Source organism: Panulirus ornatus, chromosome 57, assembly GCF_036320965.1.
Source record: "Panulirus ornatus isolate Po-2019 chromosome 57, ASM3632096v1, whole genome shotgun sequence".
Classification (NCBI taxonomy): Eukaryota; Metazoa; Arthropoda; class Malacostraca; order Decapoda; family Palinuridae; genus Panulirus; species Panulirus ornatus.
In genome coordinates, this window is record NC_092280.1 from 11669054 (window position 1) to 11741142 (window position 72089).

The following is a 72089-nucleotide window of genomic DNA, read 5'->3' on the forward strand; positions in this document are numbered from 1 at the left end:
TCTCGGAAAGCAAAAATGGGTATGTTTGAAGGAATAGTGGTTCCAACAATGTTGTATGGTTGCGAGGCGTGGGCTATGGATAGAGTTGTGCGCAGGAGGATGGATGTGCTGGAAATGAGATGTTTGAGGACAATGTGTGGTGTGAGGTGGTTTGATCGAGTGAGTAACGTAAGGGTAAGAGAGATGTGTGGAAATAAAAAGAGCGTGGTTGAGAGAGCAGAAGAGGGTGTTTTGAAGTGGTTTGGGCACATGGAGAGGATGAGTGAGGAAAGATTGACCAAGAGGATATATGTGTCGGAGGTGGAGGGAACAAGGAGAAGAGGGAGACCAAATTGGAGGTGGAAAGATGGAGTGAAAAAGATTTTGTGTGATCGGGGCCTGAGCATGCACGAGGGTGAAAGGAGGGCAAGGAATAGAGTGAATTGGAGCGATGTGGTATACCGGGGTTGACGTGCTGTCAGTGGATTGAATCAGGGCATGTGAAGCGTCTGGGGTAAACCATGGAAAGCTGTGTAGGTATGTATATTTGCGTGTGTGGACGTATGTATATACATGTGTATGGGGGGGGGGGTTGGGCCATTTCTTTCGTCTGTATCCTTGCGCTACCTCGCAAACGCGAAGGAACAGAGAATTGGGCCAGGTGAGGGTATTCCCTCAAAGGCCCAGTCCTCTGTTCTTAACGCTACCTCGCTAAAGCGGGAAATGGCAAATAGTTTGAAAGAAAAAGATGAATACATATATATATATATGTATAAATATATATATATATATATATTCACTCTATATATATATATATATTCACTCTATTCCTTGCCCTCCTTTCACCCTCCTGCATGTTCAGACCTCGATCACACAAAATCTTTTTCACTCCTTCTTTCCACCTCCAATTTGGTCTCCCTCCTCTCCTCGTTCCCTGCACCTCCGACACATATATCCTCTTGGTCAATCTTTCCTCACTCATCCACTCCATGTGCCCAAACCACTTCAAAACACCCTCTTCTGCTCTCTCAACCACGCTCTTTTTATTTCCACACATCTCTCTTACCCTTACGTTACGCACTCTATCAAACCACCTCACACCACACATTGTCCTCAAACATCTCATTTCCAGCACATCCATCCTCCTGCGCACAACTCTATCCATAGCCCACGCCTCGCAACCATACAACATTGTTGGAACCACTATTCCTTCAAACATACCCATTTTTGCTTTCCGAGATAATGTTCTCGACTTCCACACATTCTTCAAGGCCCCCAGGATTTTCGCCCCCTCCCGCACCCTACGATCCACTTCCGCTTCCATGGTTCCATCCGCTGCCAGATCCACTCCCAGATATCTAAAACACTTCACTTCCTCCAGTTTTTCTCCATTCAAACTCACCTCCCAATTGACCCTCAACCCTACTGTACCTAATAACCTTGCTCTTATTCACATTTACTCTTAACTTTCTTCTTCCACACACTTTTCCAAACTCAGTCACCAGCTTCTGCAGTTTCTCACATGAATCAGCCACCAGCGCTGTATCATCAGCGAACAACAACTGACTCACTTCCCAAGCTCTCTCATCCCCAACAGACTTCATACTTGCCCCTCTTTCCAAAACTCTTGCATTTACCTCCCTAACAGCCCCATACATAAACAAATTAAACAACCATGGAGACATCACACACCCCTGCCGCAAACCTACATTCACTGAGAACCAATCACTTTCCTCTCTTCCTACACGTACACATGCCTTACATCCTCGATAAAAACTTTTCACTGCTTCTAACAACTTTCCTCCCACACCATATATTCTTAATACCTTCCACAGAGCATCTCTATCAACTCTATCATATGCCTTCTCCAGATCCATAAATGCTACATACAAATCCATTTGCTTTTCTAAGTATTTCTCACATACATTCTTCAAAGCAAACACCTGATCCACACATCCTCTACCACTTCTGAAACCACACTGCTCTTCCCCAATCTGATGCTCTCTACATGCCTTCACCCTCTCAATCAATACCCTCCCATATAATTTACCAGGAATACTCAACAAACTTATACCTCTGTAATTTGAGCACTCACTCTTATCCCCTTTGCCTTTGTACAATGGCACTATGCATGCATTCCGCCAATCCTCAGGCACCTCACCATGAGTCATACATACATTAAATAACCTTACCAACCAGTCAACAATACAGTCACCCCCTTTTTTAATAAATTCCTCTGCAATACCATCCAAACCTGCTGCCTTGCCGGCTTTCATCTTCCGCAAAGCTTTCACTACCTCTTCTCTGTTTACCAAATCATTTTCCCTAACCCTCTCACTTTGCACACCACCTCTACCAAAACACCCTATATCTGCCACTCTATTATCAAACACATTCAACAAACCTTCAAAATACTCACTCCATCTCCTTCTCACATCACCACTACTTGTTATCACCTCCCCACTTGCGCCCTTCACCGAAGTTCCCATTTGCTCCCTTGTCTTACGCACTTTATTTACCTCCTTCCAGAACATCTTTTTATTCTCCCTAAAATTAAATGATACTCTCTCACCCCAACTCTCATTTGCCCTTTTTTTCACCTCTTGCACCTTTCTCTTGACCTCCTGTCTCTTTCTTTTATACATCTCCCACTCAATTGCATTTTTTCCCTGCAAAAAACGTCCAAATGCCTCTCTCTTCTCTTTCACTAATACTCTTACTTCTTCATCCCACCACTCACTACCCTTTCTAATCAACCTATCTCCCACTCTTCTCATGCCACAAGCATCTTTTGCGCAATCCATCACTGATTCCCTAAATACATCCCATTCTTCCCCCACTCCCCTTACTTCCATTGTTCTCACCTTTTTCCATTCTGTACTCAGTCTCTCCTGGTACTTCCTCACACAGGTCTCCTTCTCAAGCTCACTTACTCTCACAACCCTCTTCACCCCAACATTCACTCTTCTTTTCTGAAAACCCATACAAATCTTCACCTTAGCCTCCACAAGATAATGATCAGACATCCCTCCAGTTGCACCTCTCAGCACATTAACATCCAAAAGTCTCTCTTTCGCACGCCTGTCAATTAACACGTAATCCAATAACGCTCTCTGGCCATCTCTCCTACTTACATAAGTATACTTATGTATATCTCGCTTTTTAAACCAGGTATTCCCAATTATCAGTCCTTTTTCAGCACAAAAGTCTACAAGCTCTTCACCATTTCCATTTACAACACCGAACACCCCATGTATACCAATTATTCCCTCAACTGCCACATTACTCACCTTTGCATTCAAATCACCCATCACTATGACCCGGTCTCGTGCATCAAAACTACTAACACACTCATTCAGCTGCTCCCAAAACACTTGCCTCTCTTGATCTTTCTTCTCATGCCCAGGTGCATATGCACCAATAATCACCCACCTCTCTCCCTCAACTTTCAGTTTTACCCATATTAATCGAGAATTTACTTTCTTACACTCTATCACATACTCCCACAACTTCTGTTTCAGGAGTATTGCTACTCCTTCCCTTGCTCTTGTCCTCTCACTAACCCCTGACTTTACTCCCCAGACATTCCCAAACCACTCTTCCCCTTTACCCTTGAGCTTCGTTTCACTCAGAGCCAAAACATCCAGGTTCCTTTCCTCAAACATACTACCTATCTCTCCTTTTTTCACATCTTGGTTACATCCACACACATTTAGGCACCCCACTCTGAGCCTTCGAGGAGGATGAGCACTCCCCGCGTGACTCCTTCTTCTGTTTCCCATTTTAGAAAGTTAATACAAGGAGGGGAGGGTTTCTGGCCTCCCGCTCCAGTCCCTTCTAGTCGCTTTCTACGACACGCGAGGAATACGTGGGAAGTATTCTTTCACCCCTATCCCCAGGGATAATATACATATATATATACATATACACATACACACACATACACATACATACGCACATATACACACACACACACATACATATATATACATATGAGAAATGTAAGAAACAATTTAGAAAACTGAAACTTCTAGCTTGAAATGAATGAAAAACGAATGTCACATAATGGTTCAACCTCTGGCTATGGAAAAAAGGAAATGTATAATTTATTTACACAAACGTCAATACCAGTTCTCATCAATTTAACCACTGTATCAATAAGCTTCAATGTCTAAGCTACATTTTTCAATTTCACAATATGAAAAATGTAAGAAACAATTTAGAAAACTGAAACTTCTATCTTGAAATGAAATGAAAAAATGAATGTCACATAATGGTTCAACCTATGGCTATGGAAAAAGGAAATGTTTAATTTATTTACACAAACGTCAATAGTAGTTCTCATCAATTTAACCACTGTATCAATAAGCTTCAATGTCTAAGCTACATTTTTCACTTTCACTATTTTCTTGTCAAAGCACCATGTATGAAAATTATCACTCCAGTAACACACTATAAACATTTACTTCCCCTTTAAAAAAGTTCTTTCAATATATATCCTCCCATATGATTTCCCAGGAATACTCAATAAACTAATACCTCTGTAATTTGAACACTCACCTCTATTCCCTTTGCCTTTACACAATGGCACTATGCATATATATATATATATATATATATATATATATATATATATATATATATATATATATATATATATATATATATATATATTTCTTTTTTTGTCGCTGTCTCCCGCGTTTGCGAGGTAGCGCAAGGAAACAGACGAAAGAAATGGCCCAACCCACCCCCATACACATGTATATACATACGTCCACACACGCAAATATACATACCTACACAGTTTTCCATGGTTTACCCCAGACGCTTCAAATGCCCTGATGCAATCCACTGACAGCACCTCAACTCTGGTATACCACATCGTTCCAATTCACTCTATTCCTTGCCCTCCTTTCACCCTCCTGCATGTTCAGGCCCGGATCATACAAAATCTTTTTCACTCCATCTTTCCACCTCCAATTTGGTCTCCCACTTCTCCTCGTTCCCTCCACTTCCGATACATATATCCTCTTGATCAATCTTTCCTCACTCATTCTCTCCATGTGCCCAAACCATTTCAAAACACACTCTTCTCCTTTCTCAATCACGCTCTTTTTATTTCCACACATCTCTCTTACCCTTACGTTACTCACTCGATCAAACCACCTCACAACACACATTGTCCTCAAACATCTCATTTCCAGCACATCCATCCTCCTGCGCACAACTCTATGCATAGCCCACGCCTCGCAACAATACAACATTGTTGGAACCACTATTCCTTCAAACATACCCATTTTTGCTTTCCGAGATAATGTTCTCGACTTCCACATATTCTTCAAGGCTCCCATAATTTTCGCCCCCTCCCCCACCCTATGATCCACTTCCGCTTCCATGGGCCCATCCGCTGCCAGATCCACTCCAAGATATCTAAAACACTTTACTTCCTCAAGTTTTTCTCCATTCAAACTTACCTCCCAATTGACTTGACCCTCAACCCTACTGTACGTAATAACCTTGCTCTTATTCACATTTACTTTTAACTTTCTTCTTTCACACACTTTACCAAACTCAGTCACCAGCTTCTGCAGTTTCTCACATAAATCAGCCACCAGCGCTGTATCATCAGCAAACAACAACTGACTCACTTCCCAAGCTCTCTCATCCCCAACAGACTTCATACTTGACCCTCTTTCTAAATCTCTTGCATTCACCTCCCTAACAACCCCATCCATAAACAAATTAAACAACCATGGAGACATCACACACCCCTGCCGCAAACCTACATTCACTGAGAGCCAATCGCTTTCCTCTATTCCTACACGTACACATGCCTTACATCCTCGATAAAAACTTTTCACTGCTTCTAACAACCTGTCTCCCACACCATATATTCTTAATACCTTCCACAGAGCATCTCCATCAACTCTATCATATGCCTTCTCCAGATCCATAAATGCTACATACAAATCCATTTGCTTTTCTAAGTATTTCTCATATACATTCTTCAAAGCAAACACCTGATCCACACATCCTCTACCACTTCTGAAAACACACTGCTCTTCCCCAATCTGATGCTCTGTACACTCCTTCGCCCTCTCAATCAATACCCTCCCATATAATTTACCAGGAATACTAAACGAACTTATACCTCTGTAATTTGTGCACTCACTCTTATCCCCTTTGCCTTTGTACAATGGCACTATGCACGCATTCCGCCAATCCTCAGGCACCTCACCGTAAGTCGTACATAAATTAAATAACCTTACCAACCAGTCAATAATACAGTCACCCCCTTTTTTAATAAATTCCACTGCAATACCATCTAAACCTGCTGCCTTGCCGGCTTTCATCTTCCGCAAAGCTTTTACTACCTCTTCTCTGTTTACCAAATCATTTTCCCTAACCTTCTCACTTTGCACACCACCTCGACCAAAACACCCTACATCTGCCACTCTATCATCAAACACATTCAACAAACCTTCAAAATACTCACTCCATCTCCTTCTCACATCACCACTACTTGTTATCACCTCCCCATTTGCGCCCTTTACTGAAGTTCCCATTTGCTCCCTTGCCTTACGCACTTTATTTACCTCCTTCCAAAACATCTTTTTATTCTCCTTAAAATTTAATGATACTCTCTCACCCCAACTCTCATTTGCCCTCTTTTTCACCTCTCTCACCTTTCTCTTGACCTCCTGTCACTTTCTTTTATACATCTCCCACTCAATTGCATTTTTTCCCTGAAAAATCGTCCAAATGCCTCTGTCTTCTCTTTCACTAGTAATCTTACTTCTTCATCCCACCACTCACTACCCTTTCTAATCAACCCACCTCCCACTCTTCTCATGCCACAAGCATCTTTTGCGCAATCCATCACTGATTCCCTAAATACATCCCATTCCTCCCCCACACCCCTCACTTCCATTGTTCTCACCTTTTTCCATTCTGTACTCAGCCTCTCCTGGTACTTCCTCACACAAGTCTCCTTCCCAAGCTCACTTACACTCACCACCCTCCTCACCCCAACATTCACGCTTGTTTTCTGAAAACCCATACAAATCTTCACCTTAGCCTCCACAAGATAATGATCAGACATCCCTCCAGTTGCACCTCTCAGCACATTAACATCCAAAAGTCTCTCTTTCGCGCGCCTGTCAATTAACACGCAATATATATATATATATATATATATATATATATATATATATATATATATATATATATATATATATATATATATATATATATATTACAGAAGAAGGAGTCACGCGGGGAGTGCCCATCCTCCTCGAAGGCTCAGATTGGGGTGCCTAAATGTGTGTGGATGTAACCAAGATGTGAAAAAAGGAGAGTTAGGTAGTATGTTTGAGGAAAGGAACCTGGATGTTTTGGCTCTGAGTGAAACGAAGCTCAAGGGTAAAGGGGAAGAGTGTTTTGGGAATGTCTTGGGAGTAAAGTCAGGGGTTAGTGAGAGGACAAGAGCAAGGGAAGTAGTAGCAGTACTCCTGAAACAGGAGTTGTGGAAGTATGTGATAGAATGTAAGAAAGTAAATTTTCGATTAACATGGGTAAAACTGAAAGTTGATGGAGAGAGATGGGTGATTATTGGTGCATATGCACCTGGGCATGAAAAGAAAGATCATGAGAGGCAATTGTTTTGGGAGCAGCTGAATGAGTGTGTTAGTGGTTTTGATGCTCGAGACCGGGTTATAGTGTTGGGTGATTTGAATGCAAAGGTGAGTAATGTGGCAGTTGAGGGAATAATTGGTATACATGGGGTGTTCAGTGTTGTAAATGGAAATGGTGAAGAGCTTGTAGATTTATGTGCTGAAAAAGGACTGATGATTGGGAATACCTGGTTTAAAAAGCGAGATATACATAAGTATACTTATGTAAGTAGGTGAGATGGCCAGAGAGCGTTATTGGATTACGTGTTAATTGACAGGCGCGCGAAAGAGAGACTTTTGGATGTTAATGTGCTGAGAGGTGCAACTGGAGGGATGTCTGATCATTATCTTGTAGAGGCTAAGGTGAAGATTTGTATGGGTTTTCAGAAAAGAAGAGTGAATGTTGGGTGAAGAGGGTGGTGAGAGTAAGTGAGCTTGGGAAGGAGACTTGTGTGAGGAAGTACCAGGAGAGACTGAGTACAGAATGGAAAAAGGTGAGAACAATAGGACTGAGGGGAGTGGGGGAGGAATGGGATGTATTTAGGGAATCAGTGATGGATTGCGCAAAAGATGCTTGTGGCATGAGAAGAGTGGGAGGTGGGTTGATTAGAAAGGTAGTGAGTGGTGGGATGAAGAAGTAAGATTATTAGTGAAAGAGAAGAGAGAGGCATTTGGACGATTTTTGCAGGGAAAAAATGCAATTGAGTGGGAGATGTATAAAAGAAAGAGACAGGAGGTCAAGAGAAAGGTGCAAGAGGTGAAAAAGAAGGCAAATGAGAGTTGGGGTGAGAGAGTATCATTAAATTCTAGGGAGAATAAAAAGATGTTCTGGAAGGAGGTAAATAAAGTGCGTAAGACAAGGGAGCAAATGGGAACTTCAGTGAAGGGCGCAAATGGGGAGGTGATAACAAGTAGTGGTGATGTGAGAAGGAGATGGAGTGAGTATTTTGAAGGTTTGTTGAATGTGTTTGATGATAGAGTGGCAGATATAGGGTGTTTTGGTCGAGGTGGTGTGCAAAGTGAGAGGGTTAGGGAAAATGATTTGGTAAGCAGAGAAGAGGTAGTAAAAGCTTTGCGGAAGATGAAAGCCGGCAAGGCAACAGGTTTGGATGGTATTGCAGTGGAATTTATTAAAAAAGGGGGTGACTGTATTATTGACTGGTTGGTAAGGTTATTTAATGTATGTATGACTCATGGTGAGGTGCCTGAGGATTGGCGGAATGCGTGCATAGTGCCATTGTACAAAGGCAAAGGGGATAAGAGTGAGTGCTCAAATTACAGAGGTATAAGTTTGTTGAGTATTCCTGGTAAATTATATGGGAGGGTATTGATTGAGAGGGTGAAGGCATGTACAGAGCATCAGATTGGGGAAGAGCAGTGTGGTTTCAGAAGTGGTAGAGGATGTGTGGATCAGGTGTTTGCTTTGAAGAATGTATGTGAGAAATACTTAGAAAAGCAAATGGATTTGTATGTAGCATTTATGGATCTGGAGAAGGCATATGATAGAGTTGATAGAGATGCTCTGTGGAAGGTATTAAGAATATATGGAGTGGGAGGCAAGTTGTTAGAAGCAGTGAAAAGTTTTTATCGAGGATGTATGGCATGTGTACGTGTAGGAAGAGAGGAAAGTGATTGGTTCTCAGTGAATGTAGGTTTGCGGCAGGGGTGTGTGATGTCTCCATGGTTGTTTATTTGTCTATGGATGGGGTTGTTAGGGAGGTAAATGCAAGAGTTTTAGAAAGAGGGGCAAGTATGAAGTCTGTTGGGGATGAGAGAGCTTGGGAAGTGAGTCAGTTGTTGTTCACTGATGATGCATCGCTGGTGGCTGATTCATGTGAGAAACTGCAGAAGCTGGTGACTGAGTTTGGTAAAGTGTGTGAAAGAAGAAAGTTGAGAGTAAATGTGAATAAGAGCAAGGTAATTAGGTACAGTAGGGTTGAGGGTCAAGTCAACTGGGAGGTAAGTTTGAATGGAGAAAAACTGATGGAAGTAAAGTGTTTTAGATATCTGGGAGTGGATCTTGCAGCGGATGGAACCATGGAAGCGGAAGTGGATCATAGGGTGGGGGAGGGGGCGAAAATCCTGGGAGCCTTGAAAAATGTGTGGAAGTCGAGAACATTATCTCGGAAAGCAAATATGGGTATGTTTGAAGGAATAGTGGTTCCAACAATGTTTTATGGTTGCGAGGCGTGGGCTATGGATAGAGTTGTGCGCAGGAGGATGGATGTGCTGGAAATGAGATGTTTGAGGACAATGTGTGGTGTGAGGTGGTTTGATCGAGTAAGTAACGTAAGGGTAAGAGAGATGTGTGGAAATAAAAAGAGCGTGGTTGAGAGAGCAGAAGAGGGTGTTTTGAAATGGTTTGGGCACATGGAGAGAATGAGTGAAGAAGGATTGACCAAGAGGATATATGTGTCGGAGGTGGAGGTAACGAGGAGAAGTGGGAGACCAAATTGGAGGTGGAAAGATGAAGTGAAAAAGATTTTGTGTGATCGGGTCGTGAAAATGCAGGAGGATGAAAGGAGGGCAAGGAATAGAGTGAATTAGATCGATGTGGTATACCGGGGTTGACGTGCTGTCAGTGGATTGAATCAAGGCATGTGAAGCGTCTGGGGTAAACCATGGAAAGATGTTTAGGTATGTATATTTGCGTGTGTGGACGTATGTATATACATGTGTATGGGGGGGGTTGGGCTATTTCTTTCGTCTGTTTCCTTGCGCTACCTCGCAAACGCGGGAGACAGGGACAAAGCAAAAAAAAAAAAATATATATATATGTATATATATATATATATATATATATATATATATATATATATATATATATATATATATATATATATATATATATATATATATATGTATATATATATATATATATATATATATATATATATATATAGATATATATATATTCAATATATTTATTTATTTATTATACTTTGTCGCTGTCTCCCCGTTAGCTAGGTAGCGCAAGGAAACAGACGAAAGAATGGCCCAAACCACCGATATACACATGCATATACATACACATCCAGACACGCAAATATACATACCTATATATCTCAACATATACATATATATACACACAAAGACATCTACATATATACACATGTACATAATTCATACTGTCTACCCTTATTCACTCCTCGTCGCCATAGCGCCACATATGAAATGACAAGCCCCTCCCCCCGATTTTGCGCGAAGTAGCGCTAGGAAAAGATAACAAAGGCCACATTCGTTCACACTCAGTCCCTAGTTGTCATATATAATGCACCAAAACCACGGCTCCCTTTCCCCATCCAGGCCACACAAAACTTTATATGGTTTACCACAGACGCTTCACATGCCCTGGTTCAATCCATTGACAGCACGTCGAAACCGGTATACCACATCGTTCCAATTCAGTCTATTCCTTGCACGCCTTTCACCCTCCTGCATGTTCAAGCCCCTGTCACTCAAAATCTTTTTCACTCCATCTTTCCACCTCCAATTTGGACTCACACTTCTCTTCGTTCCCTCCACCTCTGACACATATATCCTCTTTGACAATCTTTCCTCACTCATTCTCTCCGTGTGCCCAAACCAATTCAAAACACACTCTTCTGCTTTCTCAACCAAACTCTTTTCATTACCAACCATCTCTCTTACCCTTTCATTACTTACTTGATAAAACCACCTCACACCACATATTGTCCTCAAACATCTCATTTCCAGCACATCCACCCACACCTCGCAACCATAAACATTGTTGGAACCACTATTCCTTCAAGCATACCCATTTTTGCTTTCCAAGATAACGATCTCGACATCCACACATTTTTCAATGCTCACTTAACTTTCGCTCCCTTCACCACCCAATGATTCACTTCCGCTTCTTTGGTTCCATCCGCTGCCAAATCCACTCCCAGATATCTAAAAAACTTCCCTTCCTTTAGTTTTTCTCCATTCAATCTTACCTCCCAATTGACTTGTCCCTCAACCCTACTGTGCTTAATAACCTTGCTCTTATTCACATTTACTCTCAGCTTTCTTCTTTCACACACTTTACCAAACTCAGTCACCAGCTTCTGCAGGTTCATACCCGAATCAGCCACAAGCGCTGTATCATCAGTGAACAACAACTCACTGACTTTACAAGGTCTCTCATCCACAACAGACTACATACTTGCCCCTCTTTCCAAAACTCTTGCATTCGCCTACCTAACAACCCCATCCATAGCAAATTAAACAACAATGGAGACATCACGCACCCCTGCCGAAAAACAACATTCACTGAAAACTATTCACTTTCCTCTCTTCCTACACGTACACATGCCTTACATCCTCGATAAAAACTTTTCACTGCTTCAAACAACTTGCCTCCCACACCATATATTCTTAATAAATCCCGCTGAGCATCTCTATCAACTCTATCATATGCCTTCTCCAGATCCGTAAATGCTACATACAAATCCATTTGCTTTTCTAAGTATTTCTCACATACATTCTTCAAAACAAACACCTGATCCACACATCCTCTGCAGCTTCTGAAACCACACTGCTCTTCCCCAATCTGATGCTCTGTACATGCCTTCACCCTCTAAATCAATACCCTCCCATATAATTTCCCAGGAATACTAAACAAATTTATACCTCTGTAATTTGAGCACTCACTTTTATCCCCCTTCCCTTTGTACAATGGAACTATGCAAGCATTTCGCCAAATCTCAGGCACCTCACCATAAGTCATACATACATCAAATAACCTTATCAACCAGTCAACAAAACAGTTATCCCCTTTTTTAATAAATTCCACCTCAATACCATCCAAACCCGCTGAATTACCGGCTTTCATCTTCCGCAAAGCTTTTACTACCTTTTCTCTGTTTACCAAATCATTTTCCTTAACCCTCTCACTTTGCACACCACCGCGACCCAAACACCCCATATATGCTACTCAGTCATGAAATACATTCAAGTAACCTTCAAAATACTCATTCCATCTCCTTCTCACATCACCACTAATTGTAATCACCTCCCCATTAGCCCCATTCACTGATGTTCCCATTTGTTCCCTTGTCTTACGCACTTTATTAACCTCCTTACGAAACATCTTTTTATTCTCCCTAAAATTTAATGATACTCTCTCACTCCATTTGCCCTCTTTTCCACCTCTTGCACTGTTGCCTTGACCTCCTGCCTATTTCTCTTATTCATCTTTCGGTCATTTGCATTATTTCCCTGCAAAAATCGTCCAAATGCCTCTCTCTTCTCTTTCACTAATAATCATAATTTTCATCCCACCACTCACTACCCTTTCTAATCTCCCTACCTCCCACGCTTCTCATGCCACAAGCATATATATATATATATATATATATATATATATATATATATATATATATATATATATATATATATATATATATATATATATATATATATATATATATATATATATATATATATATATATATATATATATATATATATATATATATATATATATATATATATATATATATATATATATATATATATATATATATATATATATATATATATATATATATATAAATATATATATATATATATATATATATATATATATATATATATATATATATATATATATATATATATATATTTTTTTTTTTTTTTTTTTTTTTTTGCTTTGTCGCTGTCTCCCGCGTTTGCGAGGTAGCGCAAGGAAACAGACGAAAGAAATGGCCCAACCCACCCCCATACACATGTATATACATACGTCCACACACGCAAATGTACAGACCTACACAGCTTTCCATGGTTTACCCCAGACGCTTCACATGCCCTGATTCAATCCACTGACAGCACGTCAACCCCGGTATACCACATCGCTCGATCAAACCACCTCACACCACACATTGTCCTCAAACATCTCATTTCCAGCACATCCATCCTCCTGCGCACAACTCTATCCATAGTCCACGCCTCGCAACCATACAACATTGTTGGAACCACTATTCCTTCAAACATAACCATTTTTGGTCTCCGAGATAATGTTCTCGACTTCAACACATTCTTCAAGGCTCCCAGAATTTTCGCCCCCTCCCCCACCCGATGATCCACTTCCGCTTCCATAGTTCCATCCGCTGCAAGATCCACTCCCAGATATCTAAAACACTTCACTTCCTCCAATTTTTCTCCATTCAAACTCACCTCCCAGTTGACTTGACCCTCAACCCTACTGTACCTAATAACCTTGTTCTTATTCACATTTACTCTTAACTTTCTCAAGCTCACTTACTCTCACCACCCTCTTCACTCCAACATTCACTCTTCTTTTCTAAAAACCCATACAAAATCTTCACCTTAGACTCCACAAGATAATGATCAGACATCCCTCCAGTTGCACCTCTCAGCACATTATATATATATATATATATATATATATATATATATATATATATATATATATATATATATATATATATATATATATATATATATATATATATATATATATATATATATATATATATATATATATATATATATATATATATATATATATATATATATATATATTTATATATATATCGTGTATATATATATATATATATATATATATATATATATATATATATATATATATATATATATATATATATATATATATATATATATATCGTGTGAACGAATGGGGCCTTTGTTGTCTTTTCCTATCGCTACCTTGCACACATGACTGTGGAGGGGGATGGTATTCCATGTGTGGCGGGGTGCCGATGGGAATGAATAAAGGCAGACAGTGTGAATTGCATGCATGGGTATATATGTATGTGTGTGTGTGTGTATATATATGTGTACTTTGAGATGTATAGGTATGTATATTTGAGTGTGTGGACGTGTATGTATATACATGTGTATGGGGGTGGGTTGGGCCATTTCTTTCGCCTGTTTCCTTGCGCCACCTCGCAAGCGCGGGAAACAGCGACAAAGCAAAATAAATGAAAATATATATATATATACATATATATATATATATATATATATATGTATATATATATATATATATATATATATATATATATATATATATATGTATATATATATATATATATATATATATATATATATATATATATATATATATATATATATATATATATATATATATATATATATATATATATATATATATATATATATATATATATATATATATATATATATATATATATATATATATATATATATATATATATATATATATATATATATATATATATATATATATATATATATATATATATATATATATAATATATGGGAGCGGGGGGCTGGAAATCCTCCCCTCTCATTATTTTTTTTTTAATTTTCCAAAAGGAAGGAACTGAGAAGGGGGCCAGGTGAGGATATTCCCTCAAAGGCCCAGTTCTCTATTCTTAACGCTACCTCGCTAACGCGGGAAATGGTGAATAGTTTGAAAGAGAAAAAGAAATATATATATATATATATATATATATATATATATATATATATATATATATATATATATATATATATATATATATATATATATATATTTTTTTTTTTTTTGCTTTGTCGCTGTCTCCAGCGTTAGCGAGGTAGCGCAAGGAAACAGAAGAAAGAAATGGCCCAACCCACCCCCATACACATGTATATACATGCACGTCCACACACGCAAATATACATACCTATGCATCTCAATGTACACATATATACACACACACAGACACATACATATATACCCATGCACACAATTCACACTGTCTGCCTTCATTCTTTCCCATCGCCACCTCGCCACACATGGAATACCATCCCCCTCCCCCCTCAAATGTGCGAGGTAGCGCTAGGAAAAGACAACAAAGGCCCCATTCGTTCACACTCAGTCTCTAGCTTTCATACAATAATGCCCGAAACCACAGCTCCCTTTCCACATCCAGGCCCCACACAACTTTCCATGGTTTATCAGAGGCGCTTCACATGCCCTGATTCACTCTACTGATAGCACGTTAACCCCGGTATACCACATCGATCCAATTCACTCTATTCCTTGCCCTCCTTTCACCCTCCTGCATGTTCAGGCCCCGATCACTCAAAATCTTTTTCACTCCATCTTTCCACCTCCATTTTGGTCTCCCACTTCTCGTCGTTCCCTCCACCTCCGACACATATATCCTCTTGGTCACTCTTTCCTCACTCTTTTTCTCCATGTGCCCAAACCATTTCAAAACACCCTCTTCTGCTCTCTCAACCACGCTCTTTTTATTTCCACACATCTCTCTTACCCTTACGCTACTTACTCGATTAAACCACCTCACACCACACATTGTCCTCAAACATCTCATTTCCAGCACATCCATCCTCCTGCGCACAACTCCTGCCCACGCTTCGCAACCATACAACATTGTTGGAACCACTATTCCTTCAAACATACCCATTTTTGCTTTCCGAGATAATGTTCTCGACTTCCACACATTCTTCAAGGCTCCCAGGATTTTCGCTCCCTCCCCCACCCTATGGTCCACTTCCCCTTCCATGGTTCCATCCGCTGCCAGATCCACTCCCAGATATCTAAAACACTTTACTTCCTCTAGTTTTTCCCCATTCAAACTTACCTCCCAATTGACTTGACCCTCAACCCTACTGTACCTAATAACCTTGCTCTTATTCACATTTACTCTTAACTTTCTTCTTTCACACACTTTACCAAACTCAGTCACCAGCTTCTGCAGTTTCTCACATGAATCAGCTAGCAGCGCTGTATCATCAGCGAACAACAACTGACTCACTTCCCAAGCTCTCTCATCCCCAACAGACTTCATACTTGCCCCTCTTTCCAAAACTCTTGCATTTACCTCCCTAACAACCCCATCCATAAACAAATTAAACAACCATGGAGACATCACACACCCCTGCCGCAAACCTACATTCACTGAGAACCAATCACTTTCCTCTCTTCCTACACGTACACATACCATATATATATGTATATATATATATATATATATATATATATATATATATGTATATATATATATATATATATATATATATATATATATATATATATATATATATATATATCTCGGAAAGCAAAAATGGGTATGTTTGAATTAATAGTGGTTCCAACAATGTTGTATGGTTGCGAGGCGTGGGCTATGGATAGAGTTGTGCGCAGGAGGATGGATGTGCTGGAAATGAGATGTTTGAGGACAATGTGTGGTGTGAGGTGGTTTGATCGAGTGAGTAAGGTAAGGGTGAGAGAGATGTGTGGAAATAAAAAGAGCGTGGTTGAGAGAGCAGAAGAGGGTGTTTTGAAGTGGTTTGGGGACATGGAGAGAATGAGTGAGGAAAGATTGACCAAGAGGATATATGTGTCGGAGGTGGAGGGAACGAGGAGAAGAGGGAGACCAAATTGGAGGTGGAAAGATGGAGTGAAAAAGATTTTGTGTGATCGGGGCCTGAACATGCAGGAGGGTGAAAGGAGGGCAAGGAATAGAGTAAATTGGAGCGATGTGGTATACCGTGGTTGACGTGCTGTCAGTGGATTGAATCAAGGCATGTGAAGCGTCAGGGGTAAACCATGGAAAGCTGTGTAGGTATGTATATTTGCGTGTGTGGACGTATGTATATACATGTGTTTGGGGGGGGGGGTTGGGCCATTTCTTTCGTCTGTTTCCTTGCGCTACCTCGCAAACGCGGGAGACAGCGACAAAGTATAATAAAAATAAAAAAAAATAATATATATATATATATATATATATATATATATATATATATATATATATATATATATATATATATATATATATATATATATATATATATATATTTTTTTTTTTTTGCTTTGTCGCTGTCTCCCGCGTTTGCAAGGTAGCGCAAGGAAACAGACGAAACAAATGGCCCAACCTACTCCCATACACATGCATATGCATATATATATATATATATATATATATATATATATATATATATATATATATATATATATATATATATATATATATATATATATATATATATATATATATATACGTATATATAGAATGAGGGGATATTCATGTATAGATTGGCGTAATGATGGAGGTCCTACGTAGATGGGATAGTAAAGGGAACGTACTTGGAAATGGATGTAGTTAGGGAGATCTCACCTGAAGAAAGGTGTAGGAGGGAAAATTTGACAGTAGGTTGGTGTAGGGAGGGGGATACTAACCTGCAGATGGGTGTAATGAGGGAATGCGTACCTGTCTATTGGTGTAGAGGAAAAAATCACATGCAATTCGGCGCAGCGAGGTGGAACTCACCAGTAGATTGACGTAGTGAGGTGAAACAGACCTGTATATGGGCGTAGTGAGGGGGAACTCACGTGTAGATGTGTTCGGTGAGGGGAAGTTAACCTGTAGATGGATATTGTATGGACAATATACTTGTACATGGGTGAAATGAATGGAAACACACCTGTAGATAGGCGTAGTAAGGGGAACTCACGTATGGATGGGATATGATTGGAAATCACCTTTAGATGAGCGTAGTGAGGGGCATTCGCTTGCAATTGTGTGTAGTAAGGGAGATCTCATTTATAGTGGGATGTAGTGAGGTGAAACACGTGTAGATGGGCGTAGCGAGGTGAAATTCACATGTAGATGAGCGCAGCGAGGTGAAAGTCACATGCAGATTGGCGTAGAAGGGAAACTCAACTGTAGATAGGTGCAGTGAAAGAAAACACACCAATAGATGAGCGTGGTGAGGGGAATTTCATTTACAGATGGGCTTAGAAAGGATACTTACCAGTAGATGGGCGTAGCGAGGGGGAAATTCACATGCTTATTGATGTAGTTATGTGAAACTCACCTGCAGATGGGGTAGTGAGTGAGAACTAACTTGCAGATAGGTGTAGTATGGTTAAACTCATCTGCAAATCGGAGTGGTGAGATGAAAGCCCCTGAAAACTGGCTTAATGAGGGGAAATTCATCTGCTGATAGGCGTAGTGGGGTGGAAAATAACTTGTAAATAAATATGCAAAGGTGAACTTATCTGTAAATAAATATAAATCCACCTCTGAATTGGTAAAGTGAGGAGAAACTCACCGAAAAATGGGCGTAGTGAAGGGCAAACTTACCTTTGTGTGGGCGTAGTTTGGGTAAACTCTCCTCTAGATAGACTGCGAAGAAACTCACCTATAGGTGAGTATAATGAATAAGTTACCTGTCGGTGGGTAAAGTGAAGGGAAACGCACATGTGGATGGGCATTGTAGGGGGAAACTTATCTGCAACTGTACGCAATGACCTAAAACTCACCTTTAGATTGGTGTAGTGAAATTTAACTCACTTGTCGATGGGTGCAGTGAGAGAACTCACCTGCATATGGGATAAGTGACGTTAAACTCTCCCGTCGATATACGTAGTGAGGGGATACACGTCTGTACATTGGCGTAGGGAGGTTACTATCATCTGCAGATGGGCGTAGAGAGTAGAGACTCACGTGTAGATGGGCGTTTAGTGAGAGAAACTCGCCCGTAGATGGGCACTGTGAAGTGAAAAGTGACTTTTATATATGCGGCATTAAGGAAACTCGCCTCTACGTGTGCGTAATGAGGGAAACTCACCTGTAGATAGGCGCGGTGAGGGGATGCCCAACTATAGATGGGAGTAGTGAGGAAAAACTCACTTGCAGATGAGCACAGCGAGATGTAATTCACCTGTAGACAGCGTACTGATGAGAAACTCTCCTGTACCTTGGCGTAGTTAAAGGAAATTTAAAGATAGATAGGCGTAGTGAAGGTTTAACCTATCCATAGATGAGCGTAGTGAAGGGCAATCTTCCTATACATATGTTTACTAAGGGGAACTCACCTGTCAATGAGTGTAATGAGAGCTAACTCACCTGTAGATGGATGTAGTGAGTGGAAACTCACCTGTGAATATGCATAGTAAGGGAACTTTTACCTGTAGATGGACGTAGTGAGGTGAAACTTACCTGTTGATGAGTGTGGTGAAAGATAAATCACCTGTAGATGGGTGTAGTGTGGAAAACCTCGTCTGGAGATAAGTGTATTGAGGTGAAGCTCACCTGCAGATGGGCTAAGTAAGATGAAAATTACCTGTAGATTGGAGCAGTAATGGGAAAAATCACTTGTAGATAGGTGTAGTGGACGAATCCCACCTATAGATCGGAGTAGTGAGGGGAAGCTTACGTGTAGAAGGGCGTAATGGGGGCTAATTCATCTGTAGATGGTATAGCGATCAGAAAATCTTATGCACTTTGGCGTAGTGAGAGATAACTCATCCTTAGATAGACCTAGTAAAGGAGAAACATGTCTACAGATGGGCGTAATGAAGGGAAATTTTCTTATAGATAGGCTTAGTAAAGGGAAACTCACCTGCTAGATAAGTGTAGTAAATGGGAACTCACCTGTAGGTGTAGTTATGGGAAACTTACTTGGAGATGGGCGTAGAGGTGAAACTCAACTTTAGATGAGTTCAGTGAAAAAGAACTCATCTGTAGATAGGTGTAGCGAAAAAAATCAAACTCATCTGTAGATGGGCTTTGAAAGGGAAAATAAGATGGAGAACTCACCTGCAGATAGGGATAATAACGGCGAATTCACCTGCAGTTGAGGGTAGTGAGCGAGAACACACACCTATCAACAAGTGAGTATCCTCTTACTACGCCTATCCACATGTGAGTTTTCACTCACTACATCAATCGACAGGTGAGTTACTCATCATTATACTAATCTACAGGTGAGCTTCCTCTTACTAATAGGAAAATTTCTATATGAAACTCTCGTCTAGATTTGCGTAGAGGGAAAACTCCTCATCTGTGGATGGGCGAAGTGAGGGGACGCTGTAGATGGGCGTAGTAACAGGAAACGCACGTAGATGTGCATAGTGAAGAGAAACTCGTCTGCAGATGGGAGTAGTGTAGAGAAAGCTCATCTGTAGGTGGACTTAGTGAAGGGAAACTCACATGTAGATGGAAATGATCATGCTAAACTCACACTTAGATGGTAGCAGAGTCGTGAAACTTACCTGTATTAGGGAAACGTCTCTGAAATTCACCTGCATATGAATTTAGTGAGGAAGAACTCACCTGTAGATGGGTGCAGTAAAGAGAAACTCACCATATAGGGGCATAGGGAGGGTGAACTCCCCTGAAAGATTGGCGTAGTGAGGTGAAACTAACCTTTAGATTTGTATAGTGAGGGGGAATTCATTAGAAGATGAGCAAAGTGAGGGGATACTAACCCGTAGATACATGTAGTTATGAAGAATTTGCCAGTGGATGGGTGAAGTAAGGAAGAACTCGCACGTAGATGGGCGTAGTGAGGGAAAACGCACATGTAGATGGGCGGTGAGGAAATACTCACCTGTAGATGGGCGTAGTGATTTGGTCCCTGAACCAGAGGAGGAGGTAAATGGAGTCGTGTGGCGGGTGGGAGACGTGGCAGGGTAGTGCTGCTGAACCCTCCAACACTCCTGTCACTGTTACCACCGGTACTATCCACAGAGAGAAGCAAAAGTTTCATTATTAACAGCTGTGTTGATAAGTGAGTCACTAACACCAGTGCTGTTTACATGAGAAATTTGCATGAGAAAGACAGACACCAGGAGGCCTAGTTGGCCGAGTCTGGGTTGTCTGGTAAAAAAGATATAGTAACTTGACATGAAAATGTAATTCCGCTCAGCACTTCTTTAAGCTCTCACCGACTCCCCGCTGCTGCACAGTAGCCTTCTAGTGTCTCCATTGTCACTGCCGTTTATAAGTTTATTTCTGGCGCTTTTCTCAGTGTATACTTGAATTCATAAAATGTTTGTTTAAACAACTTTTGAAGGTTTCTATAGTCTTAGCATTCACGTCTGACGGTAACTTATTCCAGTGCTCAACACACCAATTGGGAAAGAAGCTTTTTCCCTCGTCCATACCACATCTTTTAACTGAGTCTTATTCCATTTGTCCAGGTAGCATTATTTTCTTGTATTTCGAAAACATTTTCGTGATTAACTTTATCAAACCTGTTCAAAATTTTGAACACTTCGATTAAGTCGCCGCGAAGACTACTTTTTTAGGAGAGAAAAGATCCAATCATTTTAGCCTCTCTTCGTATGCCAAATTTCCAAGGGACGGGATTGATTTTGTCGCGCGTCTTTGCACTTGCTGTATCTTTTTATCTTTTTTAGTTGGGGACTAAAGCTCAACTGCATATTTAAGGTGTAGTCTTACTAAAGCATTGTAAAGTGTGAGAATTGTTACTGCTGTCTTGTAATCTATGTTTTTGGTTATGAAACCTAACATTTTGTTGCCGTTTTACTTGCTGCTTGATATTGTTTAGTGTTTTTCAGATTGTTGCAAATGACAACTCAAAGGTCTTTTTCTTCATCTACTTTAGTTTGAGAGCTTCTGAATATTTTGTAGTCGTAATCTATATTCTTGTCTCCAAAGTGCATAACTTTACACTTGCCTACATTAAAATTCATTTACCATCTGCCTGACCACTCTTCTAGTAAGATCTCTTTGAATCATTTCGCAGTCCCGCCTTTCTACAGCTCTACCTCCTTGTTTAGCATCGTCAGCAAATTTGGAGATCTTAAATATGAGACAAAGATTTAGGTATATTATGAAAAGAATTGGGCTTTAGGACCCCCCCCCTCTCTCTCTCTCTCTCTCTCTCTCTCTCTCTCTCTCTCTCTCTCTCTCTCTCTCTCTCTCTCTCTCTCTCTCTCTCTCTCTCTCTCTCTCTCTCTCTCTCTCCTCAACGGTATGAATGTCCAGAAGTTTTGTCCCATTGGTATTGCGAATTTCATGTCTAATATTTTCAAAATGTGCTCGACTGTAATCTGGGATCAAGAGTTTGTCATTTATTTCATAATGTAAATTCATTTCTAATCTAATCAAACTATGATCGCTGTTTGACAAATTCTCGCCTCCTTCGCAAGACTTGCGAGGATAAGATCAAGAATATTTTCACCTCTAGTTGTTTTTTTAATCAATTGTTCTAGAAAAGCGTCTTCAATCAGTTCCTTTAATCTCGTTCTCTCTTGCTCACCTGCTAACGCGTTCTACTTGATGTTTGGAGTGCTGAAGTCTCCTACTGTTATAACCTCTTTACTGTTTACTGTAGTTTTGATTTCATTGTATGACATCTTATCGTCGTCTTCTTTCTCCTTAAGAGTCTGTAAATATCGCCGAGACGTAGTTTACTTTTGAACTTTTCGGTAATGTCAGTATAAAGAGTCGTAAGTGTGTGTGTCTACTTTGCTTACCTTGAGAGCGTTAGATTGTTACCAACATAGATCAAAACTCCACCACCTAACCCGTAAAAGCGATCTTTCACAAATAGTTTGTATCCGAGCATTGATAACACGATAATTGTGTTTATTCTTATAGTCTACCCACGTTTTTGTGATTGCAATAACATTCGGTTTTTCAGTAACTGCATAGGATATAAGTTCATCGCGTTTCGTAATGATGCTCTGGGCATTTGTGTATATTAAGCTAAATTTCTTTCGAGTTGATATCTGGACTGACTTTGCGTTTTATTGACCGTCGGTATGTGTGTTAGTAATATCACCGTTAATGTCTGCGTGTGCAGCAGCGGGAAAGAAACGGTTCTCCATCTGTTTTGGGTGCGCCGCCTTAGTCAACATTGCTGTTTCATTTGCTTATGGTTTGCATGGTGAGGGAGGTGAATGCATGAGAGATAGGCGAGTCTAAAGAGATCAGGGGCCCTGGGAAGCGAGTCAATTGCCGTTCGCTGATGACTCAGCACTGGTAAAAGATTCGAGTGAGAAGCTGCAGAAGTTGATCACTAAGTTTGGAAGAATGTGTGAAAGGAAGAAGCTGAGAGAAAATGTGAATAGAGGGACAGATTAGCTGGGGTATGAGTCAAGAACATAACTGGAGGTAATGAAGCGTTTTAGATATATGGGAGCGAACATGGAGGTAAATGGAACCATGGAGGCGGAAGTGAGTAATACGGCGGGTGACGGGGCGAAGGTTTTAGGAGCACTGAGGATGCGCGGAAAGAGAGTTCGTTCTCTTGAGGGCAAAATTGGGTATGTAATGAAGGTACAGTAATCCCAGCAATGTTGTGCGGATGCGAGGCATGGGCTATATAGATGAGGTGCAGAGGAGGGTGGATATGTTGGGAATGAAATGTTTGGGACAATATGTGGTGTGATGTGGCTTGACAGAGTAAGAAATAAGAGGTATGATAGGTATGTGGTAATCAAAAGAGCGTGATTGAGAAATTCTAAGAGGGTGTGTTGAAATGGTTTGGACATATGGAGAGAATGAGTAAAGAGAAATTGACAAAGAGGATTTGGGTGTTAAAAGCGGAGGGAACAGTAGAATGGGAAAACCATATTGGAGATGTACAGATGGAATGAAAAAGATTTTGAGTAATCGGGCCCTGAACATGCCGCAGGGTGAAAGGCGTGCACTTAGTAGAGGTAATCGGAACGATGTGGTATACAGGGGTCTACGTGATGTCAGTGGAACTAGCCAGGCCATGTGAAGAGGCTGGATAAATCATGGAGAGGTTTGTTAGGCCTTGATATGGATATGGAGCTGTGATTTCAGTGCATTAGACATGACAGCTGTATAATGGATGTGAGTGACTGTTGTCTTTCTTCGTCTGTTCTTAGCGCTTCCTTGCGAACGTGGAAAACGGTAACTAAGTACGAAAAAAAAAGAAGTACCCTTGTACAAACTTTTATGAGAGTCCTGGTGTTATCCAGGATGTTGTCAGACATGGAGATAATTTCCCTAGATTCGGGAAATTTGTAGTATCTATGGAAAGAAATGAGGAATCCCGATCTGAATTTGGGGATTTTTTGCACTGAATCAGAATATTTCTCAAAATTAGACATGTTCTTTCACAGAGTTCATATAACAAGCATTTCTTATACCCAAGAAATAGAAATAAGGTACATATTTCTTTTATTCAAATTTCATCCTAATGATTTTTCATTAGAACAAGTGTTCAGTCCTTCTTGAGGGAAGTCAATGGTACTGTTTTCGATCAGAGTTAAGGCCATGTGCTCACCTTCCACCATCACTGATACTCTAACATTCACACGGTTTCTGTGTAGTTCAGCTTAGACCACCGGTTGTGTGTGGCTTTAGTGCAGTGCCAGCAGGAGGGTTTTGTGCACTTCAAACATCATAAAAAGATAAGAAAAGATAAGATAAGATGACTTTACTGTCAAATTGTATACATGATACAAAACGACATTCCCTATGGCTAGAAGCTTAAGATACGTACAAAGTTCAATCTTTTATTACATTTTTTATACACCATATCAGTATTTACACCACCTTTTAACTGCTTATCTGTGATAAAGCCTAGAAACTTGTACTGACTCGCTCTTTCTACATTTTCATCTTCAATTGTAATTGAATTTGGTACATGTAGTTGGTGTCCTAAAATCTCTTATCATCTCTTTTGTTTTCTATATATTCAGGTGCAAATTATTTGTTTTACACTACTCAATAAAGCAACTAACCTGTGCAATATGATCATTACAATAATCATTTACAATTTTTCCTATGATTACTGTATCATCAGCATGTTTTGAAGTAGTGCAGTTGCTACAAACTTCTGTAGTCATCATGATACAAACTGATCAAAGTGGGGGACATAACGCATCCTTGGGGTGCACCTGTATTGGTAAAAATTATGATAGATTTAGTGTTATCTATCGTGGTATACTGTGGCCTCCATGTTTAAAAGCTGAGGATCCATTTCAGTAAGTTACAGTTTACATCCATCTCTGATAATTTATCTAACAAAATGTGTGGCTGGATTGTATCAAAATCAGAGCTAGAATCAATGTATAAGATTCCTACTTATGAGTTGTGTCTCTCTAAATGTTTGCTAATCTCATTCATAAAAGTCAAATTTACATCCTGCACAATCCTATTTTTACAATACGCAAACAGCAGTAGATCTCTGAAATAGTTTCTCATTTTGTCTTCAAGACATTTCATAATGTTTGACGTTAAAATAATAGGTCTAAAATCATTGGACACTTTAGGAAGTGAGATTTTGTCAATTAACTTAATTTCTGATCAATTTCCTTGATCTAGTGAGTCCTCAAATAGTTGCTGAAGTATTGGAGCCAGTTGTTCAGCGCAACACTTTAGTGCCTTGAATGGCACACCGTCTGGTCCCGTGGCCTTTCCCGGCCTAATACGCTTAAGGGACTGCAATACATATTCGTAAGATATCACGATTCTTTCATTTGCTACTCGAATAAACGATATAACATTACTGCACTCTTCGCTAAAATCAGTTCTTTAAAATCTTGCAAAAAATGAATTTATATCATTCACATACGTATCTATGTTTTCTGGCTCAGGTACGTTCAGAGTTTTATCATAACCACATAATGTTTTTCATCCTTTCCACGCATCTTTCACACGATATGTTCGAAATAATCCCTCAACCATTTCCTTGTAAGCTTTTTTTTAATCCAATATTTTCTTGTTTAATTGATTTTGTATTGATTTCAACCGAGCACGATCTCCATTTTGTATTATTCTACATTTTCATTGTGCATATTTTTCAATTCTTTGTTTATCCAAGGCTTGTTCTCGGGATAGACAGTTACTTCTTTACTTGGTACTATCATATCAAAACAAAAATGAAAATAAGAATTAAAGATATCCAAGGTTTTATTAAGATTTGCTCCATCTCGCAGAAGTGGCCAGTCGGTGCACTCAAAGCATCCCTGTAGTTGTAGGCCTACTCTCAGCATCCAATTTTCTAATTGTTACCTTTTTACATTGTTCTCTCTTCAACATTTGTATATATGTAGGTTGGTACACAAAACAGCATGTTTTGATCTCCATTTCCGAGAAAGAGAGAGAGAGAGAGAGAGAGAGAGAGAGAGAGAGAGAGAGAGAGAGAGAGAGAGAGAGAGAGAGAGAGAGAGAGAGAGAGAGTCTTCTCAAAACACGGTACTTGTTTTTTCCATTGTAGTTCATCTTATCGAGAGTAATGTTTCCCCTCGTAGCGTATTTCACTGTTTGTTCATATGTTGGTGCACTGTCTTGAAAGTTACAGTGTTTAAAATCACCTAGAATTATCCTTACGCTTTTCGGGCGTTCATTTTCATATTTCTCCACACAGTTTTCCAAGTTTAATTGCTTTCGACTCTTCCGCATCCGGTGGATATACACAGTGAAAAAAATAACTTTGCCAAATATTCGAGAAAGGTAAAAGGGCCGACACGATATCACTAAGAATTCAATGTCTTTATCACAGTAAATCAGTTGAAGACATAAGGAGACTGTGTGTATGGTAACAGTAAAAAGGCTTCTTTTTACGTCGCCAGACCAGCGTGGAACATTTGGAGAGGCTAGCGGGGCAAATGTGGACAGGCCAGCGTAGCAGTTGTTGACAGAAGAGCATGACTCGTTCGGGCAGGAAAGCGGGGCACACGTAGACATGCTAGCGTGGTACATGTTGACAGTCTAGCGTAGCATATCTAGACATACCAGCGTGGGATATTTGGGTAGGTTAACGTGGCACATAAGAACAGGCCAGTAGGCACATACTGACAAACCCAGCGTGGCACATGTGGACAGGCCAGAGAGGCACATATGGACAGGCCAGCGTGGCACGTATGGACAAGCCAGTGTGGCACATATGGATAGGCCAGCGTGGCACATATGGACAAACCAGCGTGCCATGTATGGACACGTCACGTGGCACATATGGATAGACCAGCGTGGCAAAGACAGGCTGGCGTGGCACACGTGGATAGGCCAGTGTAGCACATGTGGAAGCGCAATCGTGGCATATATAGACAGGCAGGCATGGCAAATGTGGACAGGCCAAGGAGGCATACATGGACAGGTCATTGTGGTACAGGTGGCACAGGTCAGCTTGGCAACGAGGCACATATGAACAGTCCAGATCAGCACATGTAGACATATCATTGTAACACATATGGACAATTTAGCGTTGCACATGTGAACAGGCTACCTTGGCACATGTGAAGAGGCTAGCGTGGACATATGAACAGGACATTGTGAGACATATGGACAGGCCTTCGTGGCACTTATGGACAGACTACTGTGGCAAATGTGGACAGGCTAATGTGGTACAGGCGGTCAGGCAAATGTGGCATATGGGGACATGAAAGCAGGAAACATAAGGAAAGAACAGTAGGGCACATATGAACAGGCCAGCAAGCCACTTGTGGACAGACAGGCGTAACATGTGTACAGACGAGCGTGACACTTGTTAACCATCACAAGTGGAACATGTGGAGAGACAAGCATGACGCGTGTTGGCAGTCTACCGTGGCACATGTAGGCAGGCCAAGGTGGCACTTTTGAACAGGTTAGCATGACACATATAGATAGACAAGTTAGCGTGGCACATGTGGATATGCTAGTGTAGCACATGTTGACAGGCCAGCATGACATATGTGGACAGGCTAGAGTGGCGCATGTGGACAAGCTAGCGTGGCACATATTGACTGGTCAGCGTGGCACATATGGAAAGGCTAGAATGGTAAATTTGAACAGGCTATCGTGGGACATGTGGACTGGCCAGCGTGGCACATATATACAGACATGAGTGGCACATATGGAGAGGCCAGCGTGGCACATATGAACAATCTAGCGTAGCATATATGTACAGGCCAGCATGGCATACATGTTCAGGCCAGCGTGACACATATAGAGAGGCCATCGTGGCAAATGTGGACATGCGAGCTAGGCACATATGAACCGGTGAGCGTGGCATATATGGACAGGCGACCTTGACACATATGGAAAGGCCAGAGTGACACATATAAGCAGGACAGCGTAGCATATATGGGCAGGCCATCGTGGCACGTATGACAGGCCAGCGTGGCACATATGGGCAGACCAGCGTGGCACATGTGGACTGGCAATTGTGGCATATATGGACAGGCGAGGGTGAGCAGGTCAGCAAGGCCTATATGAAGTGGCCAGCGTGGCACATATGGACAGGCCATCGTGGAACATGTGGAAATGTGAGCTTTGTACATATTGAGAGGCCAGCGTGGCATATTTGGACAAACTAGCATGACATGTAAAGACAGGGCAACGTGGCACGTATGGACATTCCAGTGTGGCAAATATGGAGAAGTCAGTGTGGCACATATGGACAGGCCAGTGTGGCACATATGGAGAGGGAACGCGACACATATGGACAGGTCAGCATGGTGCGTACGGACAGGCAATCGTGGCATCTATGGACAGGCCAGTGTGGCATATATGGACAAACCATCGTGGTATGTATGGACAGGGTAGCGTGGTACGTATTAACAGACCAGCGTGACACATATGGACAGGCCAGCTTGGCATATGTGGACAGGCCAGCTTGGCAAATTAGAAGAGATCAGCGTTGCACATATGGATGCCAACAAACCACATATGGACAAACCAGCGTGGTATATATGGGCAGACCATCGTGGCACGTATAGACAGGCCAGCGTGGCACATATGGGCAGACCAGCGTAACACATGTGGACAGGCCATCGAGAAATATAAGGACAGGCGAGGATGGCATGTAAGGAAAGGGCCAACTTGGCACATAAGGACAGGCCATCGAGGCATATATGGACAGGCTAGTGTGACACATGTAGATAGGCCAGAGTGGTACATGTGGACAGGACAGCGGGGTACACATGGAGAGGCAAGCACAGCACATGTGAACAGGACAGTGGGGTACGTATGGACAGGCCTTCGAGGCATATACGGATAGACCAGCGTAGGACATATGATCAGGCCAGTGTGGCAAATGTGGACAGACCAGCTTGCACAAAAGGACAGGTCAGCGTGGCATATATGGAGTGACCAGCGTGGCGAATGTGGGTAAGCCAGAGTTGAACCTATGGACAGAACAGCATGGCACATATGGACGGGCCAAGGTGGCATATGTGGACTGGCCAGTTTAGCAAATCAGGAGAGATCAGCGTGGCACATATGGAAACCAACGAGCCACATATGGACAGGCCAACGTGGCGCATGAGGGCAGACCAGCATAGTACATGTGGACAGGCCATCGTGGCATATATGAACATACGATGGTGGCATATATGTAAAAGCCAACTTGGCACATAAGGACAGGTCAACGAAGCCAGCGTGGCACGTATGGACAGACCAGCGTGGCATATATGGACAGGCAAGTGTGGCACATGTAGACAGGCCAGAGTGGCACATGTTGATAGGCCAGCGTGGTACATATGGACATGCAAGCGCGGCGTATGTAGACAGGACAGAGGTGTAAATATAGACAAGCCAACGAGGCAAATATGAATAGGCCAGCGTATGAAGAGGCCAGTGTAGCACATGAGGACAGACCAGCTTGGCACATAAGGACATGTCAGCAAGGCATATATGGAGTGGCCAGTGTAGCATATATGGAGTGGCCAGTGTAGCATATATGGTGTGGCCAGTGTAGCATATATGGAGTGGCCAGTGTAGCATATATGGATAGACCAGCCATATATGGATAGATCAGGCCATCCTAGCAAATGTGAACAGGCGAGCTTGACACGTATAGACAGGCCAGCGTGACATATATGGACAAACCAGCGTGACATGTATAGACAGGGCAGCGCCGCACGTATGGACAGTCCAGTGTGGCACATATGGACAGGCCAGTGCAGCATACGGAGAGGCAAGCGTGGCACATATGACAGGCCAGCGTGGCACATATGAGCAGGCGAGAGTGTCAAATGTAGACAGGTTATCGTGGCATATATAGACAGGCGAGGGTGGCATATGTTGACAAGATAGCTTGGCATATAAGGACAGGTCAGCGAGGGATATATGGAGTGGCAAACATGGCACATATGGACAGATCAGCGTGGCATATATGGACAGGCTAGTGTGGCTCATGTACACAGGCCAGAGTGGCACATATGGACCGGCCAGCATGACATACATGTTCAGGCCAGCAAGGCACATATCGACAAGCCAGCGTGGCACATATGGACAGGTTAGCGTGGCATATATGGGGTGACGAACCCAGCACATATGGGCAGACCAGCGTGGCATATTTGAACAGGCTATTGTGGCACATGTAAACAGGCCAGAGTGGCACATGTGGACAGGCCAGCGTTGCACATATGGACAGGTAATCATGGCACATGTGGACAAGACAGTGAGATGAATATGGACAGGCCAACGAGGCATATATGGATGGGCCAGCGTGGCACATATGAACAGGCCAGGGTGGCAATCAGGCCATCGTGGCACGTATGGACAGGCTAGCATGGCACATATGGGCAGACCAGCATGGCACATGTGGACAAGCCATCATAGCATATATGGACAGGCCATCTTGGCATATGTAGACAGGCCAGCATGGCAGGTGTAGAGAGATCACCGTGGCGCATATGGAGGCCAACGAGCCACATATCGACAGGCCTGCGTGGCGCATATGGGCTTGCCAAGCGAGGCATATATGGAGAGGCCAGCGTGGTACAAGTGAACAGGTTAGCGTGGCACATATGGAGATGCCAGCGTGGCACATATGAACAAGCTAGTGTGGCTTATATGTACAGGCCAACATGGTATATATGTTCAGGCCAGCGAGGCACATCGACAAGCCAGCGTGGATCATATGGACAAGTTATCGTGGCATATATGGAGTGACGAGCCCAGCACACATGGAAAGACCAGCGTGGCACATATGGGCAGGCCAGCGTGTCGCATGTGGACAGGTCATCGTGGCACATATGGAGATGCCAACGTGGCACATATGAACAAGCTAGTGTGGCTTATATGTACAGGCCAATATGGCACATTTGGACAGTCCAGAGTGGCGTATATGGAGAGGCCATCGTGGCAAATGTGGATAGGTGAACTTAGCATATATGGACAGGTCAGTGTGACATGTATGGACAGGCCAGCGTAGCACATATGGACAGGCCAGCTTAGCACATATAAACAGACCAGCGTGGTATATATGGGCGGGCAATCGCGGCACGTATGAACAGGCCAGCTTGGTACATATGGTCAGGCCAGCGTGTCACACGTGGACAGGTCATCGTGGCATACATGGACAAGCGAGGGTGGCATATGTTGACAGGCTGGCTTAGCATATAAGGAAGGTCAGCGAGGGATATATGGAGTAGCGAGCATGGCACATATGGACAGACCAGAGTGGCATATATGGACAGGCTAGTGTGGCACATGTACACAGGCCAGATTGGTACATATGGACAGGCCAGCGTGGCACATATGGACAGGCAAGTATGGCACACTTGGACAGGACAATGTGGTAAATATGGACAGGCTAACAAGGCATATATGGATAAGCCAGCGTGGCACATATGAACAGACCAGTGTGGCAATTGTGGACAGACCAGCTTGGTACATAAGGGCAGGTCAGCGTGGCATATATGGACAGGCAATCGTGGCACGTATGGACTGGCCAGTGTGGCACATATAGGCAGACCAGCATGGCACATGTGGACCTGGTCTTCGTGGCATATATGGACAGGCGAGGGTGGCACATGAGGAAAGGTCAGCATAGTGCATGTGGAAACCCCCAGCATGGCATATATAGGCAGGCAAGCGTGGTACATATCGACAAACCAGAGTGGCTTTTCTCGACAAACCAGCGTCGCACATGTAGACAGGCCAGCATGGCGCATATGGACAGGCCAGGGTAGCGTACATGAACAGGCTAGCATGGCAAATGTGAATAGGTCAGCTTGTCAAATATGGGTAGATCAGCATGACATATATGGAAGCCAACGAGCCACGTGTGGACATGCCCGCGTGGCGCATATGGACTTGCCAAGTGAGGCATATGTGGAAAAGTTAGCGTAACACATATGGACAGGCCAGCTTGGCACATATGGACAGGTCAGTGTGCCATACGTACACAAACCAGCTTGGCATGTATGAACAGGGCAGCGTGGCACGTATAGACAGTCCAGTGTGGCACATGTGGAGAGGCCAGCGTGGCACGTATAGAAAGGCAAACGTGGCACATGTGGAAGGGCCAGCACTGCACATGTGGAAAGACCAGCGTGGCACCTTTGGACATTAAAGCGTGACACATATGGGGAAACCAGCGTGGCACATATGGATAGCCAGTAAGCCACATGTAAACAGGTCAGCGTGACATATGTGTACAGACGAACGTGACACTTGTTAAAAGGCTAGCGTCCCACATGTCGACAGGTCAGCGTGACACATTTGGATAGGCCAGCGTGGCATCTATGTACAAACTAGCTTGGCATGGATGGTACAGGCTTGAATGGAACATTTGGACAGGTTAGCGTAGTACATGTAGACAGGCCAGAGTGGCACATTTGGACAGGCCAGCTTGACAAAATTAAAACATATGGACATGCAAGATGACATATGTAGACTGATCAGCCAACCACATATGGACAAGCCAACGTAGCACATATGGACAGATCAGCGTGACTTATAAGGACAGGCTAGAGTAGAACATATGGACAGGCTAGTGTTGGAAATGTGGACAGGCTAACGCGGCAAATGTGGTCAGGACATCGTTGCACATATGGACAGGCCAGTGTGGCACATGCGGACAGGCTAGCTTGGTAGATTGAAGAGTTAAGCGTTGCATATGTACACTGGCCAGCGTGACACATATGGACAGGCCTTGATAGCATATATGGACAAGCTAGCGTGGCAAATATGAACAGACCAGCGTGGCACATATGGACAGGCCAGGGTGGCACATACGGACAGGTCAACTTGACACATGTGACAGGCTAGTTGGGCACATGCAAACAGGCAAGCGTAACAAATATGGACTGGTTAGCAAGCCACGTATGGAAAGGCCAGCGTGGCACATGTGGACAAGCCAGCGAGGTATATATGGACAGGCAGCATGCCTCACATGGAGAGGTCAACTTGGCACATGTGGACAGTCCAGCGTGGCACATAAAGGCAGGCCGCCGTGGCAGATGTGAACAAGCCAAATGGTACATATGGAAACGACAGCTTGGTACATATAGACACGTCAGCTTGGTACATATTGACACGTCAGCTTGGTGCATACGCACAAGCCAACGTGGCAAATGTGACAGGCGAGCTTGGCACATATGGACAGATCTGTGTGGCACATACGAAGAAGCCAGCATGGAATATATCGACAGGCCAGCGTGGCTTATCTATACAAGCCAGCAAAGCACATTTGGACAGCCCAGGTTGGCACATATGGGTAAGCCATCGTGGCAAATGTGGACAGGCGAGCTTGGCACATATGGGCAGGTCAGCGTAGCACATATGGAGAGGCAATCGTGGCACATATGGACAGGCCAGCGTGATACATGTAGACAGACGAGTGTGACACTTGTGAACAGGCCAGCTTGCCACATGTAGACAGTCTAGCGTGGCACATGTGGACAGGCCAACGGGGCACTTGTGGACAGGTTAGAGTGACGCATGTGGACAAGCTAGCTTGGCAAATGTAGATACGGCAGAGTGGCCTGTATGGACATTCTAACGTGACACATATGGACACATGTAGACATGCCAGCGTAGCATAGATGAACAGTCCAGCATGGCACAAATAGACAGGCCGAGGTGGTACATATGGAAAGGCTAGCATAGCACATGTGGACAGGTCATAGTGGCAAATGTGAACAGACCAAGACGTCATATGTAAAGATGCCATCCTTGCACATGTGGACATGAATGCGCGACACATATGTACAGACCAGTGTGGGACATATAGACAGGACAGTGTGTCGCATGTGGACAAGCCAGCGACACCTGTGGACAGGCCAGCGTGGCACACGAGGACAGGCCAGCGTGAGGCATGTGGATAGGCCAGCGTGGTACATATAAGCAGACGAGCGTGACACTTTTGGACAGGCCAGCTTGACACATGTGGACAGTCTAGCATGGCACATGTGGACAGGCCAACGTAACACTTGTGGATGGGTTAACGTGACACATGTGGACTAACTAGCTTAGCATACATGAATTGGCTTGAGTTGCATATATGGAAAGGCTATCGTGACACATATGGCACATGTAAACAGGCCAGCGTAGCACATATGAACAGTCCAGCGTGGCACATATGGACAGGCCAGCATGTCACATATGGACAGGCTAGCGTGGCATATGTGACTCGCCAGCTTGACACAAGTGGCAGGCTAGAGTGGCGTATGTGAACAGGCTACGTGGCACATGTGGACTGGCGAGCGTTGCACATGTGGACAGGCCATTGTGGCAGATGTGGACAAGCCAACATGACATATGTGGATAGGCTAGCGTGGCACATATGGAGAGGCCATCGTGGCACATATAAAGAGGCCAGCGTTGCATATGTGGATAGGATAGCGTGGCACTCATGGACAGGCTAACGTGGCATATGTGGACACTCCAGCTTCACACATATGGACAGGCCAGTTTCATAAATATGGTGGACTAATGAGGCACATGTGAACAGATTATATGGCATGTGTAGACGAGTTAGTGTGATACTTGTGGACTGGCCAGCTTGGCACATGTGGACAGGCTTACATGGCAAATATGGGCTGGCAGGCATGGCATATATGGACCTGCTATCATGATGCATATGGACAGGCTAGCGTGGCATATATGGGGAGTCCAGCGTAGCACATATGGACAGGCCAACGTGATACATATGGCCAGGCCAGTTTGGCACATATGAATAGACTAGCGTGGCATATATGAACAAGCCAGCTTGGCATATGTGGACACCCAGCTTGGCATATTTGGACAGGTCACCATGGCATATGTGGAGTGGTAACCGTGGCACATATGGACAGACCCAGTGTGGCAAATATAGACAGGTTTGTGTGGCATATGTGGACAGGTTAGCGAGGCAAATATGGTCAGGTTTGCGTGGCATACATGGATAGGTCCAGCTTTGCATATATGGACAAGTTAACGTGGCACATATGGAAAGGCTAGCGTGATATATATGGACAGGCCACTGTGGCACATATGGACAGACTAGCGCAGCATTTATGGACAGGACAGCGTGGCACATGTGGAGAGGTCAGCATAGAACATCTGGACAGGCTCAGAGTGGCACATATGGACAACTCAGCGTGACTCTTTTGGAAGCAAGCGTGACATATTGACAGTCCAAGCGTGGCACATATGGAAAGGCTAAGTGCGGCACATATTGACATGCTGGCGAGGCACATATGGACAGGCCAGCGTGGCACATATGAACAAGCTATAATTGCACATATAGGCAAGCCATCATAGCATATATCGACAGGCCACCGTGGCACATATAGGCTGGTTAGTGTATGGGCCAGATATTATGACACATGTGGACAGGTTAGCGTGACGCATATGTACAGTACAGCGTGGCATGTGTGGGCAGGCTAGCTTTGCATATATGAAAAGGCCAGCGTAGCACATACGGACAGGCCAGCATGGCACATATGGTAAGGCCAGCGTGGCAAATATGGACAGGCAAGCTTAGCTCATGTGGAGGTGCCTACATACGTGGCACATATCGATCGGCTACCGTTGCACGTTTAGACAGGCCATCGTCGCACATTTGGACAACCAGCGGGTCATATGTAGACTACCTAGTGTGTTTCATTTGAACCTGTTAGCGTAACACATAATGGACATGCTAACGTAGCACATTTATACAGGCCACCGTGAAACATATGAACAGGTTAGCTTGGCACATATGGACAGGCCAGCATAACACATATGAACAGGCTAGCGTGACAAAAGTGGACAGGCGTGCTTAGCACATATGGATAGGTCAGCGCGGCACATATTGACAGGCCAGCGTGGCCTATCTAAACAAGCCAGTGTGACACATTTGGGCATGTAGAAAGGCCTTCGTGGTAGATGTGGACAGGCCAGCGAAAGCATATATGGACAGGCGAGCATGGTATACGTGGACAGGACAGCTTGGCACATATGAACAGATCAACGTGACACATATGGAGAGGCCAGTGTGGCAAATGTGGACAGTCCAACCTGGCACATATGGTCAGGTTAGCGTGGCACATGTGGACAGGCCAGCGTGTCATATTTGGTCAGGCCAGCGTGACATATGTGGACAAACGAGCGTGACGCTTGCGGACAGTTCACCGTGGCACGTATGGGCAGGCAAGCGTGGCATTTGTGGACAGGTTAGCATGAGAAGGTGTGAACAAGTTAGCGTAGCACATGTAGATAGGCTAGTATGGAACATGTGGACATTCCATTGTGACACACGTGGACAGGCTAGCTTGGCACATGTAGACAGACCAGCAAGACATATGAACAGGGCAGCATGGCACATATGGACATGCCAGCGAAGCATATATGGACAGCCCAGCTTGGCACATGTAGACATGCCAACTTGGCACATATGGACAGATCAGCGTAGCACATATGGATAGGCTAGCGTAGCAAATGTGGACAGATTAGGGTGGCACATATGGACAGGCCAGCATAGCAAATGTGGGCAGGTCAGCATAGCAAATGAGGGACAGGCCAGCTGTCACATATGGAGAGATCAGCGTGGCACATATGGAGAGACTAGCGTTGCAAATGTGGGCAGACCAAGGTGGTATATATGGACAGGTCAACGTGGTACATATGGACAGGCAAGTTTGGCATATGTGGACCGTCCAGCGTGACATATGTGAACAGGCCAGTTTGACATTGTTGACAGAACGGCAAGACACATAAGAACAGACCAGCGTGGAGCATGTGGACAGGTTAGAGCGGCACATATGTACAGTCCAGCTTGACACTCATGGACAGGCTAACTTAGCACATATGGAAATGCCAGCGTAGCATATATGGACAGGCCAGCATGGCACATATAGCGAGGCATATATGGACAGGCTAGCGTGGAGCATATAGACAAGCTAGCTTAGCACACGTCTATGCCTACATACGTGGCATATATCGACCGGCTACCGCGGCACATTTGGACAGGCCAGCATGGCACATATGGTGAGGCCAGCGTGACATACATGGAGGTTTGCGTGGAACATATGGACAGGCTAGCTTAGCACGTGTGGAGGTATCTACATACGTGGCACATCTCGACCGGCTACTGTGGTATATTTGGACAGGCCAACGTGGCACATTTAGACAACCAGCGTGGCTAATATGGACTAGATAGCATGTTCCATATGGACCTGTTAGTATAACGCATATGGACAGGCTAATGTGGTACATTTATGCAGGCCAGCGTGGAACATATAAACAGGCTAGCTTGGCACATATGAACAGGCCAGCATAACAAATATGAACAGGCTAGCGTGGCATATATTGACAGGCCAACGTGGCACATAAGGACTGGCTAGCGCGGCAAATGTGGACAAGTGAGCTTGGCACATATGGACAGGTCGGCGTGGTACATATCGACCGGCTAGCGTGGCTTATCTGGACAAGCTAGTGTGACACATAAACAAGTCAGCGTGGCATAAATAGTCAAGTCTGCATGGCATATATGGAGAGGCGAGTATAACATATATGGATGAACCCTGAGTGGCACATATAGACAGGATAGCGTGGCACATATAAACAGACCCAGCTTTGCATATATTACCAGGTTAGCGTGGTATATATGGCCAGGTTAGCGTGGCACATATAAAAATGATAGCGTGGTATATATGGACAGGCCACTGTAACACATATGAAAATGTAAGCGTAACACATATGGACAGGCCACTGTAACACATACGGACAAGCTAGCGTAGCATTTATGGACAGGCCCAGTGTGGCCTATATGGACGGGTCAGAATGGTAGATATGGACAGGCCAGTGTGACCCAAATGAACAGGCTCAGCGTGTAACATATGGACAGGCTCAGTGCGGCACATATGGACAAGCTGGCTTGTCACATATGAACAGGACAGCGTGGTACATATGGACAAGTCAGTGTGGCACATATGAACAGGCTAGCGTGGCACATATGGACATGCTAGCGTGGCACATATGGGCTGGCTAGTGTGGCGCATATAGCCCGACTATCATAACACATATGGACAGGCTAATGTGGTGCATATGGACTGAACAGAGTGGCATATATGGACAGGATAGCACATTTCGTGAGGCCAGCGTAGCACAAATGAACAGGCCAGCGTGGCACATGTGGACAGGCCCATTGCGGCACATATGGACAATCTAGCGTGGCACATATGAACAGGACAGTTTCGCACATATGGGCAGGTCACCTTGGCACATATGAACAGGCTAGCATGGCACATATGGCACATATGGTTCGACTATCATGACCCATATGGACAAGCTAGTGTAGCACATATGGACTGGCCAGCGTGGCATATATTGTCAGGTCAGCATAGCACATATGGTTTGGCCAGCGTGGCACATATATACGGACCCAGTGTATCACATATAGACAACATAGCGTGGCACTTATGGACAGGGCCAACTCTGTATATATGGGCAGGTTAGCGTGGCACATATAGAAAAGTTAGTGCGGCATATATGGACATGCTACTGTGGCAAGTATGGACAAGCTAGAATAGCACTTATGTAAAGCTAGCGTGGCACATGTGGACAAGCCAAGCTTTGCATGGTTGGACGGGATAGCGTGACATGTATGCAAAGGCTAGCGTGGTATGTATGGACATGCCACTGTGCCACATATGAACAAAATGACGTAACATTTTATGGACATGCCAGGGTGGCACATGTGGACGGGCCAGCGTGGCTCATATGGACAAGCCAGGGTGGCATATGTGTACAGGCAAATATGGAGAGGCCAGCGTTGAACATATGAAGAGGCCAGCGTGGCACATATTGACAGGCTAGAGTGGCACATATGAACCGAATATCTTGGCATTTGTGGACAGGCCATCGTGGCACATGTGGATAGGCCAGAGTGGCATATGCGTGCGGGCTAACTTGGCAAATATGGAGAGGCCAGCATGGCACATGTGGCCAGGACAGACTGAAATATATGGATAGGCAAGCGTGGCATATATGGCGGGCTAGTGTGGCACATGTGAACAGGCTAATGTAGTATATTTGGATGGGCCAGCGTGGCACATTTGGACAACCACCGAGACATATCTAGACTAGATAGCTTGTTACATATGAACCTGTTATCATGACACATATGGACAGGCTACCGTGGCACATTCACATAGGCCGAGCGTGGCATACATGGACGGTCTATCTTGGCACATATGGACAGGCCAGCATAGCAAAGATGAATAGGCTAGCGGAGCACATATGGACAGGCCAGCGTGGTACATGCGGCGTGCCCAGCTTGGCACATATGGATAGGCTAGCGTGGCACATTTTTACGAGCCAGCATGGCACATATAGACTGATTAGCGTGGAATGTAAAGACAGGCCAGCGTGGCATATATGGACAGGTCAGCATGGCTCATATGTAGAGGCCAGTGTGTCACATATGGACAAGCTAGCGTAGCACTTATGGGCAGCCCAGCGTGGCACATATGGACAAATCAGTGTCGTATATGTGCACACGCCATTGTGACACATATGTTAAGCCAGCGGGTCACATAAGGTCAGGCTAGCGTGACATATGTGGACACACGAGAGTGAAACTTGTGGACAAGCCAGCGAGGCACATGTTGACAGGTCAGCGTGACATATGTGGGCATGCCATCGTGACATATGTGGACAGACGAGCGTGACACTTGTGGACAGGCCAGCTTGGCACATGTGGATAGGCCAACAAGTCACTTGTGGACAGGTTAGCGTGACACATGTGGACAAGCTAACTTGGCACATTTGGATAGGCTAGAGTGCCACATATGGACAGGCTAGCGTGACACATGGAGACGCTGACGTGGTTTATGTTGACAGGCCAACGTGACACATGTGGACAGGCCAGCTTCGCACATGTAGACAGTTTAGGGTGGCACATGTGGACAGGCTGGCGTGGCACATGTAGACAGTGTGGCATATACGGACAGGCGAGGGTAGCACATAGGGACACACCAGCATTGCACATGTGGACAGGCAAGAGTGGTAGGGTAGTGTGGCACATATGTGAATTGGCCAGCTCAGCACATGTGGAGAGGCAAGAGTGGCAGGGTGGTGTGGCACATACGTGGAGTGGTCAGCTTAGCACATGTGGACAAGCCATTGTGGCACATGTGGACATACCAGAGTTGCATACATGGACAGGCTAGGTTGGAAAATAAGGACAGGCTAGCGTTGCACATATTGAGAGGCTAGAGTGACACATATTGACAGGTAGGCATGGCACATGCGGCGGGTTAGTGTGACACATGTGAACAGGCTAATGTAGCACATTTGGACAGGCCAGCGTGGCACAACTGGACAACCAGCGTGGCATACATCTGCTAGATAGCTTGTCACGTATGGACCTACTAGCATAACATATATGGACAGGCTAGTGTGGCCCATTCACATAGGCCAGCTGACACATATGGATAAGATAGCTTAGTACATATGGACAGGCCAGCATAGCACATAAAGCAGGCTAGCAGGGCACATATGGACATGCCAGCGTGGCACATATGGACAGACCAGCGTGGCATATATGGACAGGTCGGCACGGCTCATATGGAGAGGCCAACGTGTCACATATGGACGGACCCAGTGTGACACATATGGACAGGATAGCTTGGCTCATATGGACGGGCATGCGTGGCACATATGGTGAGGCCAGCGTGGCACTCATGGACGAACCCAGCGCGGCACTCATGGACGAACCCAGCGTGGCACTCATGGACGAACCCAGCGTGGCACTTATGGACGGACCCAGCGTGGCACATGTGGACAGGCCAGCGTGACACATGTGGACAAGCCATCGTGATATATGTTGACAGACGAGCGTGACACTTGTGCACCGACCGGCGTGGCAGATATGGACTGGCCCAGCGTGGCACGTATGACTGGCCCAGTGCGGCAAATATGGACACGTCAGCGAAGTATACCAACGTGTCACTTGTAGACAGGTTGGCAAAACACATGTAGACGAGCTAATTTGGCACATGTGGATAGGCTAGAGTGGCACATGTGGACAGGCTAGCGTGACACATGTAGACAGGCTCGCCTGGCACGTGTAGAGAGGTCAGCGTAGCACATATGGCAGGCCATGGTTTATATGGACAGGCGATGGTAGCACATAGGGACACGCCAGAGTGGCACATGTTGACAGGTCAGCGTGACATATGTGGGCATGCCATCGTGACATATATGGACAGACGAGCGTGACACTTGTGGACAGGCCAGCTTGGCACATGTGGATAGGCCAACAAGTCACTTGTGCAGTTAGCGTGACACATGTGGACAAGCTAACTTGGCACATTTGGATAGGCTAGAGTGACACATATGGACAGGCTAGCGTGACACATGGAGACGCTGACGTGGTTTATGTTGACAGGCCAACGTGACACATGTGGACAGGCCAGCTTCGCACATGTAGACAGTTTAGGGTGGCACATGTGGACAGGCTGGCGTGGCACATGTAGACAGTGTGGCATATACGGACAGGCGAGGGTAGCACATAGGGACACACCAGCATTGCACATGTGGACAGGCAAGAGTGGTAGGGTAGTGTGGCACATATGTGAATTGGCCAGCTCAGCACATGTGGAGAGGCAAGAGTGGCAGGGTGGTGTGGCACATACGTGGAGTGGTCAGCTTAGCACATGTGGACAAGCCATTGTGGCACATGTGGACATACCAGAGTTGCATACATGGACAGGCTAGGTTGGAAAATAAGGACAGGCTAGCGTTGCACATATGGAGAGGCTAGAGTGACACATATTGACAGGTAGGCATGGCACATGCGGCGGGTAAGTGTGACACATGTGAACAGGCTAATGTAGCACATTTGGACAGGCCAGCGTGGCACAACTGGACAACCAGCGTGGCATACATCTGCTAGATAGCTTGTCACGTATGGACCTACTAGCATAACATATATGGACAGGCTAGTGTGGCCCATTCACATAGGCCAGCTGACACATATGGATAAGATAGCTTAGTACATATGGACAGGCCAGCATAGCACATAAAGCAGGCTAGCAGGGCACATATGGACATGCCAGCGTGGCACATATGGACAGACCAGCGTGGCATATATGGACAGGTCGGCACGGCTCATATGGAGAGGCCAACGTGTCACATATGGACGGACCCAGTGTGACACATATGGACAGGATAGCTTGGCTCATATGGACTGGCCTGCGTGGCACATATGGTGAGGCCAGCGTGGCACTCATGGACGAACCCAGCGTGGCACTCATGGACGAACCCAGCGTGGCACTTATGGACGGACCCAGCTTGGCACATGTGGACAGGCCAGCGTGACACATGTAGACAAGCCATCGTGATATATGTTGACAGACGAGCGTGACACTTGTGCACCGACCGGCGTGGCAGATATGGACTGGCCCAGCGTGGCACGTATGACTGGCCCAGTGCGGCAAATATGGACACGTCAGCGAAGTATATGTGGGCAGGCCAGTGTGACACATACCGGCAAGCCAGAGTGTCATATATGGTCAAGCCAGTGTGTCATATGTGGACACACGAGCATAACACATGCGGACAGGCCAACGTGTCACTTGTAGACAGGTTGGCAAAACACATGTAGACGAGCTAATTTGGCACATGTGGATAGGCTAGAGTGGCACATGTGGACAGGCTAGCGTGACACATGTAGACAGGCTCGCCTGGCACGTGTAGAGAGGTCAGCGTAGCACATATGGCAGGCCATGGTTTATATGGACAGGCGATGGTAGCACATAGGGACACGCCAGAGTGGCACATGTGGACAGGCAAGAGTAATAAATGTGGACAGGTCAGTTTGGCACATATGGACAGGCCAGCGTGGCACATACTGGCAGGCTAGCATGACACATGTGGACAGGACAGAGTTGCATGTATGGACAGGAAAGCGAAGCAAATATGGCGGAATAGTGTAGCACATGAGAACAAGCTAATGTAGCACATTTGTATAGGCTAACCTGGTACATCTGGACAACCAACGCGTCATATATGGACTAGATAGCTTGTCACATATGGACCTGCTAAGCATGACACATTCTCACAGGCCAGCATAGCAAATATGAACAGGCTAGCGGGGCACAAATGGACAGGCTAGCGAGGCATAAACAGAGGCCAGCGTGGCACAAGTGGAGAGACAAGCACGGCACATATGGACTAGCCATATGGCGAGCCCTGCTAGGCATGTATGGACAGGCTAACGTGGCACATATGGGCAAGCCAGCGTAGCACATATGGGCCGGCTGGCGTGAAATATATAGATAGGCCAGCGTGGCACATATGGACAGGCCAGCGTGGTACATATGGACAAGCCCAGCGTTGTACATATGGGAACGTCATCGTGGTATATGTGAACAGGCCAGTGTGACACATATGGACAAGCCAGCGTGTTGCATAAAGTTTGGCCAGCGTGATATATGTGGACACACGAGAGTGAAACTTGTGGACAGGCCAGCTTGGCACATGTGGACAGTCTAGCGTAGCACATGAGAACAGGCCAATGTGTCACTTGTGGAGAGGTTAGCGTGACACATGCGGACAAGTTTATTTGGCACATGTGGATAGGCTAGAGTGGCACATGTGGACAGGCTAGTGTGACGCATGTAGACAGGCTGGTGTGGCACATGTAGACAGGTCAGCGTAGCACATATGAGCAGGCCATTAGCATATATGGACAGGCGAGGGTAGCACATAGGGACACGCCAGTGTGGCACTTGAGGACTGGCCAACTTGGCGCATGTAGACAAAACATCGTGGCACATGTGGACAAGCCAGCGTGGCATATATGGATAGATTAGCTTGGCACATCAGGACAGGTCAGCGTTGCCCGTATGGACAGGCCAGCGTGGCACATATTGACAAGCTAACGTGGCACATGTGGGCAGGACAGAGAGGCATGTATAGACAGGCAAGCGTGGCACATGTGGCGGGCTAGCGTGGCATGTGAACAAGCTAATGTAGCACCTATGAAAAGGCTAATGTGGCATATGTGGACCGGCCAATTTGACATATGGGGACAGGCCAGTATGGCACATGTAGACAGGTCAGAGTGGCATATGTCGTCAGGCCAGTACTACGCATGTGGACTGTCTGCCGTGACATATATGGAAAGGCTAGCGTGACATATGCCTACGATTTAAAGTAGTACATATGGACAGGCCAGCAGGCCAGCGAGGCATATATGGACAGGCTAGCGTAGCATGTGTGGACAGGCCAGCTTGGTACATGTGGACATTTTTACGTGGCATAAGTGGACTGATCAGCGTGGTACATGTGGACAGGCCAGCGTGGCACATGTGACAAGCCAGCGTGACACATGTGGATAATCTAACGCATTATAAGTGGACAGGACAGCGTGGTACATGTGGACAGGCCAGCACGGCACATGTGGACAGGCCAGCGTGACATATTTGGACAGGCCAGCGTGACACATGCATAATCTAACGCGTTGTAAGTGGACGGGACAGCGTGGCATTTGTGGACAGGCCAGCGTGGCACATGTGGACAGGCCAGCGTGGCACATGTGGATAGGCCAGCGTAGCACACGTCACACTTGGACAGGCCAGAGTGGAATATGTGGACAAGCCAGCGGGATACACGTCGACAGGCCATCGTGACACATGTGGACAGGTCAGCGTGGCACATATTGACAGGACAGCGTAGCACATGCGGACAGGCCAACGTGGTACATAAGGGCAGGCTATCGTGGCACATCTAGATAGGCCAGTTGGCATATATGAACTGTCCCAGCATGGCGCATATGGACAGGCCAGCGTGGCGCAAGTGAACAGGCCAGCATAGCATGTAAGGACAGGCCAGCGTGCCACATATGGATTGGCCAGCGTGGAACATGAGGACAGGTTATAATGACACATGTGGACAGCCCAGTCTGGCACATATGGACAGGTTAGCGTGGCATATATGGATAGATGAAGGTAACACATGTGAACAGTCCAGCGTGACGCATGTGGACAGGCAAGCGTGACACATATGTCAGACTAGCGTGGTGGATGCAGACAGGCCGGTGTGGCATACCTGAACAGGCTTGCGTTGCGCATATGTACAGGCCAACATGTCACATATGGACAGGCTAATGTGGCATATGTCGATAAGCCAGTGCTATACATTTGGACAGGCTACCGTGGCATATATGGAAAGGCTAGCGTGGCATATATCTACAGGCTAACGTGTCACAAAAGGACAGGCCAGCCAGATATCTTCAGGCTAACATGGCATATATGGATAGGCCAACGTGGCATATCAAGACCGGTAGGTCAGTGCTGGGTTTCAGCTGTACAGAAATGGTTGACTCGGTAGCCTGTGGCGGGTCAGTGACGTGTTCCATCCTTCCTAAACCGACTTTGGTCTACGTCCTATTAAAGGGCAATAAAAGAGCTGTATGGCAGTGGTCATATTTGTCTGGATGTTGATGACATGTGCTTTCTCTCTATTGTGAATAGCTTCTAATATTTATAGTCTTCGCCGATCACTGCAATTAGTAGCGATTTTGGTTTTATTCAATCTAATCTTCCTCGTTAGTTTCGTTCCATGCTTTTGTTCATGACGATGGAGGGTATTGAGTGTTGTATAAAATTGCGTGTTGATATGCACTATATTCGTGTTCAATTACATCCGTGATAGTACAGTAAGGATCTGTAAAAAACTAGCTGCTGGTAATGTGAGCCTGATGGGATTTAACCGGTGTAGACCTCGTTCCTTTTGGATGTGAGACGAAGGATATTCGATTACTTGTTACTGAACAAATATAGAACCAGTAGTCATGATCATAGCCTAGCGGATAGCGATCCTGACTATGACGCAAAAGCTCCTAGGTTCGAATCCTGGCTGCTGGAGGGTATTATGTGTTCTGTGAAAGTGCACGTTCATATTCACTATATATATATATATATATATATATATATATATATACATATAATACAAACCTCCAACAGCCAGGATCGAATCCGAGACACCTGTGTAATAGGCGGGAATGCTACCACTAGGCTATAACGCATAGCCTAGCGGTAGCATTTCCGCCTGTTACACAGGGGTCTCGGGCTCGATCCTGGCTGTTGGAGGTTTGTATGTTCTATGATGGTGCGCGTTTCTATGCACTTTGTTCGTGTGTATATATATATATATATATATATATATATTATCCCTAGGGATAAGGGAGAAAGAACGGGACAAGAATCTAATGGCTTGTTTAATCACGTTAAAAACTATGATCATTGTATTGACTGGAGAAATGCCATATCAGTTATTAACTCTAACTCTATTACCACGAGAAATATCACTGAATCTTCTATAATCAAATACCCAAAGAATTATGATCTTAATATTAGTGATGGTCTGTACAGATTGGATAACTTTATTGCTGATAAGATTTGTAAACAATTCACCTTTTTGACCACATAAGTTTATGAAACGCTTGTTGTCTGTCTTGGATAATCGCATGCTTGACATATGGCGTCCTAGCTACGTCTCTTCGTTATATATCAACTGACTTATATTTCTCTCTAATCTCTCCCTGATGATGTGATTATTACACGAAAGGGCACTTTGGAATTTATCGTGTTTCATTTTCCACGTAGACTCATAGGAATATATATGTATATATATATATATATATATATATATATATATATATATATATATATATATATATATATATGTATATATATATATATATACATATATATATATATATATATATATATATATATATATATATATATATATATATATATATATATATATATATATATATATATGTATATATATATATATATATATATATATATATATATATATATATATATATATATATATACATATATATATATATATATATATGTATATATTATCCCTGGGGATAGGGGAGAAAGAATACTTCCCACGTATTCCCTGCATGTGGTAGAAGGCGACTAAAAGGGGAGGGAGCGGGTGGCTGGAAATCCTCCCCTCTCGCTTTTTTTTTAATTTTCCAAAAGAGGGAACAGAGAAGGGGGCCAGGTGAGGATATTCCCTCAAAGGCCCAGTCCTCTGTTTTCAACGCTACCTCGCTAATGCGGGAAATGGCGAATAGTATGAAAAGAAGAAAAAAAAAAAAAAAAAAAAATATATATATATATATATATATATATATATATATATATATATATATATATATATATATATATATATATATATATATATATATATATATATATATATATATATATATATATATATATTTTTTTTTTTTTTTTATACTTTGTCGCTGTCTCCCGCGTTTGCGAGGTAGCGCAAGGAAACAGACGAAAGAAATGGCCCAACCCCCCCCCATACACATGTATATACATACATCCACACACGCAAATATACATACCTACACAGCTTTCCATGGTTTACCCCAGACGCTTCACATGCCTTGATTCAATCCACTGACAGCACGTCAACCCCGGTATACCACATCGCTCCAATTCACTCTATTCCTTGCCCTCCTTTCACCCTCCTGCATGTTCAGGCCCCGATCACACAAAATCTTTTTCACTCCATCTTTCCACCTCCAATTTGGTCTCCCTCTTCTCCTCGTTCCCTCCACCTCCGACACATATATCCTCTTGGTCAATCTTTCCTCACTCATTCTCTCCATGTGCCCAAACCACTTCAAAACACCCTCTTCTGCTCTCTCAACCACGCTCTTTTTATTTCCACACATCTCTCTCACCCTTACGTTACTCACTCGATCAAACCACCTCACACCACACATTGTCCTCAAATATCTCATTTCCAGCACATCCATCCTCCTGCGCACAACTCTATCCATAGCCCACGCCTCGCAACCATACAACATTGTTGGAACCACTATTCCTTCAAACATACCCATTTTTGCTTTCCGAGATAATGTTCTCGACTTCCACACATTCTTCAAGGCCCCCAGAATTTTCGCCCCCTCCCCCACCCTATGATCCACTTCCGCTTCCATGGTTCCATCCGCTGCCAGATCCACTCCCAGATATCTAAAACACTTTACTTCCTCCAGTTTTTCTCCATTCAAACTTACTTCCCAATTGACTTGACCCTCAACCCTACTGTACCTAAAATATATTGCATTCACCTCCCTAACAACCCCATCCATAAACAAATTAAACAAACGTGGAGACATCACACACCCCTGCCGCAAACCTACATTCACTGAGAACCAATTACTTTCCTCTCTTCCTATAGGTACACATGCATTACATCTTCGATAAAAACTTTTCACTGCTTCTAACAACTTGCCTCCCACACCATATATTCTTAGTACCTTCCAGAGAGCATCTCTATCAACTCTATCATATGCCTTCTCCAGACCCATAAATACTACATACAAATCCATTTGCTTTTCTAAGTATTTCTCACATACATTCTTCAAAGCAAACACCTGATCAACACATCCTCTACTACTTCTGAAACCACACTGCTCTTCCCCAATCTGATGCTCTGTACATGCCTTCACCCTCTTAATCAATACCCTCCCATATAATTTACAAGGAATATTCAACAAGTTTATACCTCTGTAATTTGAGCACTCACTCTTATCCCCTTTGCCTTTGTACAATAGGACTATGCAAGCATTCCGCCAATCCTCAGGCACCTCACCATGAATCATATTTACATCAAATAACCTTACCAACCAGTCAAAAATACAGTCACCCCCTTTTTCAATAAATTCCACTGCAATACCATCCAAACCTGCTGCCTTGCCGGCTTTCATCTTCCGGAAAGCTTTTACTACCTCTTCTCTGTTTACCAAATCATTTTCCCTAACCTTCTCACTTTGCACACCACCTCGACCATACCACCCTATATCTGCCACTCTCTCTTCAAACACATTCAACAAACCTTCAAAATACTCACTCCATCTCCTTCTCACATCACCACTACTTGTTATCGCCTCCCCATTAGCCCCCTTCACTGAATTTCCCATTTGCTCCCTTGTCTTACGCACTTTATTTACCTCCTTCCGGAACATCTTTTTATTCTCCCTAAAATTTAATGATACTCTCTCACCCCAACTATCATTTGCCCTCTTTTTCACCTCTTGCACCTTTCTCTTGACCTTCTGTCTCTTTCTTTTGTGCCTCTCCCACTCATTTGCATTTTTCCTTGCAAAAATCGTCCAAATGCCTCTCTCTTCTCTTTCACTAATAATCTTACTTCTTCATCCCACCACTCACTACCCTTTCTAATCAACCCACCTCTCACGCTTCTCATGTCACAAGCATCTTTTGCGCAAGCCATCACTGCTTCCCTAAATAGATCCCATTCCTCCCCCACTCCCCTTACCTCCTTTGTTCTCACCTTTTTCCATTCTGTACTTAGTCTCTCCTGGGACTTCCTCACACAAGTCTCCTTCCCAAGCTCAATTATTCTCACCATCCTCTTCACCCCAGCATTGTCTCTTCTTTTCTGAAAACCCATACAAATCTTCACCTTCGCCTCCATAAGATAATGATCAGACATCCCTCCAGTTGCACCTCTCAGCACATTAACATCCAAAAGTCTCTCTTTCGCGCGCCTGTCAATTAACACGTAATTCAATAAGGCTCTCTGGCCATCTCTCCTACTTACATACGTATACTTATGTATATCTCGCTTTTCAAACCAGGTATTCCCACTTACCGGTCCTTTTTCAGCACATAAATCTACAAGCTCTTCACCATTTCCATTTACAACACTGAACACCCAATGTATACCAATTATTCCCTCAACTGCCACATTACTCACCTTTGCCTTCAAATCACCCATCACTATAACCCGGTCTCGTGCATCAAAACCACTAACACACTCATTCAGCTGCTCGTAAAACACTTGCCTTTAATGATCTTTCTTCTCATGCTCAGGTGCATATGCACCCATAATCACCCATCTCTCTCCATCAAGTTTCAGTTTTACCCATATTATCTAGAATTTACTTTCTTACATATTATCACATACTCCCACAACTCCTGTTTCAGGACTAGCGCTACTCCTTCCCTTGCTCTTGACCTCTCACTAACCGCTGACTTTACTCCGAAGACTTCCCAAACCTCTCTCCCCCTTTACCCTTGAGCTTCCTTGCACTCAGAGCCAAAACATCCAGGTTCCTTTCCTCAAACATACTACATATCTCTCCTTTTTCACATCTTCGTTACATCCACACTCATTTAGACACCCCAATCTGAGCCTTCGAGGAGGATGAGCACTCCCCGCTTGACTCCTTCTTCTGTTTCCTATTTTAGAAATTTGAAATACAAGGAGGGGAGGATTTCTGGCCCTTCGCCCTCGTCCCCTCTAGTATTATCCCTGGGGATAGGGGAGAAAGAATACTTCCCGCGTATTCCCTGCGTGTCGTAGACGACTAAAAGGGGAGGGAGCGGGTGGCTGGAAGTCCTCCACTCTAGTTTTTTTTTTTTAATTTTCCAAAAGGAGGAACAGAGAAGGGGGCCAAGTGAGGATATTCCCTCAAAGGCTCAGTCTTCTATTCTTAACGCTACCTCGTTAATGCGGAAAATGGCGAATAGTATGAAAGAAAGAAAGAATGATATATATATATATATATATATATATATATATATATATATATATATATATATATATATATATATATATATATATATATATATATATATATATATATTTTTTTTTTTTTTTTTTTATACTTTGTCGCTGTCTCCCGCGTTTGCGAGGTAGCGCAAGGAAACAGACGAAAGAAATGGCCCCACCCCCCCCCCCATACACATGTACATACACACGTCCACACACGCAATATACATACCTACACAGCTTTCCATGGTTTACCCCAGACGCTTCACATGCCTTGATTCAATCCACTGACAGCACGTCAACCCCTGTATACCACATCGCTCCAATTCACTCTATTCCATGCCCTCCTTTCACCCTCCTGCATGTTCAGGCCCCGATCACACAAAATCTTTTTCACTCCATCTTTCCACCTCCAATTTGGTCTCCCTCTTCTCCTCGTTCCCTCCACCTCCGACACATATATCCTCTTGGTCAATCTTTCCTCACTCATTCTCTCCATGTGCCCAAACCATTTCAAAACACCCTCTTCTGCTCTCTCAACCACGCTCTTTTTATTTCCACACATCTCTCTTACCCTTACGTTACTTACTCGATCAAACCACCTCACACCACACATTGTCGTCAAACATCTCATTTCCAGCACATCCATCCTCCTGCGCACAACTCTATCCATAGCCCACGCCTCGCAACCATACAACATTGTTGGAACCACTATTCCTTCAAACATACCCATTTTTGCTTTCCGAGATAATGTTCTCGACTTCCACACATTTTTCAAGGCTCCCAAAATTTTCGCCCCCTCCCCCACCCTATGATCCACTTCCGCTTCCATGGTTCCATCCGCTGACAGATCCACTCCCAGATATCTAAAACACTTCACTTCCTCCAGTTTTTCTCCATTCAAACTCACCTCCCGATTGACTTGACCCTCAACGCTACTGTACCTAATAACCTTGCTCTTATTCACATTTACTCTTAACTTTCTTCTTCCACACACTTTATATATACATATAAATACATATATACATATAAATATATATATATATATATATATATATATATATATATATATATATATATATATATATATATATATATATATATATATATATATATATATATATATATATATATATATATATATATATCCATCCGCTGACAGATCCACTCCCAGATATCTAAAACACTTCACTTCCTCCAGCCTCTCACCATTCAAACTCACCTCCCAATTGACTTGACCCTCAACCCTACTGTACCTAATAACCTTGCTCTTATTGACATTTACTCTTAACTTTCTTCTTCCACACACTTTACCAAACTCCGTCACCAGCTTCTGCAGTTTCTCACATGGAGAAAAACTGGAGGAAGTGAAGTGTTTTAGATATCTGGGAGTGGATCTGTCAGCGGATGGAACCATGGAAGCGGAAGTGGATCATAGGGTGGGGGAGGGGGCGAAAATTTTGGGAGCCTTGAAAAATGTGTGGAAGTCGAGAACATTATCCCGGAAAGCAAAAATGGGTATGTTTGAAGGAATAGTGGTTCCAACAATGTTGTATGGTTGCGAGACGTGGGCTATGGATAGAGTTGTGCGCAGGAGGATGGATGTGCTGGAAATGAGATGTTTGAGGACAATGTGTGGTGTGAGGTGGTTTGATCGAGTAAGTAACGTAAGGGTAAGAGGGATGTGTGGAAATAAAAAGAGCGTGGTTGAGAGAGCAGAAGAGGGTGTTTTGAAGTGGTTTGGGCACATGGAGAGAATGAGTGAGGAAAGATTGACCAAGAGGATATATGTGTCGGAGGTGGAGGGAACGAGGAGAAGAGGGAGACCAAATTGGAGGTGGAAAGATGGAGTGAAAAGGATTTTGTGTGATCGGGGCCTGAACATGCAGGAGGGTGAAAGGAGGGCAAGGAATAGAGTGAATTGGAGCGATGTGGTATACAGGGGTTGACGTGCTGTCAGTGGATTGAATCAAGGCATGTGAAGCGTCTGGGGTAAACCATGGAAAGCTGTGTAGGTATGTATATTGCGTGTGTGGACGTGTGTATGTACATGTGTATGGGGGGGGTTGGGCCATTTCTTTCGTCTGTTTCCTTGCGCTACCTCGCAAACGCGGGAGACAGCGACAAAGTATAAAAAAAAAAAAAAAAAAAAAAAAAAAAATATATATATATATGGTCAATCTTTCCTCACTCATTCTCTCCATGTGCCCAAACCATTTCAAAACACCCTCTTCTGCTCTCTCAACCACGCTCTTTTTATTTCCACACATCTCTCTTACCCTTACGTTACTTACTCGATCAAACCACCTCACACCACACATTGTCCTCAAACATCTCATTTCCAGCACATCCATCCTCCTGCGCACAACTCTATCCATAGCCCACGCCTCGCAACCATACAACATTGTTGGAACTACTATTCCTTCAAACATACCCATTTTTGCTTTCCGGGATAATGTTCTCGACTTCCACACATTTTTCAAGGCTCCCAAAATTTTCGCCCCCTCCCCCACCCTATGATCCACTTCCGCTTCCATGGTTCCATCCGCTGCCGGATCCACTCCCAGATATCTAAAACACTTCACTTCCTCCAGTTTTTCTCCATTCAAACTCACCTCCCAATTGACTTGACCCTCAACCCTACTGTACCTAATAACCTTGCTCTTATTCACATTCACTCTTAACTTTCTTCTTCCACACACTTTACCAAACTCCGTCACCAGCTTCTGCAGTTTCTCACATGAATCCGCCACCAGCGCTGTATCATCAGCGAACAACAACTGACTCACTTCCCAAGCTCTCTCATCCCCAACAGACTTCATACTTGCCCCTCTTTCCAAGACTCTTGCATTTACCTCCCTAACAACCCCATCCATAAACAAATTAAACAACCATGGAGACATCACACACACCTGCCGCAAACCTACATTCACTGAGAACCAATCACTTTCCTCTCTTCCTACACGTGCACATGCCTTACATCCTCGATAAAAACTTTTCACTGCTTCTAACAACTTGCCTCCCACACCATATATTCTTAATACCTTCCACAGAGCATCTCTATCAACTCTATCATATGCCTTCTCCAGATCCATAAATGCTACATACAAATCCATTTGCTTTTCTAAGTATTTCTCACATACATTCTTCAAAGCAAACACCTGATCCACACATACTCTACCACTTCTGAAACCACACTGCTCTTCCCCAATCTGATGCTCTGTACATGCCTTCACCCTCTCAATCAATACTCTCCCATATAATTTACCAGGAATACTCAACAAACTTATACCTCTGTAATTTGAGCACTCACTCTTATCCCCTTTGCCTTTGTACAATGGCACTATGAACGCATTCCGCCAATCCTCAGGCACCTCACCATGAGTCATACATACATTAAATAACCTTACCAACCAGTCAACAATACAGTCACCCCCTTTTTTAATAAATTCCACTGCAATACCATCCAAACCTGCTGCCTTGCCGGCTTTCATCTTCCGCAAAGCTTTTACTACCTCTTCTCTGTTTACCAAATCATTTTCCCTAACCCTCTCACTTTGCACACCACCTCGACCCAAACATCCTATATCTGCCACTCTGTCATCAGACACATTCAACAAACCTTCAAAATACTCATTCCATCTCCTTCTCACATCACCACTACTTGTTATCACCTCCCCATTTACGCCCTTCACTGAAGTTCCCATTTGCTCCCTTGTCTTACGCACCCTATTTACCTCCTTCCAGAACATCTTTTTATTCTCCCTAGAATTTAATGATACTCTCTCACCCCAACTCTCATTTGCCCTTTTTTTCACCTCTTGCACCTTTCTCTTGACCTCCTGTCTCTTTCTTTTATACTTCTCCCACTCAATTGCATTTTTTCCCTGCAAAAATCGTCCAAATGCCTCTCTCTTCTCTTTCACTAATACTCTTACTTCTTCATCCCACCACTCACTACCCTTTCTAAACAGCCCACCTCCCACTCTTCTCATGCCACAAGCATCTTTTGCGCAATCCATCACTGATTCCCTAAATACATCCCATTCCTCCCCCACTCCCCTTACTTCCATTGTTCTCACCTTTTTCCATTCTGTACACAGTCTCTCCTGATACTTCTTCACACAGGTCTCCTTCCCAAGCTCACTTACACTCACCACCTTCTTCACCCCAACATTCACTCTTCTTTTCTGAAAACCCATACTAATCTTCACCTTAGCCTCCACAAGATAATGATCAGACATCCCTCCAGTTGCACCTCTCAGTACATTGACATCCAAAAGTCTCTCTTTCGCACGCCTGTCAATTAACACGTAATCCAATAACGCTCTCTGGCCATCTCTCCTACTTACTTATGTATATCTCGCTTTTTAAACCAGGTATTCCCAATCATCAGTCCTTTTTCAGCATATAAATCTACAAGCTCTTCACCATTTCCATTTACAACACTGAACACCCCATGCATACCAATTATTCCCTCAACTGCCACATTACTCACCTTTGCATTCAAATCACCCATCACTATAACCCGGTCTCGTGCATCAAAACCGCTAACACACTCATTTAGCTGCTCCCAAAACACTTGCCTCTCATGATCTTTCTTCTCATGCCCAGGTGCATATGCACCAATAATCACCCACCTCTCTCCATCAACTTTCAATTTTACCCATATTAATCGAGAATTTACTTTCTTACATTCTATCACGTACTCCCACAACTCCTGTTTCAGGAGTATTGCTACTCCTTCCCTTGCTCTTGTCCTCTCACTAACCCCTGACTTCACTCCCCAGACATTTCCAAACCACTCTTCCCCTTTACCCTTGAGCTTCGTTTCACTCAGAGCCAAAATATCCAGGTTCCTTTCCTCAAACATACTACCTATCTCTCCTTTTTTCACATCTTGGTTACATCCACACACATTTAGGCATCCCACTCTGAGCCTTCGAGGAGGATGAGCACTCCCCGCGTGACTCCTTCTTCTGTTTCCCATTTTAGAAAGTTAATACAAGGAGGGGAGGATTTCCGGCCACCCGCTCCCGTCCCCTCTAGTCGCATATATATATATATATATATATATATATATATATATATATATATATATATATATATATATATATGTATATATACATATATATATATATATATATATATATATATATATATATATATATATATATATATATATATTTTCATTTTTTTTTTTTTTTCATACGATTCGCCATTTCCCGCATTTGCGAGGTAGCATTAAGAACAGAGGACTGGGCCTTAGAGGGAAAATCCTCACCTGGCCCCCTTCTCTGTTCCTTCTTTTGGAAAATTAAAAAAAAACGAGAGGGGAGGATTTCCAGCCACCCGCCCCCTCCCCTTTTAGTCGCCTTCTACGACACGCAGGGAATACGTGGGAAGTATTCTTTCTCCCCTATCCCCAGGGATAATATATATATATATATATATATATATATATATATATATATATATATATATATATATATATATATGTATATATATATATATATATATATATATATATATATATATATATATATATATATATATGTGTGGAAATAAAAAGAGCGTGGTTGAGAGAGCAGAAGAGGGTGTTTTGAAATGGTTTGGGCACATGGAGAGAATGAGTGAGGAAAGATTGACCAAGAGGATATATGTGTCGGAGGTGGAGGGAACGAGGAGAAGAGGGAGACCAAATTGGAGGTGGAAAGATGGAGTGAAAAAGATTTTGTGTGATCGGGGCCTGAACATGCAGGAGGGTGAAAGGAGGGCAAGGAATAGAGTGAATTGGAGCGATGTGGTATACAGGGTTTGACGTGCTGTCAGTGGATTGAATCAAGGCATGTGAAGCGTCTGGGGTAAACCATGGAAAGCTGTAGGTATGTATATTTGCGTGTGTGGACGTGTGTATGTACATGTGTATGGGGGGGGGGTTGGGCCATTTCTTTCGTCTGTTTCCTTGCGCTACCTCGCAAACGCGGGAGACAGCGACAAAGCATAAAAAAAAAAAAAAAAAAAAAAAAAAAAAAAAAAAAAATATATATATATATATATATATATATATATATATATATATTTTTTTTTTTTTTTTTTTATACCTCGTCGCTGTCTCCCGCGTTTGCGAGGTAGCGCAAGGAAACAGACGAAAGAAATGGCCCAACCCCCCCCCCCCCCATACACATGTACATACACACGTCCACACGCGCAAATATACATACCTACACAGCTTTCCATGGTTTACCCCGGACGCTTCACATGCCTTGATTCAATCCACTGACAGCACGTCAACCCCTGTATACCACATCGCTCCAATTCACTGTATTCCTTGCCCTCCTTTCACCCTCCTGCATGTTCAGGCCCCGATCACACAAAATCCTTTTCACTCCATCTTTCCACCTCCAATTTGTTCTCCCTCTTCTCCTCGTTCCCTCCACCTCCGACACATATATCCTCTTGGTCAATCTTTCCTCACTCATTCTCTCCATGTGCCCAAACCATTTCAAAACACCCTCTTCTGCTCTCTCAACCACGCTCTTTTTATTTCCAAACATCTCTCTTACCCTTACGTTACTTACTCGATCAAACCACCTCACACCACACATTGTCCTCAAACATCTCATTTCCAGCACATCCATCCTCCTGCGCACAACTCTATCCATAGCCCACGCCTCGCAACCATACAACATTGTTGGAACCACTATTCCTTCAAACATACCCATTTTTGCTTTCCGGGATAATGTTCTCGACTTCCACACATTTTTCAAGGCTCCCAAAATTTTCGCCCCCTCCCCCACCCTATGATCCACTTCCGCTTCCATGGTTCCATCCGCTGCCAGATCCACTCCCAGATATCTAAAACACTTCACTTCCTCCAGTTTTTCTCCATTCAAACTCACCTCCCAATTGGCTTGACCCTCAACCCTACTGTACCTAATAACCTTGCTCTTATTCACATTTACTTTTAACTTTCTTCTTCCACACACTTTTCCAAACTCCGTCACCAGCTTCTGCAGTTTCTCACATGAATCCACCACCAGCGCTGTATCATCAGCGAACAACAACTGACTCACTTCCCAAGCTCTCTCATCCCCAACAGACTTCATACTTGCCCCTCTTTCCAAGACTCTTGCATTTACCTCCCTAACAACCCCATCCATAAACAAATTAAACAACCATGGAGACATCACACACACCTGCCGCAAACCTACATTCACTGAGAACCAATCACTTTCCTCTCTTCCTACACGTACACATGCCTTACATCCTCGATAAAAACTTTTCACTGCTTCTAACAACTTGCCTCCCACACCATATATTCTTAATACCTTCCACAGAGCATCTCTATCAACTCTATCATATGCCTTCTCTAGATCCATAAATGCTACATACAAATCCATTTGCTTTTCTAAGTATTTCTCACATACATTCTTCAAAGCAAACACCTGATCCACACATACTCTACCACTTCTGAAACCACACTGCTCTTCCCCAATCTGATGCTCTGTACATGCCTTCACCCTATCAATCAATACCCTCCCATATAATTTACCAGGAATACTCAACAAACTTATACCTCTGTAATTTGAGCACTCACTTTTATCCCCTTTGCCTTTGTACAATGGCACTATGCACGCATTCCGCCAATCCTCAGGCACCTCACCATGAGTCATACATACATTAAATAACCTTACCAACCAGTCAACAATACAGTCACCCCCTTTTTTAACAAATTCCACTGCAATACCATCCAAACCTGCTGCCTTGCCGGCTTTCATCTTCCGCAAAGCTTTTACTACCTCTTCTCTGTTTACCAAATCATTTTCCCTAACCCTCTCACTTTGCACACCACCTCGACCCAAACACCCTATATCTGCCACTCTGTCATCAGACACATTCAACAAACCTTCAAAATACTCATTCCATCTCCTTCTCACATCACCACTACTTGTTATCACCTCCCCATTTACGCCTTTCACTGAAGTTCCCATTTGCTCCCTTGTCTTACGCACCCTATTTACCTCCTTCCAGAACATCTTTTTATTCTCCCTAAAATTTACTGATAGTCTCTCACCCCAACTCTCATTTGCCCTTTTTTTTCACCTCTTGCACCTTTCTCTTGACCTCCTGTCTCTTTCTTTTATACTTCTCCCACTCAATTGCATTTTTTCCCTGCAAAAATCGTCCAAATGCCTCTCTCTTCTCTTTCACTAATACTCTTACTTCTTCATCCCACCACTCACTACCCTTTCTAAACAGCCCACCTCCCACTCTTCTCATGCCACAAGCATCTTTTGCGCAATCCATCACTGATTCCCTAAATACATCCCATTCCTCCCCCACTCCCCTTACTTCCATTGTTCTCACCTTTTTCCATTCTGTACACAGTCTCTCCTGATACTTCCTCACACAGGTCTCCTTCCCAAGCTCACTTACTCTCACCACCTTCTTCACCCCAACATTCACTCTTCTTTTCTGAAAACCCATACTAATCTTCACCTTAGCCTCCACAAGATAATGATCAGACATCCCTCCAGTTGCACCTCTCAGCTCATTGACATCCAAAAGTCTCTCTTTCGCACGCTTGTCAATTACCACGTAATCCAATAACGCTCTCTGGCCATCTCTCCTACTTACATAAGTATACTTATGTATATCTCGCTTTTTAAACCAGGTATTCCCAATCATCAGTCCTTTTCAGCACATAAATCTACAAGCTCTTCACCATTTCCATTTACAACACTGAACACCCCATGCATACCAATTATTCCCTCAACTGCCACATTACTCACCTTTGCATTCAAATCACCCATCACTATAACCCGGTCTCGTGCATCAAAACCGCTAACACACTCATTTAGCTGCTCCCAAAACACTTGCCTCTCATGATCTTTCTTCTCATGCCCAGGTGCATATATATAAGGGACTGTATAATAGGAAACAACTATTCGAAATACTAAGTACTCGAATACCCTTCGTCTCACTATGGTGAGCAACGGGGTCTATCGGTTGTTTCCGAACAGAACACATAGCTAGCTGAGAGCGTTTTACCGAACCTGACTGTACAACGCGGAGTTATATGAATACGAATAAAGTGTATATGAACGCGCACCTTCATAGAACATACAAAGCTCCATCAGCCAGGAACGAACCTGGGACCCGTTGTGCAAGAGGCAGGCATGCTAACCGCTAGGCTAAGGGACTGTATAATAGGAGACAACTATTCGAAATACTAAGTACTCGAATACCCTTCGTCTCACTATGCACAAGGGGTTCCAGGTTCGATCCTGGCTGATGGAACTTTGTATGTTCCATGAAGGTGCGCGCTCATATACACTTTATTCGTATATATATATATATATATATATATATATATATATATATATATATATATATATATATATATATATACATTTATATATATATATATATATATATATATATATATATATATATATATATATATATATATATATATATATATATATATATATATATATATATATATATATATATATATATCATCCCTGGGGATAGGGGAGAAATAATACTTCCCACGTATTCCCTGCGTGTCGTAGAAGGCGACTAAAAGGGGAGGGAGCGGGTGGCTGGAAATCCTCCCCTCTCTTGTTTTTTTTTAATTTTCCAAAAGAAGGAACAGAGAAGGGGGTCAGGTGAGGATATTCCCTCTAAGGCCCAGTTCTCTGTTCTTAACGCTACCTCTCTAACGCGGGAAAAGGCAAATAGTATGAAATATATATATATATATATATATATATATATATATATATATATATATATATATATATATATATATATATATATATATATATATATATATATATATATATATATATATATACATAATATATATATATATATATATATATATATATATATATATATATATATATATATATATATATATATATATATTTTTTGCTTTGTCGCTGTCTCCCGCGTTTGCGAGGTAGCGCAAGGAAACAGACGAAAGAAATGGCCCAACCCACCCCCATACACTTGTATATACATACGTCCACACACGCAAATATACATACCTACACAGCTTTCCATGGTTTACTCCAGACGCTTAACATGCCTTGATTCAATCCACTGACAGCACGTCATCCCCGGTATACCACATCGCTCCAACTCACTCTATTCCTTGCCCTCCTTTCACCCTCCTGCATGTTCAGGCCCCGATCACACAAAATCTTTTTCACTCCATCTTTCCACCTCCAATTTGGTCTCCCTCTTCTCCTCGTTCCCTCCACCTCCGACACATATATCCTCTTGGTCAATCTTTCCTCACTCATTCTCTCCATGTGCCCAAACCATTTCAAAACACCCTCTTCTGCTCTCTCAACCACGCTCTTTTTATTTCCACACATCTCTCTCACCCTTACGTTACTTACTCGATCATACCACCTCACACCACACATTGTCCTGAAACATCTCATTTCCAGCACATCCATCCTCCTGCGCAAAACTCTATCCATAGCCCACGCCTCGCAACCATACAACATTGTTGGAACCACTATTCCTTCAAACATACCCATTTTTGCTTTCCGAGATAATGTTCTCGACTTCCACACATTCTTCAAGGCTCCCAGAATTTTCGCCCCCTCCCCCACCCTATGATCCACTTCTAATTCCATGGTTCCATCCGCTGCCAAATACACTCCCAGATATCTAAAACACTTCACCTCCTTCATTTTTTTCCATTCAAACTCACCTTCCAATTGACTTGACCCTCAACCCTACTGTACCTAATAACCTTGCTCTTATTCACATTTACTCTTAACTTTCTTCTTTCACACACTTTACCAAACTCAGTCACGAGCTTCTGCAGTTTCTCACATGAATCAGCCACCAGCGCTGTATCATAAGCGAACAACAACTGACTCACTTCCCACGCTCTCTTATCCCCAAAAGACTTCATAATTGCCCCTCTTTCCAAAACTCTTGCATTCACCTCCCTAACAACCCCATCCATAAACAAATTAAACAACCATGGAGACATCACACACCCCTGCCGCAAACCTACATTCACTGAGAACCAATCACTTTCCTCTCTTCCTACACGTACACATGCCTTACATCCTCGATAAAAACTTTTCACTGCTTCTAACAACATGCCTCCCACACCATATATTCTTAATACCTTCCACAGAGCATCTCTATCAACTCTATCATATGCCTTCTCCAGATCCATAAATGCTACATACAAATACATTTCCTTTTCTAAGTATTTCTCACATACATTCTTCAAAGCAAACACCTGATCCACACGTCCTCTACCATTCTGAAACCACACTGCTCTTCCCCAATCTGATGCTCTGTACATGCCTTCACCCTCTCAATCAATACCCTCCCATATAATTTACCAGGAATACTCAACAAACTTATACCTCTGTAATTTGAGCACTCACTCTTATCCCCTTTGCCTTTGTACAATGGCACTATGCACGCATTCCGCCAATCCTCAGGCACCTCACCATGAGTCATACATACATTAAATAACCTTACCAACCAGTCAACAATACAGTCACCCCCTTTTTTAATAAATTCCACTGCAATACCATCGAAACCTGCTGCCTTGCCGGCTTTCATCTTCCGCAAAGCTTTTACTACCTCTTCTCTCTTTACCAAATCATTTTCCCTAACTCTCTCACTTTGCACACCACCTCGACCAAAACACCCTATATATGCCACACTATCATCAAACACATTCAACAAACCTTCAAAATACTCACTCCATCTCCTTCTCACATTACCACTACTTGTTATCACCTCCCCATTTGCGCCCTTCACTTAAGTTCCCATTTGCTCCCTTCTCTTACGCACTTTATTTACCTCCTTTCAGAGCATCTCTTTATTCTCCCTAAAATTTAATGATACTCTCTCACCCCAACTCTCATTTGCCCTTTTTTTCACCTCTTGCACCTTTCTCTTGTCCTCCTGTCTCTTTCTTTTATACGTCTCCCACTCAATTGCATTTTTTCCCTGCAAAAATCGTCCAAATGCTTCTCTCTTCTCTTTCACTAATACTCTTACTTCTTCATCCCACCACTCACTACCCTTTCTAATCAACCCACGTCCCACTCTTCTCATGCCACAAGCATCTTTTGCGCAATCCATCACTGATTCCCTAAATACATCCCATTCCTCCCCCACTAACCTTACTTCCATTGTTCTCACCTTTTTTAATTCTGTACTCAGTCTCTCCTGGTACTTCCTCACACAAGTCTCCTTCCCAAGCTCACTTACTCTCACCACCCTCTTCACCCCAACATTCACTCTCCTTTTCTGAAAACCCATACAAATCTTCACCTTATACCATATATATATATATATATATATATATATATATATATAGCATATAAAAGAAAGAGACAGGAGGTCAAGAGAAAGGTGCAAGAGGTGAAAAAAAGGGCAAATGAGAGTTGGGGTGAGAGAGTATCATTAAATTTTAGGGAGAATAAAGAGATGCTCTGAAAGGAGGTAAATAAAGTGCGTAAGAGAAGGGAGCAAATGGGAACTTAAGTGAAGGGCGCAAATGGGGAGGTGATAACAAGTAGTGGTAATGTGAGAAGGAGATGGAGTGAGTATTTTGAAGGTTTGTTGAATGTGTTTGATGACAGAGTGGCATATATAGGGTGTTTTGGTCGAGGTGGTTTGCAAAGTGCGAGGGTTAGGGAAAATGAGTTGGTAAACAGGGAAGAGGTAGTAAAAGCTTTGCGGAAGATGAAAGCCAGCAAGGCAGCAGGTTTGGATGGTATTGCAGTGGAATTTATTAAAAAAGGGGGTGACTGTATTGTTGACTGGTTGGTAAGGTCATTTAATGTATGTATGACTCATGGTGAGGTGCCTGAGGATTGGCGGAATGCGTGCATAGTGCCATTGTACAAAGGCAAAGGGGATAAGAGTGAGTGCTCAAATTACAGAGGTATAAGTTTGTTGAGAATTCGTGGCAAATTATATGGGAGGTTATTGATTGAGAGGGTGAAGGCATGTACAGAGCATCAGATTGGGGAAGAGCAGTGTGGTTTCAGAAGTGGTAGAGGATGTGTGGATCAGGTGTTTGCTTTGAAGAATGTATGTGAGAAATACTTAGAAAAGGAAATGGATTTGTATGTAGCATTTATGGATCTGGAGAAGGCATATGATAGAGTTGATAGAGATGCTCTGTGGAAGGTATTAAGAATATATGGTGTGGGAGGCAAGTTGTTAGAAGCAGTGAAAAGTTTTTATCGAGGATGTAAGGCATGTGTACGTGTAGGAAGAGAGGAAAGTGATTGGTTCTCAGTGAATGTAGGTTTGCGGCAGAGGTGTGTGATGTCTCCATGGTTGTTTAATTTGTTTATGGATGGGTTTGTTAGGGAGGTGAATGCAAGAGTTTTGGAAAGATGGGCAAGTATGAAGTCTGTTGGGGATGAGAGAGCTTGGGAAGTGAGTCAGTTGTTGTTCGCTGATGATACAGCGCTGGTGGCTGATTCATGTGAGAAACTGCAGAAGCTGGTGACTGAGTTTGGTAAAGTGTGTGAAAGAAGAAAGTTAAGAGTAAATGTGAATAAGAGCAAGGTTATTAGGTAGAGTAGGGTTGAGGGTCAATTCAATTGGGAGGTGAGTTTGAATGGAGAAAAACTGGAGGAAGTGAAGTGTTTTAGATATCTGGGAGTGTATCTGGCAGCGGATGGAACCATGGAAGCGGAAGTGGATCATAGGGTGGGGGAGGGGGCGAAAATTCTGGGAGCCTTGAAGAATGTGTGGAAAACGAGAACATTATCTCGGAAAGCAAAAATGGGTATGTTTGAAGGAATAGTGGTTCCAACAATGTTGTATGGTTGCGAGGCGTGGGCTATGGATAGAGTTGTGCGCAGGAGGATGGATGTGCTGGAAATGAGATGTTTGACGACAATGTGTGGTGTGAGGTGGTTTGATCGAGTAAGTAACGTAAGGGTAAGAGAGATTTGTGGAAATAAAAAGAGCGTGGTTGAGAGAGCAGAAGAGGGTGTTTTGAAATGGTTTGGTCACATGGAGAGAATGAGTGAGGAAAGATTGACCAAGAGGATATATATGTCGGAGGTGGAGGGAACGAGGAGAAGAGGGAGACCAAATTGGAGGTGGAAAGATGGAGTGAAAAAGATTTTGTGTGATCAGGGCCTGAACATGCAGGAGGGTGAAAGGAGGGCAAAGAATAGAGTGAATTGGAGCGATGTGGTATACCGGGGTTGACGTGCTGTCAGTGGATTGAATCAAGGCATGTGTATGGGGGTGGGTTGGGCCATTTCTTTCGTCTGTTTCCTTGCGCTACCTCGCAAACGCGGGAGACAGCGACAAAGCAAAAAAAAAAAAAAAAAAAAAAAAAAAATATATATATATATATATATATATATATATATATATATATATATATATATATATATATATATATATATATATATATATATATATATATATAGCATATATATATATAAACAAATTAAACAACCATGGCAACATCACACACCCCTGCCGCAAACCTACATTCACTGAGAACCAATCACTTTCCTCTCTTCCTACACGTACACATGCCTTACATCCTCGATAAAAACTTTTCACTGCTTGTAACAATTTGTCTCCCACACCATATATTCTTAATACCTTCCACAGAGCATCTCTATCAACTCTATCATATGCCTTCTCCAGATCCATAAATGCTACATACAAATCCATTTGCTTTTCTAAGTATTTCTCACATACATTCTTCAAAGCAAACACCTGATCCACACATCCTCTACCACTTCTGAAACCACACTGCTCTTCCCCAATCTGATGTTCAGTACATGCCTTCTCCCTCTCAATCAATACCCTCCCATATAATTTATCAGGAATACTCAACAGACTTATACCTCTGTAATTTGAGCACTCACTCTTATACCCTTTGCCTTTGTACAAAGGCACTATGCACGCATTCCGCCAATCTTCAGGCACCTCACCATGAGTCATACATACATTAAATTGTTTAATTTGTTTATGTATGGGGTTGTTCGGGAGGTGAATGCAAGAGTTTTGGAAAGAGGGGCAAGTATGAAGTCTGTTGGGGATAAGAGAGCTTGGGAAGTGAGTCAGTTGTTGTTCGCTGATGATACAGCGCTGGTGGCTGATTCATGTGAGAAACTGCAGAAGCAGGTGACTGAGTTTGGTAAAATGTGTGAAAGAAGAAAGTTAAGAGAAATGTGAATAAGAGCAAGGTAATTAGGTACAGTAGGGTTGAGGGTCAAGTCAATTGGGAGGTAAGTTTAAATGGAGAAAAACTCGAGGAAGTAAAGTGTTTTAGATATCTGGGATTGGATCTGGCAGCGGATGGAACCATGGAAGCGGAAATGGATCATAGGGTGGGGTTGGGGGCGAAAATCCTGCTAGCTTTGAAGAATGTGTGGAAGTCGAGAACATTATCTCGGAAAGCAAAAATGGGTATGTTTGAAGGAATAGTGGTTCCAAAAATGTTGTATGGTTGCGAAGCGTGGGCTATGGATAGAGTTGTGCGCAGGAGGGTTGATGTGCTGGAAATGAGATGTTTGAGGACAATGTGTGGTGTGAGGTGGTTTGATCCAGTAAGTAACGTAAGGGTAAGAGAGATGTGTGGAAATAAAAAGAGCGTGGTTGAGAGAGCAGAAGAGGGTGTTTTGAAATGGTTTGGACACATGGAGAGAATGAGTGAGGAAAGATTGACCAAGAGGATATATGTGTCGGAGGTGGAGGGAACGAGAAGTGGGAGACCAAATTGGAGGTGGAAAAATGGAGTGAAAAAGATTTTGTGTGATCGAGGCCTGAACATGCAGGAGGGTGAAAGGAGGGCAAGGAATAGAGTGAATTGGATCGATGCGGTATACCGGGGTTGACCTGCTGTCAGTGGATTGAATCAGGGCATGTGAAGCGTCTGGGGTAAACCATGGAAAGCTGTGTAGGTATGTGTTTTTGCGTATGTGGACGTATGTATATACATGTGTATGGGGGTGGGTTGGGCCATTTCTTTCGCCTGTTTCCTTGCGCTACCTCGCAAACGCGGGAGACAGCGACAAAGCAAAAAAAAAATATATATATATATATATATATATATATATATATATATATATATATATATATATATATATATATATATATATATATATACATATATGCATATATATGTATATAAATATATATATATATATATATATATATATATATATATATATATATATATATATATATATATATATATATATATATATATATATATATATATATATATATATATATATATATATATATATATATGTATATATATATATTTTCCTATGAGTCCACGGGGAAAATGAAACGCGATAACTTTCCAAGTGCTGTTTCGTGTAATAATCACATCTTCAGGGAGAGACAAGAGAGAAATATAGTAGTCAGTTGTTATACAACGAAATGACGTAGCTAGGACGCCATATTGTAAACATGCGAATATGCAAGACAGACAACAAGGGTATCATATACTTATGTGGTCAAGAAGGTGAATTGTTTTCAAATCTTATCAGCAATAAAGTTATCCAGTCTGTATGGACCATCACCAATATTAAGATAATAATTCTTTGTGTATTTGATTATAGAAGATTTAGTTATATTTCTAGTAATATAACTGATATAGCATTTCTCCAGTCAATACAATGATCATAGTTTTTAACGTGATTAAACAAGCCGTTAGATTCTTGTCCCGTTCTTATACTATATCTATGTTGCTTAATTCTTACAGAAAGATCCTTACCAGTCTGCCCAACATAAAACTTATTACAATTTCTACATGGCACTTTATAGATACACCCAGGAGAATTTTCTGGTAAATTCCTGATCAAGATATTCTTTGTTGTACTGTTGTTGCTGAAGGCAACATTTATATTAAAGGATTTAAGCAACATGGGAAGTAAAGTAAAATTATTAAAAGTGAGAACTAAACGATTCTTGGTGTCAACGGAAGAGTTGGGCTCAACTCTATAAAATGATTTCTTTGCTAATTTATGGGATTTATCAATGAAAGGTCTAGGGTACTTTAACTTTGGTCCAATAAAATGTATCTTCTCATACGTTGTCAATATACTCCGGACTGCAGATACGTAATGCCTTAAGGAACATAGATTGAAATGATTATAATTTAACTCTGTCATGTCGAGATGAGTAATAATAGATATATGAACATACATTGGTAGGTTTTTTATATATGCTAAACTTAAAATTGCTTCCTTGCCTATAGGATAATGCAATCAAAAAATGGTAACATACAATTATTTTCATTTTCTACAGTAAATTTGATGGAAGATACTAAATTGTTAAGTAAGGGGAGAAATATCTGTAAAGTTTTACTTATTGGCGAAACACAAAGAACATCATCTACATACCTAAATCGAATTGCATAAGAAGGTAAGATATCCTTTAGTAGTATTGTTTCAAAAGATTCCATATAAAGATTACTTAGTACAGGTGAAAGAGGGTTACCGTTTGCCATACCAATATTTTGAGAATAATAATCTCCATTGAATTGACATACACAGTTTTTTATGCAATTTTATCAGTTCAATGAAAACAGACTTTCAAACAGGCAAATGAATATCATCTAATACATCAAACAGATATTCTACAAGGTCATCAACTGGAACTTTTGTGAAAATTGAGGAAACATCAAAGCTAACATGTTTGAAATCAAAATTGACATTGATATTGTTAAGCTTCTTAACTAAATCTATATTGTTTATGGTATCAGAATTTAATATATTACACACTAAAGGGCATGATAAAGAAACTAGCCATTTTGGCAAAATATAAATGATGGAGCCTACTGGACTCACTATTGGTCTTTCTCGAAAATTTTGTTTATGTGTTTTGATAAGCCCATACATATATGGCAATGAAAGGGACAAAAATAACAAACTTTTGATAAGAGAACCATTACCTTTCAACGACAACTTCAGTTCTTTATTGAAATGGGAATCAACTTCTTCTAGGGGATTCTTAATGAGTTTAGAAAATATTGTGTCATCATTTAAAAGATCATTCATTTTACATGAATGATAACTTTTGTCCATCACAACAGTGTTAGCCTTATCTCCTTTAGTAATATGTATATCCTTGTCTTTTTTCAAGGTGTTAGTAACTCTTATAAATCTTTTAATGCAAATAGGTTCCACTGGTTTTGACAAACTGGCATACACTAAACTTACAAATATCAATTTCACCATTGGTTAAATTACTGTATTTCTCCAAATTGTAAAAAGAAGTTGTGACATTAACATAGCTGGATTCCCTGTTAGAGCACACAAATCTTATTCCATAGCCTTAGGCTATGGATTAAGTTTTTTTTTTTTTTTGACAAACTGGCATACACTAAACCCTTACAAATGTTAATTTCATCATTATTTAAATTACTGTATTTCTTTAAATTGCAAAAAGACTTTGTGACATCAACACAGCTGAATTCCCTGTTAGAGCACATAAAACAATCCATAGCCTTAGGCTATGGATTAAGTTTTTGTGCTCTAACAGGGAAGCTAGCTGTTTTGATGTCACGTCTTTTTGCAATTTAGAGAAATACAGTAATCTAACTAATGACTAAATTAAGATTTGTAAGGGTTTGGTGTATGCCAGGTTTTCAAAAGCAGTGGAACCTAATCGCCCTAAAAGATTTATAAGAGTTAGTAACACAGGGAAGCCAGCTGTTTTGATGTCACGTCTTTTTGCAATTTAGAGAAATACTGTAATTTAACTAATGATGAAATTAAGACTTGTAAGGGTTTAGTGTATGCCAGTTTTTCAAAAGCAGTGGAACCTGATCGCCCTAAAAGATTTCTAAGAGTTAGTAACACCTTAAAAAATAAAGACAAGAATATACATATTACTAAAGCAGATAAGGTTAACACTGTTGAGATTATGGACAAAGGTAACCATTTATGCAGAATGAATAATCTTTTAAATGATGACACAACATTTTCAAACTCAGTAAGAATGCCCTAGAAGCATTGAATTCCCATTTCAATAAAGAAATGAAATTGTTGTTGAAAGGTTATTGTTCTCTTATCAAATGTTTGTCATCTTTGTCCCCTTCATTGACATCTATGTAGGGACTTATCAAGACACATACACATAATTTTCCAACAAGACCCTTAGTAAGTTCAGTAGGCTCCATCACATATGAATTGTCAAATTTTTAGTTTCTTTATTAAGCCCTTTAGTGGGTAAGATATCAATTTCTAATATCATGAACAATATAGATTTGATTAACAAGCTTAACAATATCAATGTTAATTTTTATTTCAAACTTGTTAGGTTTGATGTTTCCTCACTTTTCGCAGAAGTCCCAGTTGATGACCTTTTTGAATATCTATTTGATGTCTTAGATGATATTCATTTACCTGTTTCAAAGTCTGTTTTCATTGAATTAATAAAATTGTGTATAAAAGACTGTATTTCTATTCACTAGAGATTAGTATGCTCAAAATTTTGGTATGGCAATGGATAGCCCTCTTTCACCTGGCTAAGTAATCTTTATTTGGAATTCTTTGAAACAAAACTACTAAACGATATCTTACCTTCTAATGCAATTTGGTTAAGGTATGTAGATGATGTTGTTTGTGTTTGGTCAACAAATAAAAATTTACAAAATTTTCTCCCCTTACTTAACAATTTAGTATCTTCCATCAAATTTACCGTAGAAAAAGAAAATAATGGTATGTTACCATTTTAGATTACATAATCCATAGGCGAGGAAACAAGTTTAAGTTTAACATATATAGAAAACCTACTAATGAATGCTCATATATCCATTATTACTCATCTCAACATGACAGAGTTAAATTATCATCATTTGAATCAAAGTTCCTTAGGACATTACGTATTTGCAGTCCAGAGTATGTTGATGATGAGTTTGAGAAGATATATTCTATTGGATCTAAGTTAAAGTACCTTAGATCTTTCATGGATAAATCCCTTAAGTTAGCAAAGAAATAATATTATAGAGTTGATTCCAAACCTCCCATTGACACCGAGAATCTTTTAGTTCTCCCTTTTAAAATAATTCTACTTTACTTCCTATGTTGCTAAAATTCTTTAATGTTAATGTCGCCTTCAGCAATAACAGTACTATAAAGAATATCTTAATCTTGAATGGATTAATTTTTGTGTGCTCTAAAAGGGAAGCCAGCTATGTTGATGTCACAAAGTCTTTTTGCAATTTAGAGAAATGTAGTAATTTAAATAATGATGAAATTAATACGTGTAAAGGTTTTGTGTATGCCAGTTTTTCAAAAGCAGTGGAACCTAATTGCCCTAAAAGATTTATAAGAGTTATTAAGAACTTAAAACAAGACAAGGATATACATATTACCAAAGCAGGTAAGGCTAACACTGTTGTGATTATGGACAAATGTAATCATATATCTATAGCGAGGCGTGGACTATAGATAGAGTTGTGCGGAGGACGGTGGATGTGCTGGAAATGAGATGTTTGAGGACAATATGTGGTGTGAGGTGGTTTCATCGAGTAAGCAATGAAAGGGTAAGAGATGTGTGGTAATAAAAAGAGTGTGGTTGAGAGAGCAGAAGAGGGTGTTTTGAAATGGTTTGGTCACATGGAGAGAATGAGTGAGGAAAGATTGACAAAGAGGATATATGTATCGGAGGTGGAGGGAACGAGAAGTGGGAGACCAAATTGGAGGTGGAAAGATGGATTGAAAAAGACTGAGTGATCGGGGCCTGAACATGCAGGAGGGTGAAAGATGTGCAAGGAATAGAGTGAATTGGAACGTTGTGGTATACCGGGGTCGACCTGCTGTTAATGGATTGAACCAGGGCATGCGAAGTGCCTGGGGTAAACCATGGAAAGTTTTGTGGGGCCTGGATGTGGAAAGGGAGCTGTGGTTTCAGTGCA